Here is a 72,089-nt window from a genome sequence, read left to right on the forward strand (position 1 = left end):
GCGTGGAATACTGAAGATGGAGAAATATTTGAGTCCACAGCTGGGACACATAGATGAGGAGGTTAGAAGACTCCGTTACGGGCACCTGGGTGGCTCAGTGGGTTAAGCCACTGCCTTCGGCTCAGGTCATGATCTCAGGGTCCTGGGATCGAGTCCCGCATCGGGCTCTCTGCTCAGCAGGGAACCTGCTTCCTCCTCTCTCTCTCTCTGCCTGCCTCTCTGCCTACTTGTAATCTCTCTCTGCCAAAAAAAAAAAAAAAATCTTAAAAAAAAAAAAAAAAAAAAAAAAAGAAGACTCCGTTACCACCTGCGTGACCTAGTGGAGCTCACCATCTCGCCGCACTCACCCAAGGCCTCAGGCAAGAACACCCGAGAAAAAGAGGGAAACAGGAGCAATGAAAAGTAAAATCTGAGAATTCTGGGGTCCAGTGACATCCGAGTGACAACCTAACACAGAACTCCAGTTCCGCATGGAAGTGGTTTTGGGTTGGGGGGGCCTGTATCCCCAACACCCGCAGCTGGGAGGGCACACCTCGCCTCTGAACAGGCGCAGAACCTCCCGCCCTGCCCCCAGCTGGGGATGTCTTCTGGCCACAGGGCTCCCAAGACCAGGATGGTGTGGTACCAAGGGCCAGACTCGGGTCAGGAGACATGGAGGGCAAGTCTCTGGCCTTGCTACTTACATGGTTGGGCTGTGCGCAAATTACAGCGCCGCTTTGATTCTTCCTTCACCTGGGGAGGGACACAATAATGTCCATTTTTCAAGGTGGTGATGAGGATTCATTGAGGTAAATGTACGCCAAAGGTTCAGCACACATTGAATTGGCAACTGGCTGCCATTAGTAACATAAGCAGAAGTCAACTAACACTGGGGAAAAATTATTTTGGATTTTTTTTTAAAGATTTTATTTATTTATTTGTGTGTGAGAGAGAAAGAAGGAGAGCACAGCAGGGGGAGGGGCAGAGGCAGAGGGAGAAGCAGGGAGCAGGGAGCCTGATACAGGGCTCGATCCCAGGACTCTGAGATCATGGCCCAAGCCAAAGGCAGCCACTTCACCCACCCACGTGCCCCCAATTAAATTGGATTTCTTAAAAGAAAAAGGTTTACATGAAGTTAGTGAGGATCAACGATTTTCAGAAAATTCAAAGAAGCGGGGTGGAAAACAACTGCACGCCCGCGGCCTCTGAAGGTTTTTGAAACCTCTTCACCAACAACTCTCCTGCAGGAATAGAGAAGTGGAAGATCTCGTTACCTCCAGACTCTTCACACGTTATAAATACACCACACGACCAACCAGAGAGCGCTCGCTGCCAACCTCCTGGACAAACAAGTCCAACAGGATTTGATCCGGAAATTAAATGGCCATACAGCCCGGCCACACACGGTTCAAAATAGATACCCATGACCTACTTAGTCTTCGAGTACTGTGCTGAAAGCCAGAAATAAGTGGAGGGAGAGACAAGGCCACTGACTTAGCAGACCCTGCACAACCCCCTGGCTTTCCTGTCACATGAAATGTGCACAGAAAGAGCAATGACTCAAAAGACCATCTGGGGGGTGACGAGACAGAAATTGCTAGTCAAGACGTCCCACTAACAACTCCTCAACTCTGGCCAGCACCAGCAATGCATTTTCATTTAGTTTAGACCAAAGGCTACATTTCTCCCAACAGTCACTTGTCAAGCCACATATCTTTGCCCTCATAACTGTCCTATGTGCATCTTTCCCATAAACAGGGGCTTTGGGGGGAGTAAGTCCCCACCTGCTTTATCTTGAGATTGTGTCCAGGGTCCTGCACAGTGTCTTCACATGGGGAGAACGAGCACTCCATCCACCATGAGAAGATGAGCTCCTTCCCCTTCATCACCAGTGCGGCCTCGGGATCATAGCCTGCTCATATGCTGGGCCGCTCACGGTCACAGACTCGGTGTCTGGTATAAAGACAAGGAAGACAGACAAGCCCAGAGAAAGCTGCTGTGTACTTTCAATGATCACATGGCTACAAAATGATCTCCAGCAGGACAGTTCACTGCAGGGAGATGTGAGTCTTGGGGAGGGCGAATCCAAGGATCTTGAGAGAGACACACATTCTAGAAAATCTCAGAGCATCCCAACCTACAGTACTAGGCCAACAATGGAATATGATTCTTCACCAACTGGAAACAAGGTGATGGTCAAAGCGAAACCCGCTACTCTTCACCTTCATGTCTGTCCTCCTCAGATCTCCGCGGTCAGCCCCAGCCACCCCTCTCTGCCACAGCACGACCAAAATTCCCATCCTCGAAACTTGCCTGATAGTGCTCTACTTGACTTAGCACTTTCCCCACATCCCAACCTGTCACCATCGACGATCGTGGAAGGCAAGCAGAACAAGCATTTTTACTACCCACTTAGAAATGAGGAAACTGAGGTCAAGGCATGTCGACCACAGGGTGACATTAGTCCTAAGGCACAGACCTTCGAACTCCAAGTGCAGACTGGATGAACCAGGCAGCTGAGCCCCAAGCCACTGCTCTTTCCAGAGCATCCCGCTCTGCGCACCTTCTGGAAGAAGTCTAACACCCAGCACTACCCAATACAGTGGCCCACTGCTTCAGCCTTCATCAGCCCTGGCACCTGCGTCAGCCACATGTATGCTGAGCCAAGCTGACCAGCCACCTCCATGACGGACACACAGAACTCAACCCTAGGACTTCCAGAGAGATCAACATGAGTGAGCTGGCTTTCTGCAGTCAAGTGGTGAGCACGGGGCAGGGTAAGTAAGTGACCACAGATCCCAACAACCACTAGCCAGAAATCCCAGAGCACTGAGTCTCCAGGTCCTAAGTTCAAATCCTGTCTCTGAAACTACAGTCTCTGTGATTTGAGGCAAGCAACTTTGTTTTTCTAGTTTTAGCTTCCTCATTTATAAAATTGAGGAGCTAAAAAAAGGGATCCCTCGGAGAGTGTACTTAACACCACAGGACTATATATTTAAAAGTTGGTAGAAAGGTAAATTTCATGTTATATATAATCTGCCACAATTTAAAAAACAGGTTAACATTTGTTTTTTTAAAAAAGAATCTTATAGATTCCTAATGAGGATTAAATAAGATAGAGTGGCAACTTCTTACAGTGTCTATCACATATTAAATCCTAGCCTATTTATTATTTACAATAATTTTAATAGTTTCTATTATAAAGACAATACATTCGAAAATTTTCCAGTTATTCCGAACTCCAGTGATAATCTCCAAGATAAAGTTCTTTATAGTATTTCTCCTATGCATGGACATTTCTTAAATTTGGAATGTAAAATTTACAGAATTCTATAGTCAGGACCCATTCTTTTCTGCCTTATCAGTAATCACAAAAATAATTCTCACCACGATATCCAGAAATAAAGGGGCTTTGTTCAAGGCAGGGCTGCAAAGTTGCATAAAACTTGAGACAGGAACGAGGAACTCACATTGAATGACTGGAGACGCCTTCTTCCCGAGCCAGGAGAGACATTTATGCCAAATCCCCTGCCACCTGTTCTTCCTCTCTCCATCAAAGTTCACCCAGAAAGTCCGCACTCAGGGGGACTTTCACCCAGAAAGTCCGCACTCAGGAGCTCTGTGGAAGGCCCGCATGTGTCAGGCTCAGAGGGATAAAGAGCTCCTGTTCTTGGTGCCCCCAAGGAGCTCTTACTGTGACCAGGAGAGATGGTGCGGGCCAATCACCCCAGGACCCCTGCATCCCAGGGGGCAGGCAAGGTGGAAGGCATCCGGGGAGGAGAACCAAGAAGGGTGACACTCATTCCAAACATTTCATCCAACGTCAGAGCAAAAGATGAGACAAGTGAGGCCCAAGGAAGCCAGTGATGTTCCCAAGGCCATAGCAAGGAGACCAGTCCTAGGAGACCGAGGTCTCAGGGCCATGGGCAAACTCACAGCATTGCTGCTGCCTGCTCAGGGCCCATCAAAAGAGGTCAGGGCCTGCATCCAGTAGATCCTGCCCGTCAACAAATATTTATTGACTGCATGCTTGACACAAGTCAGAGCAGAGAAAAAGCCCCCCACCCCCATCCCAGGGCCACAGGACAAGGAAGCTCTTCCGTGGCAGCAGCCTGTGTGGCTCCCACTCTCCTGCAAGGCTTCTGCCTCTCACAAGGCCAAACTCTAGACTCTCTGGGGGTGCTACCTGAGTCAAAACTTCCTGTAGCGTCTGGCAAGACGGCTGCACCGTTTAAAAGGCAGCTCCTCTCAGGAAGTGCTTTTGATGTGTGAGGGGAAGCTCCCCCAGAAATAACTCTGAAGGAAGAATTATAATCTCACCGAACACCTTGTTAGTGTTCATTTTCTGGCCAAGAATAGACCTCACAACTTTGATTGTGTCTGGGTGTACATTTTGTTGAGGTGGGGGGGCGACAGGGGAAACACGTGAGTGGTGCCCAAAGGCAACTTCTGGAATCCTCCAGGAGAGCAGCTGCTCCCGGCCCTGGGGGATTCTATTTCCATCTCTGCTCACACAGAATTCTCTTCACAAGTGCTGCTTTCGCAGGGGGGTGACGGGGCCAGTGGCCTCCCAGATAACCTCCCTGAGTGGGCCGCTCCTGGTACTCCCTGACCAGGTGGAGGCAGGGAGGAGGGCCTGACAGCAAGCCCACCCACAGCCCACTTCTCTGGGGCCCTAATCACAAATCACAAATGTGCCTGGCCCTTTCCTCCTGAGGCCCAAGGAAAAATTAAATATCAGCCAGATAAAGAGATTTCCCTTCAGCTCTGACGCCAAGAATCCGGAAGTACGATTCCCCCAGCCACCCAGCAAACAGATTCGGCACAGGCCTCGGGCCCCAAGGCTGGGCGTGTTGAAGACTCGCCACTGCCTGGAGTTCCTCTTCAGTGATACTCAGATGGCAGGCCTCACTGGTTCTAGGGCAAAAAGAACAGCGTGGAAAACTCTGCAGGCCAGTCACAGCTCGGGCAGCGGAGACCACCGGCCCCAGGCCCCTGACAAGGGCATAGCTCCCTCGGGCTCTCCACAGGTCCTTCTGGGCATGCCTCCCTGCCCTATATTTTCAAGGCCAAATGCGGCCTAATGCCCAAGGGAGCTGACTCGACTCTTTTCACAGCATAGTGACTTTATCCATGGAAGGATCGGGGGAGCTAAACACACTGAGCTCACACACTGACCTCAGCATTTTCTAAATCTGCGGGGTGATAAACACCTTCACGGAGGCCTAGCAGGCACCAGGCAGGCCTCGGGCTAGAGGAGAAAAAGCAGCTCCCAGCAGGCCTGACACACACGAGTTTCCTGGCACTCCCAGCCACCCGAGCTTGGTCTGGCTACTTTCTCTTCTAATATGCTTGTGGTTAGAGGGTGGGGAAGTGGGTGGGTGGAGACATCTCAAAGGACCGGACAGGAAAGGGCAGTGGATCAAGGGTCACCAGAGCACTCACACTTCAAAAAGAAAGCACAGAGAAAGAGGGGCTCCTCTCTGGGTGCACACAGACCGTCCTGTGACGGCCGTCTGAATCTGGAAAGATCCCAAGCTGAGCAGAGCACTGCCAGACCCGCTTCGGTTCAAGCTCACAGCCACGAGGGCAGCTCCCACCCCAACAGAGCAAAAGTCCAGAGTCCTCATAAAAGCTGGCAAAGAGCTACCAGGCCATCCCAGATGCCCTCATTTAGCTCCCAGCCCTCAGGCTCTCCTGATCTCACATGCACGTGCACGCACAGGACTTTAGCCACATGGGCCCCAAGCTATCCTGGCAGGAGCACACGTCCACCTCAAAGCCTTTGCTGCCCCTCCAGGCCACAGCTCCTGCCCCCCACTTCTCCACAGGGAGGCTCAAACCCTGCCCTCTCAACAAGCCCTGCCTGATCCACACCTCCCCACCCTACCTTCTATCCTCTGCACACCCCCTGCTTTTCAGCAGTCATCACCATCCAGATACTGTTCTGGGCTAAAGAGTGTCCCCCCAAAAATCCATGTCCACCTGGGACCTCAGAACATGACCACAGTTGGCAACTGGAAGATGGCAGCCCTTAGGGCAATGACCTTGGTGTTCTTATAAGAACACAGGAGACACAGACACAGGGAGAAGTCCATGTGGGGACCAAGGCAGAGAGCAGAGCTATGCTCCCATCAATGAAGGACACGAAGGCCTGCCCGCAGCCACCAGGGCCACCTTGGAGCTTCCAGAACCATCAGCCAGCCAGTCTGTGGTGCTTGTCACAGCAGGCCCAGGAAACTCATAATACATGGATGGACCATGAATTGTAACTACTGATTCCCTGCCCCATCCCCCACTAGAGAATAAACCCCGGAAGAACAGGATTTTAGCTTCTTTGGTTCAGTACCAAATGCCTAGACACAGAAAAGTGTCTGGCCCATTCTGAGTGAATGAAGACAAGCTTAGAAGGGAAGCAGGGGTATTGTACCCATCCTGCAGAGGACAAAACTGAGAGGCAAATGCTCTAACTTTGCTCAGAGACAGAGAAGCCAGGGTGAGAACTGCATTGGGACCTTGTTTGTTCATCTGACAAATGACACTGAGCTCCTCCAGGTACGAAGTGTTACGCTAGCCCTTGGGAGAGCTGTCACATGCAGCGATCGCCACCTGCACGTGTGGGTGGAGGGGCAAGAAGGGTGGGCCCCTGGCTCAGCCGGCCCCCAGTGAGGACTATCACTCCGGGTCTCAGTGTCCTCACCGGCAACCTGAAGGGTGGATAGAAGCCAGGCCGACCGGCTCTCTAAGGGGTAGGCAAGCCTTGTTTTCATTTGTGCTACTTCTCAGACCTGCAGAGCCCAGAGGAAATCTCCGTTCTGCTGCTTCTACATCTGGGGCTGGACGTTTGGCACCTACCGCACACTGCTTTGAAATCCTTCCCACCACAGGCCACGTCTCGTTCGCGGAGTTCATTTTCACACACACGATTTAGCCCCTTGTCACAGGGCTCTGTATCCTGAGCTCCACAACCCACACCTTCTGCCCAGGTCCCATCCACGTCCCTGCTGGCTGGCTGCTGAGAGGCCCCCAGACAAGCTCACGCACGAAGCTTGGCTCCCACGAGTGAAGTTGCCCTTGTCCCCTCTGAACCTCAGAGGCCCGGCCTGCTTTGGAGGGCACAGGTGTAACTTTCTTCATGCTCAACCTGTGGTCGGCAGACCTCCGGTTTGTGGAACCAACCAGCAGCGAACAAATGAGGGACTTCGGGTGAACTTGCCGTACTCATAAGAACGCGTGCACACACGTGTGTGGACATCACCCGAGAGCAGTGCAATTACAGGTAAGCAGGGGTACAAACCAGCACAGACATCAGCTGGGGGCCAGTGCCACCAGCAATGTCACCAGGCAGGTAAAGCACGAGCACTGGAGCCAGGCCGACCCGAGTCAGAATCCCAGCCCTGCCTCATCTTGACCTGTACCTGACTTTATCTCTCTGAATGTCAGTGATCTCACCTCACAAGGGCCTCAGGAGGGGCCGCTGGCAGAGCACCAACACTCTGAGGTTCTCTATCCCTGCCCCTGGAAACAGGCAGTATGTGGCACGTGGGGAGGGAGCGCGGCTGAGAAAAGTCTCAACCCCATGGAGAAGGAGAGCTGGACCCCATCTCCCCTCTGAAACAGCCAGCCGTGTGGCACGGGGAAGACACTTCACCTCTCAGGCCCTCACTCAGCCTCCCCAGAAACAGAGGGGAGAAGTTGTACTAAGGATCCCCTAACACTCAGTCTATCTAAAAAAAAAAAAAAAACAAAACAAAAATTTCTCGGCATCATGGGGACTTTGGGGTTTCACAGCAGGAGGTTTGGTGAGAGCAGAGAACGTAACACCTGCTCCCCTGCCCCTGCAAACGTTCCCCACCAAAACCTTCTGTCTTCTCCCCTTCTTTAGTCCCACAACTCCAACTGATCCCAAGCTGGCTCTAGTCACCTACTGATCTCCTGATACCCCTCTTTAATAACCACACTATTTGTATTTTGATATTTAGCTCATGTAATACACACTATGGATTTATAAACATTTATTAAGGAAAAGGGACACAGGGGCGCCTGGGTGGCTCAGTGGGTTAAAGCCTCTGCCTTCGGCTCAGGTCATGATCCCAGGGTCATGGGATCGAGCCCCGCATCGGGCTCTCTGCTCAGCGGGTAGCCTGCTTCCTCATCTCTCTCTGCCTGCTTCTCTGCCTACTTGTGATCTCTGTCTGTCAAATAAATAAATAAAATCTAAAAAAAAAAAAAAAAAAAAAAAAGGAAAAGGGACACAGAGCATACTTACCAAGTACTTACTGGGTAATATGCTGAGAGCTTTACAAACATTACTGTCCATATCCTAACAACAACCATGTCAGGTAGGTACTGATATGATCCCAGTTTACAGGTGAGGAAACTGAGACCCAGGCAGAAAACAGAACTTTGCTTAAGTCACACAGCCATAAATGGCTAAGCACAGGCAGGAATCTGGCTTGGCCTGTCCCTAGAGCTTCCACACCACCCTGGGCTGACTCCTCCATCACTCCTCTCTGGCCCCATTTACCCTCTGGCAGGTAAAGAACATGGTCAGGCAGGAATCCAGAGCTACCCAAAGCCCACTGGACTGTTCAGCCTGCAGAGTCGGCCCAGGTGAGCCCAATCATGGGGGCCTCTAGAAGCCTCCTCTACCAGGTCAGCCCCCCAGAACACCTTCTAAGAAACCATGGCTTCTCCCCAAGGCACCCAACTAAGAGACAACCCATCATAATAGTCCCGCAACAAGCCAGGATGGAGGGAGACCACCACACCGTGGAGGAAAAGAATCTTGCTTTACCATATTCCCGGAGGCTCTTCCAGACACAAGAACGTCTGATTTTCCAGCCCACCATCTTTAAATGTCCTCCCAATTCAGCCGTCCAGCCTTGAATCCCTGCGTCAACAATCCAGGACCCACCAGTCTCCAGAGGCTGCTTACACATGCTTGCCTCCTCAGGGAGAGGTTCACAGAAATACTCTGGCAGGTTACGCCAAAATTCAAGTGTTCTGTTACAGTATATAGCCTCTGGGGAAAAGCAGGAAGAAAGTGAAACCACAGGCCTCTGCTTCCAGTGACACATTGATACCCCTGGTAGTAGGACCCTCACGCCGCCTGAAGCAGAGTCTCGGACCTCGAGAGCTTATCTCCTTCATCCTCCAAGATTACGACGAACTTGGCCACTGAGATCTAGACACTAAATGATGAGTCTCAAGGCCTCATCCAATAATCAATCAAAGGCTTACTAACCCTATTCACGTCTTTCACCAGAAGAATGCGAATCCATGGAACAATGGGCAGCCTCATAGGCCACTGGTAATTTAAACCAGTATGGTCCTTGCGAACACACGTCAGGGAAACCCCTGAAACATGTAGCACCCTAGGGCACCTAGGCTACTCCATTGGTTAAGCGTCCGACTCTTGATTTCAGTTCAGGTCATGCTCTCATGGTTGTGAGATCGAGCCCCGTGTTGGGCTCCACCCTCAGCATGGAGCCTGCCTTAAGATTCTCTCCTCTCTCTGTCAAAAAAATGAATGAATGAATGAATGAATGAACGAATGAATGAATGAAAAAATAAATGTATGTATGTATGTATGTGTACGACCTCTGACACAGCAGTTACACTCCTAGAGATCCACATGTGTACGTCCATAGCCATGTCCATGTATGAAAACATAATAGCAAAACCAATGAGTTGGTTTACGCGTCTATGAAAAGCAAAAAGCGGGCGAACTCTCATAAATTATGATCTATTCTATACAATACTTTGTAGCCAAATACGGGACAAATTAAGAGAAAAGAGCTATATGCACGAAAATTCTATACAATATATTGGGCAAAAAGACGAAACAGTGAACAGGGACATAGTGTGGAATCAGTTTCTGCTTACAAAAGAAACAAAACGACACATATCTGCGTCTAGATGGGCTGATGGATGGTTGCAGGCTAGGCAACAAACTGCAAAAATTGGTTCCTTCGGAGGCCCCAGCAGGGCTGCCGCGGGTGGGATAAGGGTGCTGAGGGAGAGAGGATCTTCCATGCTGCTTGAACAGGAGGGTGGGGTACAGCAGCTTCATATACTGACATATTACCTATACTCTTGCGGAGAAAAGCAACCGAACTCCTAATACAAAAGCAGCAGCTGCGACAACAACGCCGGGTTTTCTCTGGTATGAAACTGCCCCACCCATCTGCACAAGTGTTGGTGCCACACTCCAAGGTCTCCCCAAGTTCAATTTCAAAGTCACAGAAGAAAGACTGGATTGGGAGCAGGGCAGGGAATAAGAGCAATGCCGGGGGACGGGGAGCCAAGAAAAACTTCTGTGAAAGTTCTGCGGAAGCTGAACTCACGCCAAACCTGCTGGGCCCCAAACTTCACTATGCTAACGCCTTCCTCCCCATTAGCACCACAGGACAAGAAAATAACAGAATACCCAAATTTGAGAGAACTCCCTTCTTCCAACAGCAGAGTGGAGGCCAGCAGAGCTGCTCCCAGGGAACCCAAAGCAGCGGCCTGGCCAAGCTCCAGCCTCCCTACAACGGCCCCAGGCACCAGGCTCCCGGAGGGGGGCGGGGGGCACAGGGAGGGTAAGACCACCACCACCATCACCCGCCGCAGCCCCAGGCCATTCCCTGGAGCACCCCCCCCCCCCCCCCCACTTAGGCAGAGGGCCCAAGCATCTTCTCTAGCTCGGGACTGAAATCCAGACTGAACCAGTATACAAATCAAATGTTCTGCCAACAAAGCAGCAACCACGTGGGAAAAGGAGAGAGAAATCAATGGTAGCCTGCCTAAATATATATTTCTTCCTTCTGCTTGCCAGCAGCAGCTCTTCTGTAGATTCAAATATTTGATAGAGATCTTGTTTGCTTCCCAGTAATAATTAAAACAAATATACACACTCCACTAAACACGGAGCAAAGGGAGAACCAACAGACGGGCTTGGCTTAGGGCATAACATTTGAGAAGCAGGCAAGACACTAACCCCCCAGGCACCGACGTGTTCCCAGGAACCAGGCACCCTGTTAGTACAGCAGCCAAACTCGACAGGCCCTGTGTGCACAGCGAGGGCAAGGCCGAGAAAGTTGCTCTCAGGGCACTGAAAAGTGCTTACATCTTGAAAGGAAAGGGTGACCATCCAGCAGAAAGTGGGGGCATGGAGTCTTCTGCAGTGACTCGCAGCAGAGACAGCTGACTGCAGAAGGCAGAAGCAGACGGTCCGATAAAGGGCCTCGAGATGAGGATAAAGCCCAAATAAAGCTAGAACCTGATCAACCGGCTCAGCCGAGCGAGGAGAAACCATCTAAAGGGCATGGGTATTATGCAGTCTGGAAGAGAGAAGACAGAAGCCCAGGCAAGTTTATTACAGAGGCCAGCACTGAAGGAGGGACAGGGCATGAGACCAGCAGAGCCCTGAGGTGGCAAAAGAGCATCCTATGAAGAGGACATGTGGACATCCCAGCCACCAGGACTGATTGCGTCCCCTGGCCCTGACTCCGCTTCACTTGAGTTTGGTGTCCCATCCCCCCCACCCCACTGCCCCGTGAGGAGTCTGCACCCTTCATGAGAGGGTGGCCCCATCTCCTCCCAGGGCAAGCTCTGTAAGCTCACCCACCACCACTCCCATTTCCTGACCAACCCTCCCCCTATCCCGTGCATACTGGGGGCTTCAAGTCACCCCGACCTAGAGACAGATCACCTCTTGGGGAAGAACCACACTAAGGACCACACACCCCTGGTGGGTCCACTGAGTCTACCAGGGAGCCGTGGAGTCTAAAATCCAACCCAGGAAGGCTTCATTCTCTGGGGACTTTTCCCTTTGACACCTTTCCCTTGGCCTCAGTGCTTGAACCAGCATTTCTGAAAATGAGCTTGGAGGAACCTGGATTCCATCCCCTGAGATGCTCCTGGAAAAGCAGAAAGGATAAGGCTAGGAGACGGGCAAAGAGAGGGAAGGCACTCTCAGGTTGGACTTGGGCACCTTCCTCTAGTCATTGAAAGAAACCAAAGGGACAATTTTGGTCTACTGAGAGTCTGCATGGAGATCAGAGCTACAGTGGGAGGGGTGAGGAGAGACAAGCATGGGCTGGATTTTGTTCCTCCTTCTCTGAGCTCCCACATCCAAAGGGACAAAACGCCATCCATCCTGACATGTCCCCATTCACCATCACCACTGCCACAGTCAGTGTCTCTGGTTCAAGCCCTCATCACCCTTCCACAGTACCAGGAACTCCAATGGACTCATTTTCCAGTCCCAACTTCCTATCCCACACCACCCATTCTAAAACACAGACCTGACCCCCTCTCCCTAATGAAGAACCCCCAGCCTACAGGACAGAGTCCAGCCCCCACGGAGCAGGCAAGGTCTCTACCTGTGTGGGTACTGGAGTCACACGGGTCACAGTGGACACTCAGACTAACCTTTGGCTGGCTACGTGGACGCACATGTGTTCAGGTGCCCACATCCGCAGCCGTGCGTCGAGGATAGCATGACCAACCAGAGCTGCTGGCAGGATTACATCCAAGCTGTAGACAGCCTTGCTCCTCAAGAACCATGATGGAGATGACTACTTGTCCCCCCACCTGGGTCCTGGAGCCTATGCTTTGCCACCTCTTCATAATGAATGACTAGCCATGAACTCAAGGGCAAAGAAGACTCTTAGAGATCTACACACGAAAGGTCACTGACCTAAAGATTAAGCTACCAAAATGGGAAAAAAAACAAAATTAACTCACTATCAAAACAATGCAAGAAGAGGGAAGGAATTGGAAAAGAAGGAAAACATTACTCTGGGGAGGAAATGTTTCTAAAACATATAGTTCTATGATTTTCTGGACATCATTTGTTCCAAAGATTAGAAAGATTACATTTCAAAAGCTCCCAAAGGAGACACTTTCATTTTTTTGAAAACTCTTTCTTAATTAATATCTTCAGAGAACTAAGAAGTACTTTTATAGGCTGACGGAATCTTAATAAAATTCTCCGAGAAATTCTGGCATCAGTCACAACAAACACCCTCTTGGAATTTAATTTCCTTTCCAGCATACAACTTACTATGGAAACCCATTTATGATGCCACCACAACCAGTCAAAATCTGCCTGGAGCACAAAAACTTCAAAGCCCCGCAAGAGAGCCTTATAGGATGGGATGGAAACTGGCCCCAAACTCAGCCAGATCCTACACCTAACCAGGATTTCCTCACACCAACCTTTCTGGCTTGTACTGTCAGATTCCACTCTTCCATCTCCTGTCCAGCCCTTAGACCACCCTGTCCTCAGCCCACCCTGCCCTCCCACCTTACACTGCGGCTCTTCCAGTGCCTCCTTCCAGCTAGAAATGCTCCCAAACTCAGTATCTTTCTCCCTGCCCAACAAAATGAATGAAAAGGAGACAGGGCACCAAATGCGCAAAGGGAAACCAGCGTCACCCATCTTCAACTTTCTATCAAAGACTGTCCTTTCTAGCTCCTGGTTTTGCTCTCCCTCCTTTTAGATGATGGCAGGACCTAGAATATTTACCATGTGCACTGAGCATTGGAGCAGGAGGGCAAAAGCTGAAAGAACTATTCATAAGTACAAAGATGTACCCCAAAAGCCTTTTTTTTTTCCCTTGAGGACAATTACTATAGCAAGACTTCATCAATCCCATTATCCCGAGGGCCTGTGAGCAAGGGGAGAGAAAGGGGTGAACGCCAACCTTCACTGAGCACACACTTAGATCTCAGTTAATATAAGGCAGTGATCCTGATTTTATGTATGAGAACAGGCTCAGAGAGGTTAGGGGATGGGCTCAGGAGGTACGATGAGGCCTATCGGATACCAAGACTCACAGACTCAAGCTTCCAGTACCAAGTGCTTTCATTAAAATATTGCCTGGGCTACAAGATCCTTTACAGCTTACACATTGCTTTTCATATACATTATGTCATTTCCTACCACCACCCTGTAGGAGAGCTAAGAATTCTTTTTCCACTATTACACAAAGGCTATCTGGTTTCAAAGATCATCAGCAAGTTGCACAAGCCAGCTGTAACCCTTACAGTTTGTTTCTTCAGTGTCTAGTAAGTGGTAGAGCCTCAAATAGTAACTATTATTAGCTTCATAATTTTCACTAATTTTATAGCCCTTAGTGAAAATAAAACTTACACACACAGACAAGCACACATACATAAACACTATAGATATTCTAAAGATTCAATATAATTAGTTACACATTTACATATTGGGAGAGGACTTAATATTACCACTTCGGACTCAGAGATAACCACTAACTTCAGCCTCCAAGAAACTGACAAAAAAGGATTACTGAACATGATGTGGTCAAACCCAATACGGATTTTGAAAGCTAATGGAAGAGAACAAAAGGATAGGAGCATTCAAGTTGTGATAAAAAACGGAAAGAAAGAAAAAAAAAATCCTCCTCCCCTTCCAGCGTCATGGCTTCCTCATTAATGTGCCATTTGGCCTGGCCATGTCATTTCAACTCTGGGGTGCCCCTCAGTACCCAAACAGGAGAGTCAGCAGATGACCTAGAAGTTCTAGCCCGAGGTTGCCCAGCGGGTCTGGGGTCTGGGGGGAAGTGGAGTGGACACATTATGACTCCAAGTTATTTTTAACGTGCTGCATCCAATGAACTGTTTGCAGAGGAATGACACTCACTTGAAAGGAGACCAGGGAAGAAATGCCGGATACAACAGGAATCGGCACACGACTTCTCAAACCACAGTGAAAAAGACGATGGAAGTGTGTTGGTACAAGGATCCCAGTATCAGTCAGAAGGAAATCTTTAGTACAATGGCAATGAGAGATCCTGGGGGTGTTCTTCGAGTAAAGCTGCACCAAGACCAACCCAACCGAGCCTCCACTGCAGGCTTGAAGGTTAAAACGAAAGAAAAAAAATTCAGGTCCGCAGATAAGATAGACATAGTTTTTTTCAAAGCATTTTTAACAACTGTAGAGTCAAAACAGCTGGACAGCCACATATGCTAATGGCCTGCATAAGAACAGTATTCATTCTATAAATCTTGTACCAATTATTATTAGTTGTTTATTTTGTTTTGCTGTTTGCGGTCTTTCTTGCATCTTATCTGTTTTTAAGTGCCTCCTGGTATCCCTATCATCTGCTGATGCTGAGGTCGTGCGTCTGTTCTAGTCTCACAAGGAAAAAGAGTTCAGTCTCCCTCAGAAGCTGACTCCTGTCTAGTTCTGTTTTTATACCCCATTTCAGAGAAAAGGAAACTGAGGTTCAGAGAGGGCCCATCCAAGGTCATCCTCCTTGCTGACAGATCTAGAACTACAACTAGGGTTCAGAAGGCCCAAGGTGTGGGTCTCCAGTTCTACCGAAGTCACAAATGACCTGGCATACTTGTGTCCTGAATACCAAGTTTATTTGAAAAAAAAAAAAAGAGAGAGAGAGAGAGAAAAGCGACATGAGTCATCGCTGTTGTCAAGGGGCACCACACAGGCTGTTCTAATAAAGCATCCAGCGTCTCCAGAACCACTTGTTTCTGAAATAACCAGCCTCAGCCAGGGAATGAAGGGCCATGTCTTACTCCCCTGAAGGATGCCCCGGACCCCGCGAGCAGCGGAGCCGCTGGCCTTTACGGACCTGCTGGCCCAGCCCCGGGAATCCCTGACATTTCCTACGCAGAGGGAACGAGGTGGGTGGGTATGGGTGCAAGTCGGAGTTGTGCTTTCAGACAGCGCGCTGCCGTAGTAGTCGGGATTTCACACAGTCCAATCCTGCTCACCTTGGAACCCTAAATATCTCGCCCACTCGGGGATCCCTCCTCAACTTCCCCCAGACAAAAGCACGGCGGTGTGGGAGGTGAACCTGACAAACAGGGAGGGGAGGTACCTGCCCCAAGCGCTGGAGGAAACAACGCTTAGCTCCCTCTCGCACCCCTTAAAAGAACTCCCCATCCGGTCTTCAGACGCCAGAGGTGTCCCCAACTCTCTAAGCCTGACCCCTGTCTCGGGGTCTGACCCAAAGGAGGCGGAAAGTAGGGAAAGCCCTCTCCTCATCGCTCTACCCAGCCACCCGCTCGCCTCCGCGCCCCCACCGTGCTCGCCCCCCCATGGAGGGCCTCGCTCCCTCCTTCCCTCACCCGCAGGGAGGGACGCCCTCCCCCCGCCACGGCCGGACACTTGCCCATGGCAGCCCGGAGACCCAGCGCGCACCTCCTTTTTCCCCGCCCGCGGAGGAGCCGCGCGGCTCCCGCCTTCCCAAAAGGGGCCCTCCCCGCCGCCGCGCCTCCGGCCCGGGACCGCCCCTCACCGCGTCCCTGCGCCCCCCGGGGTCCGCCCCGCACCCGCACTTCCCGCCCGGCCCACGCGGGCTAGCGGTCCGCCCCAACTTTTCCGGCCGCGGCCCCGTTCCCGCAGCGGCGGGGATTCCCGTCCGGACCCGCGACTGGCGGGCGGGCTCGCGGCCCCTCGGCCCCCGCCCGCCCCGCCGGCACGAGTTGCGCTCGGGACCGGCTCGGTGCCCGGGCCTTGGCCGGCAACCGGGCGCGGAGGCGGAGCCGGCGTGGCGGGAACCGCGCTGTCCCGGCACGGGCACCCCCGACCCGTGCCCGGCGCCCGATCCCTGCGCCCGCCCGCTGCGCCGCCGCGCCGCTCCCTGCCCACCTGCCCGCGGGCGCCGCCGCCGCTCACCTCCTCCCGCGCCGCCGCCGCCGCCACTGCCGGGAATACGTGGCAGTGGCCGCCGCCGCTCGCGCTCCCCGCCTCGCCTCGCCTCTCCTCTCGGCGCCCGCGCGGGCGGCTCCGGCGCGCCGGACCGCAGCGCCAGGCGCCCTCTGCCGCCAGGAAGCCGAATCCTCTCGCCCTAACCCTAACTCGCCGGCCGCCCCCCGCCCGGACCTGGGCCCCAGCTCCCCGCCTTCACCCCGCCCCCGGCCCCCGCCCCGCCCTGCCCCCAGGCCCGGCCCGGCCCGGACCAGACTCTCGCCTCGGAGCGGGTTCCGCTGGGCCTCCGGACCAGTGTCGCGTACCGCGCCCGGGCCGCCGCCGCCTCCAGGGAGGCTGCCGTGACCACCCAGCCACTTGGCGCCGCCGGTACAGGTCATCCTCGGGCTGACACATTTCCTGCTTCTCCGACTGCGTCGCCCACGAGGTACTACAGTCGGAGAGCGGGCGGACGGGGGTGGGTGTCGGGGAGCCAAACACCACGGCTCTCGCGCTCGCCATTCTCTCCGCTAGGGCTGGGTTTGCGCCCTGCTTGGAAAACCGAAGTGCGCAGTAAATAACTTGCTGAGGGAACGAAAGAGTGAATGAGAGTAGAGATTCGTGCAGCTCGCCACAGGAGGCCTTTCAACCTCCAGCGGACGGATATCTTGACCTGGATTTGTTTTCGTAAATTACACAGACACGTGTGCCGCGTAGCTTGAATAAATGGGATTTCCGATTTCCCACCTCAGACCAGCACCAAAGCCGTGCAAAGCCCACAGCTAAATGTTATACGGGGCATTTAGTCAAACAGACTGAGGGTTTTGGCTCTACCACTCAGAAGCCAGGAAATCTCTGGGAAGCCGGTCTCCGTGGGCACAGTTACCTCATCTATAAATTAAGAATAATAAAATCTACGTCCAACGCGTTGTTGTGAGGATTAGATGAGGTCATGGCTTGTATGCAAAGCTCTTTGCCCAGCTGCCCTGCCACACACACACACACACACGCACACACACACACGCCACGTAACAGTTGTGTCTAAAATGGTCACGATTTTTACGATTATTACTGATCTAGTAGGTAATAAAAACTATAGACGAAACGTTTAAAAAAAAAAGGCTACCTTTCACCTGAGGACAGCCTTAATATCCTGTACCTGTGGGACTGTCACCCTCCCAAAAGGCCTCTCCAGTCCCTCCTCACCACCAAGAATTCTCTGGTGTTGATTGTTTAAAGAGCCCAAGAACTGGCTCTCTTACAGGGTTTTCAAGCAGCCTTTGGCTGGCCAATGTCTTCATTAACAAGTGTTTATTTTATTGCAAAGGTAGTGACCAGTTTGAGGGTCATGGCAATCTACTCCCTCTTCCTCTTCCCTTGGCCCCTCTCTCCGCACTGGGGGCCAACTTTTCACTTTTGACTGTCCGCTTCCTGCTCCTCACTTAAGGCAGCTGTGAGGAAAGTGTCCTGCCCTCAGGTGGGACTGGGTTGGCCAACCCATCCCCCTTGGGCTTTGGGCACCTCAGTTCCCTCAGGGGTGAACTGTGGAGAATGACCCTTATCTGGGGCATTGAGAGAGAATTGGTGACCCAGTCTCTGAGTGAAGTCCCTGGAACACAGAAGTGTTCAGTAAAAGGCAATGATCATTTCAACAAGCATTTAGGGAGCATCTACTGAGTGGTATAGGTGAGGGAAATAAGCCTGGAGGAGGTGAGATGCCTACCTTCCAAGGAGTTTGAGTTCTAGGAGATGAGACAGGCACCTTCGTTCAGCCACACATACTAGGGGGGAGGAATGGGGGAGGGAGACATGTGTGCCCTTAAATATGAAATTAGCAAGCCTCAAGTTCCAAACTGGGGCAGTGGTATTGCTGTATGGCTTGCTTGAATTCATTATAATTGTAAATGCCATTTTCCTCTAAATATTATGTACATAACTTCCCAAAGCCACTGCTAAAAATTAATGAATAATTTTATGAGGCAAGCAGAGCCATTTGATGTAGGATTCAGTCCGTTAATAAGGTGACTCCAAATGCTTCCTTATACTGCTAATAACATCTCTATTGCGTCTTTGTGAAAGCACCATAATTTATAAGTTAAGGCTCTGTATCTTGCAATGCATGTCGAAGAAGGGAAGTTCACACATTGTTGCACTAATGACCTCTAAGGAATCATGCTCAGTGTCCGTGGCCTTGCTGCAGCCCTCTCCCACGCTGACTTTGGACTAGGTTACATGACGTTCGTGGGCCAATGGGATGTAAGCAAACATGGAAAAAGCAGAGAGGACTGATGAGCACTTGTGCCTTGGGCTCGCTGTCTTGGAATGTCATGAAGGAAGTGAAGACACAGATCTGTAGAAGACATGCCATGCTGGGTCGGTGTGCGATGCTGGGAACGAGACAAGGACTCACACTCAGGATAAATGAGAAAACACTGCCTGGTGCATCAGGGATGCGCCCTGTTGTACTGTGCTGGGCTGGGGATAAATTTTATCAGCAGCAAAGCCAGAGGGGAGGTCTCCAATGGGGAAGTCTAAGTGCCTCAGAGCATTTGCAGAAATAACAACCCTGAGACCTGAAATTGGGTTCAGCTGCCAGGGGCAGAGGCTGGCAGCGTGTATTCATAAACGTGCTCCCTGGGCCCCTGTGTGTGCCTGCCGAGTGGTCTCTACAGGGTTCGCAGGCTTATCCTTGGTTGTGTGGGGGCAGCTGGTCTGTGGAGCGGTTTTGGCCATTCAGGGGCAACCTGAGAGTCATAAGAGCAATGCAAAGCTAAATGATTTCCTTTCTTGTATAAGTGAATATTGTATTTGTGATAGTTGGGGGGTTTTGATTTGGTCTTTTTTTTTTTTTTTTTTTTTTTGGCAAAATGAGAAGTTGGCAGCCTCAGTTTCCTCCCAGCCGTTTTTTGTATCCGTACTGGTCCATGCAACTCGAACGCCTCAGAAATGACCTGTGTTCCATCTCGGGCTCCTGGACAAAGTCCTGCAAGTTCTCAGCTGACTCGGTAGCTTGTCACTCAGTCCACTATTGTTTAGTCTCAAGCACCCAGAAGCCTCTGTTTCCCTTTCTGCCTCACGTCCACTTGGCAGTCATAGAGCTCCCCTGGTCAGAACATGGGGCTAACAAGGCTTCATTCCCAGGACTGCATCTGTGCCCAAGGTTCTGGAGATGTCCTGCTGGGAATGAAACCCTGGGTTCGAGGTCTAGTCAGTGACCGTGTGTGCATGTACGTGCACGCGTGTCTGTCCTCACACTCACATGCACGTGTGTATCAGGACGAGTCTTTCCTAGGTCACCAAACACTGTTCTACCGAAGGGAAGCCACTTACCCTAAGAAGAGGTACTGGTTTTAGTCCCTGTTAACAAAGGGTAAAACTGACACCTCAAACATTTAAGTCAGGCAGAGCTGAATACAGAGGTCAAACAATTAACCCCTTCAGTTGAAGTTGAACTTCAATCTGATACAAATTCCCAGAAGCCTGACTTTATAGAAGGACTTTTTTTTTTTTTTTAGAACTAGACAAGGGGTGACATTTATCTTCCCTAATCCTCGAGGGGAAAATAAACAACTTCATATACTTGAGGGGTAGGAGGGCATTAAGTCCCCAGACATTTGTATTTCCACCAGAAACTAGCCTACCCATTCCAACCACTTAGCTAGAATTTGAATTCCCCAGAGAAAACTACTAAGTCTCAAGTATTACAATAAAAATGTCTTTTTCTTACTGGTAATAATGTCAAATGTATTTTTTTTTAAAACAGAGACTTTGAACACAATTATACTTAATTCTATGGTAAAGGTAGCCTTTCCGACTTCCAGAAAGATATAAAATCCTATCGAAGGAAACATTTAAAGATCTCTGCTTTCATTTGTACAGAGGCACCGAAGCACGCATGGAAAGTTCAACCAAGATCTTCACGCTCACTGCCTCTGGTTCTGTGAAATTTAAGTCTGCAGCTAAAGGAGGGGAAAGGAATCCCTATGCCTTCCCTGCTGCCAGCAACCAAAGCACACTCTCAAGCCAAGAACCCCAGTGGATTCTTTCAATTCAGTTTCTTCACAACTTTCTCCCTGCTGGCAAATGTTAAATTTCTATTTCAAGGAGAAATAAGAGCTTCATTAACTTGCCTGTCTTCAGGCTTCTCTAAGTCCTTTAGAGTTTCATTTTTTAATTTTTTGGTTTGTTTTGTTGTGGGTTTGGCTTGGGAAAAAAGGACCACACTAACAACACCGTCCCCTCCCCCCACCCCAGTCCCATTAAAGACAGAACAGCCCACGTGGGTAGGATGGAAGCTCCACCTTTGTTCCATAGGTTGTAAATAATCTACTTCAGGTTTAAATTCCACCCACAAAAGCAGCACTTGTTAGTCATCTTAGCTCTCAGATCCATAATCTCCAGATCTTCATCAATGACTTCTGTAACAGCTGTCCTTTTTGTCTGGCACACTTCTGACACCAAAAGGTGTTTCCGGAAAACTGCGTCCTTGTCCCCAGTTGCACTTCCCCATTAACAGAAAGCCCTGGTATGGCTTCTAGCAGATACTTAACTTTTCAATCAGTCCACACATATTCGCTGAGCACCTTGTATGTGCAGGCCATTTACTGAAACTTGTGGGTACTGAGACAAGCAAAAACACACAGTCCTTCCCCTCCCTAGAGAAGGTCACAGACCAACGGAGAGAAAAATAAACATAGAATTACAAATTCTGCTAAGAGTTTGGGAGGAGAACAAGGAACTCTCAGTTTGATAGCAAGACCTACTTTTAAATTGAGGGGTCTGGGAAGACCTTTTTGGAAGTGACCATTAAAAAGAGACTTGAGAGGTGAATGGGTATTGGCCTCATGAGAAGCCCATTGGGTCCATGGCTCTCTTCACCCAATGCTTCTGTATCTCTTAGATAATGACCAAGATGAGGTGTGCAACTTCTCAGAGCCTTCTTCCCCTCCAAGAAGAGTCCTAGGAGCCCTCTCTCCACACAAGTTCAGAGCAGGGACAGCCCCAGGATCTGTCTCCTCCACTCAGTTCTCTGAACTCCTGGTTTCCCTTCGCAGCACTAAGGTAGGCCTTCCAAGTAAATATGACATAGGTTAGCAGTGCAGGCATGTGTGTGCAGTCTCAACATCCTAGCTGTAAGCGCTCGGAGAGCAGAAGGCTCTGTGTTCACCTCCTGCTGTAACACCCGCAGTGCCTGGAAGAGAGCTTGACTTGTAGCTACGGCTCCATGAACACCCATTCAATGGGATTGAGTTCTAGCTCCACAATCAGTAGTACCACAAACATCTGATTTGAAATCACAGCCGAATTAGGTAAAGTATGCGTTGGTAAAGATGAAAAGAAGCTGGCCTGGAGTGCATAGGTTGGGGTGTGCTCCCTGATGCTTCAAGGCATCAGCGTGAATGGCTTTGACTCCGTCTGGCCATACTTCCTCCGGTTCTAAGACTCCTCCACAGTAGGATGCAACCCAGATTTAACAACAGTTTACCTTCCTGAGAGTGGGAAGGAAGGCAGGGCTGCTTTCAACATATGTACATACTGAGAGCCGCGTTATGGTTTCAAAAGCATCAGAATGTTCCCAGAAGGTATATCTTAGAATTAAGGGGGGGAATTTAGGGGTGCCTGAGTGACTCCATTGGTGAAGCATCTGCTTTCAGCTCAGGTCACGATCTCAGGATCCTGGGATTGAGCCCCACATCTGGCTCCCCACTCATTGGAGAATCTGCTTCTCCCTCTCCCTCTGGCCCTCCCACTACCCATGCTTGATTGCTCTCTCTCAACTATATAAATACAATCTTTAAAACAGTGTCAGTACTTGGGGCACCTGGGTGGCTCAGGGGGTTAAAGCCTCTTCCTTCAGCTCAGGTCATGATCCCAGGGGCCTGGGATCGAGCCCCACATCAGGCTCTCTGCTCAGCGGGGAGCCTGCTTCCTCCTCTCTCTCTGCCTGCCTCTCTGCCTACTTGTGATCTCTGTCTGTCAAATAAATAAATAAAATCTTTAAAAAAAAAAAAAACAGTGTCAGTACTCATCACTTATTTTCATGAGATGCAAAGTGAACTTTTCTTTTGCTTGCCTCCTGTCCGCACCCTTATCTTTTCTTTTTCTTTTTCTTTAAAAACAATTATTTTTCACAATAGTGTCTTAGATTGCCTCTGACAAATTATTCATCCTCTTTAGATACAGTCTGCTGAAATATTTCAACAAGGGGACTAGCCTTCCCTTAGTGAAGGGAAGGGCGCCCAGCCCAACTCAGGCCACTCAGACTTGAACAGAACATGGAACAATGATCAGAGAGTCAAAAGGCTGGCCACGGGATGGAGCTTACTCATCCCGGATGTGAGATGCATAGATTGTCCAGAAGCTTCTCCCACAAAGACCCTTTAAAACTGCCCGGTTCCAGAGTTAGTTTCTGTTATTTATAGCCAAAGAATCCTAAATGATTCAGTGCCCTTGACCGTTAATACATCTGGAACTGGCGTTTTTAACCTGGGGTCCTATGGCTTGGAAACTATCCATGGATGGACACAAGGGGGTCCACAAACATGATATAATTCTTGTACTTATAGACTAATGCTTTTTTTGTGGGGGGGACAGTTTTTGTTAGATTTTCAGAGGGATCCCTGCCTGAAAACAGATTCAAAACCATCAATCCTAGAGCAAGGGTTCTTAACTAAGGTCTGTGAGTGAACTGGGATGGGGGGAAAATTATATCTTTATTTTCACAAACATACATTCTTGTTCTGTTTAATTATGAACACAAGCAACAAGCTACAGTATTATTAGCAATACCTGTGACTTTGCCACCAGTAGAAATCAGATATCTTCATATCACATTACAGTGTTGCAGACATCTCAAAATATAATTTACACCTCTTCCTACTTTAAAATTACAGTGTTATTAGACCCACAGCTAGATCTTGCTATTGAATGTGTTAATAAAGAGGCATATATTACTTGACCACCAAATACTTCAGTATTTTATAACTGCATCTCAATATAATTGGTTCCCTTTGAAATCCCATATGCTTTATTTTATTCAGATCATTGTTCTGAGAAGAGGTCCAGCCAAGGGGTCAGTGATACAAAAAGTTTAACAGCCCCCTTGGGAGAAATTTAGTAGGCCAGTCTCCTAGCCCTACATATATTGTGATTCGAGAAAGCTAGGCTCTATCCTGCAGTCCCTCTCCTTTTTATACATCAACAAACTGGCTCCCAGCACCACAACCTCTGAATTCTTCCAAGGCAGCAGGCATTGCTGGTGGCCTAGAGAAACACACAAGCTCCTATGCATCATAGGAAAGAAACTAAATAAATAAATAAATAAATACATTTTTTAAAGGAAGAGAAAGAGAGAGAGATCCAGAATGGCAAATCCATAGAGACAGAAAGCTGATTAGTCATGGCCAGGGGCTGGAGGGCGGTGACTTGAGGAGGGACTGCTTAATGGGGAACAGGACTGCCTTATGGATCCGGGTTTCCTTTGGGGGTGATGGGACTGTTAGGGGAGTCCACGGAGGTGACGTTACTTAGCACAGTACTGCAAGTGTACTAAACGCCATTGAATTATACAGAGTAAAAGGGTTAATTTTATGTTATGTGAGTTCCATCTCAATAAAACATAACATAAAGTAATAAATAAATAAGAGGAAATGCCATTACAAATTCACCTGGGAATTCAAAGTCCTACTTAGGGGAATAAAAAAAAAAAAGAGAAAATGAATCCCAAGGTTTTATGATCTTTTGTTTCCCTCTTGCTCCCATCCCGCCCTCCCCCCAAGTTGCTCATGTACACTGCAATTTCCGATCACTTATGAAATTGCTAATGTGTGCTTTAGCCTACACATTAAATTCTGGTTTGCACTTCTGCATATTAAAACACACCACTAAATACTCATCTGACAAGCTATATTTTAAACTTCAAACAAGGTTTTATTGTGCCTGGATGCATTTTAATATACCTACTAAATTTCCGCTGGAGTGAAAAATGGCTGGCAACGATGATTGATAAGGGAGGGCAGAGTCCCTCCCTCTCTATCCCACACATTCTGCTTCCGCTTGGGGGACCAGGGATTGGCCGCCCCCACTGCTTGAGAGCTCTAGAGAGCTTTCCGGAAGAGATTTCAGACATGATATTATTGCCTCAAGCAGGGCGTGAGGGGGATCACCGCAAGCCTTCCTATTCCAGTAACTTACCCGGCCCCAGGACCTCAGTGCATCCCATTAGAGCTTTTGGTCTTTGCCAGGATGTGGTCAGAACAGGCTTGAATTAACTTTCCACAAGCCCCTCTCATAGCCTTCCCAATTCCCTCTCTGCCAGGATTCTGAACTTCTTTTCCTGCTCACCGAACCCTGTGGCTGCCCACAGCCTGCAAGAGGATGCCCAGGCAGCTCAGCTCAGAAAGGGAAAACCAGAACTGACATTTTGTGAGGCACAGACAGTGCCCAGTGCTGGGTTACGGCTTCACATCAGGTATCTCGTTTTACTTTAGGAAGAGCACCACTGTTTCTTCATGACCATTTAGGGGCTGAGGAAACTAGGCGCAGTGTCAGTTAGAGTCACACTGGTCTAGCTTGCACCAGGTTTCCCTGCCACTCTTCCCAACCATTTTTCCTCTGCTGTTTCGGGCTATTCCGCCAGGCTCCTCTACTCCCCACCCTGAGGGCAGGGACTGTGTCTTCTTCCTCTTCCCTTTTACTGCAGTACCCAGCAGGATAGAAACTGCTTGATTCTCTGAATCAGCAAGAAATTTGCTTTTTCAGGCCAGAGCCCTACGCCTCTGTCATAGCTCCTGTGTGTCTCTTTCCTCTGCCCCCCAGAAGTCTGATGAGGCTCTGAATCCTTCTCTCCTGCCTGCCCTGCACAGGTGAGCCAGGCCTCACTCAGAGCTCTTTCCCTGCTATACCATCTCTCCCAGATGCAGCCTGCTTCCCCTTGTAGCTGGAAGATAAAAAGGGCTCTTTTCCCCCATTACATGTCGAATGACATCATCCCTTTCAGGCAGGGACTTTGGGAAATTCATAGCAAATGAAGTATGGCCACTTATTCAGAGAATGAGCAGGTTGTGCCCTGTCTCCAGGTGTCTGAAGGCTGCTGGGGGCTGGGAAGGGGTGCGGTATGTGGTTCATATTGGCAGGAAGATGAGGTGTAATGGAATCAAGCACCTACAGGACAGAACAGGGGCCTTGGGTCCAGGGACATGGAGGGGAGACACAGCTGCCTACAACATGTGATTTCAGTGATGTCGGGAGGCCCCCAAGGGTCCCCAACCATGTTCCTCTGAGCTTGTTATGGTTTTTTCTCTCCTTTTGTATTCAGAATTCCTAGTGTTTCAGTTCTTCTCTGTTGTGGATTATGTGGCTCTTTTCCTGATGTCCCATCTCTCCTAGAGGTACAGGTCAGGAAGGTTAACTGGGAGAGGTGGTGGTAAAGGGGTGTGGATGATACCCACGTTTTCCAGGAACATGCGCACAGCTGGGGAAGGGCAAAGTAGGCCAGAACGAATAGCCTTCACCCCATTTCTGCAGAGGGCTAATTGTCACTTTGGGAATACTTTGACAGGTACAGGGTGTCAGGAATGCAGGACAAGGAGTCAAGAATAGGGTAGGAGAATAAGGAAGAGTCTGCAGAGGAAAAGGACTGGTGGTGAGTGGGGAGGACACTGAAAGCCCTTGACACAGCTCAGCCTGGCTGGTTCCCTGAGACGGACAAGCCCAGGCTGGCCTGGCAGCAGCCCATGGAACTCCAGTCCCTACAATGACAGGCTGAAAATGAGAGTTCAGAGAAGCAGCTGGGACCAGGTGGAGCTACGGAGAGATGAAGGAGGAGTCAGCCAAGAGCACAAGCAGGCAGGAAGTTGGAATGAGTGACGTCATAGCTTCCTGCTTTAGGACAAAGCCCCAGCCCAACGTTGGGGGGAGGGAAGGGAAGTGGAAGGATGGCCTTGAAAAGCCAGCAGCCCCTGCCACAGAGGGACGGACGGACTGAGCCATTTCTTCACAGGAGAGCCAGGTGGAAGGTAGGGCCTGAGAATCAGGAACAAGGCAAAAGCACATAGAGCTGTGCGAGAACAAGGTCTTCAAAGACAGAGGCACCAGAGTTTTAAAAATTATTATTTTTGCGGCCAAAAAAACACAAGAGAAGATGTACCATTTTAACCAATTTAGACTGTAATTCAGCAGCATTACGTACGTTCACAGTGCTGTGCGACCGTGACTGCTATCTGGTTCCAGAATACTTTCATCACCCCAAATGAAAACCCCATACCCATTAAGCAGTCACTCCCTATTCCCCGCCCCCCCCCCCCCCCCAACCAGCTCCTGGCAACCACAGTTGCTTTCCGTTTCCATGGATTTGCCTATTCTGGGTGTTTTGTGTAAATGGAGCCATACAACCTGTAACCTTTTGTGTCTGCCTTCTTTCATTTAGCACATTTTTGAGGTGCATCTATGTCATAGAGCATGTGATGGTGAATTTTCTGTGTCCACTTGACAGAGTCCTAGGGTGCCTCGCTATCTGGTCAGATGATCTAGGTGTGTCTGGAAAGGTATTTCTGGTTGAGATTAACATTTGAGTGAATAGACTGAGAAAAGGAGATTGCTCTTCCCAGCGTGGGTGGGCCTCACCCAAGTCAATGAAGGGCGGAAAGGAACGAAAAGGCTGAGTAAGGGAGAATATGTTTCTCTCTCTCTCTCTCTGCCTGACTGTTTTCAAGCTGGAGCATCAGGCCTTTCCTGCCTTGGGACTCAGATCTAGCCTGGAACCTACATCATTATCTCTCTGAGTTTCCAGCCTGCAGACCACAGTCTTGTGACTTGCCGGCCTCCATAATCATGGGCAATAGTGACGTATTATTTACAATGTAATATTAATGCATGGCATATATTAGTATATATTATATTTATTAATAGGTAATATTACTATATGAGAGATATATGTACATATTTTCTATTGCTTCTGCTTTTTCTGAAGATGCCTGGCTAATACGTAACTTGCATCAGCCCTTCATTCCTTTTAAGGGCCAAATAATATTCCCTTGTATGGATATGCTGCATTTCTGTGAATCTGTTTGCCAGTCGATGGGCATTTGGGTTATTTCCACGTTTTGAATCCTGATTAAGTCACCGAATCTCTCTGGATATCTCTTTCGTCACTTGTGAAATTCTCACAAGGACTAAATGAGATAAAGCACATAAAAGCCTGATGCAGAGAGGTAAATCAACAAACTGGTTTCCTTTCCATAAGTGGGGACCCAGGTCAAAGTGGGCCCAACAGCAGAACCAGTCTGCAGTGGATTCGGGATCCCAAAATTCCCAGCTCAAATCAGAAGCAGGCCCAGAGTCGTGGCAGGTGGAGAACAAGACGTCTCAGTTCTGAGGGCAGGAAACTGGACCCTTCCTTGCCCTCCCCCACCTCCCTGACACCCACACTCAGGGAACTCAGGCTCTAAATCAGGGCCCCAGAGCATGAGTACACCACCGTGTCACAGTGCATGAGACCAATAAATACTGCAAGGAAATAGCTCACATTTCACTTGTTACACATACCACCCATTTTGCAAAGGTCTGAAAGAGAATGCACGCACTGCCATCCGGCCTGATCTTAAAAATAAGCCCTCTTCAGGTTTATCTACAACTTTTGTTCCAATTATTCCATAGCACGCACTCACATGATATAAAACTTGTGAAAAAATAACACCTATCATTCCCTAAATCACAGTAATTTCCTAAGTTTACACTTCTTTTTTTTTTTACGTTCAGTAACTGTAAATGTCTCTCTCAAAGTCGTCATAAAAGGCAACCTGAAAAGTGAGTTTAAATGCACTGAGTCTTCCTTGCTAAAGGCACACAGGCAGAATAGCTGATTCCGCATTCAGAGGTGACCAATTCAAGGCCCAAACCTGAGAGCATTGGCCGGGGGCTCATGAGGTTCAGTGTGCATGGCCTCGTGAGGCCACAGACATGTCCCTTAACTGCTCTGAGCCTCAGTTTCCTCGTCTGAGCAATCCTCTGATTCGGCAGCATATCCCAAGGACCACCAGGTGCCAGGCACTGTGCCAGGCTCCAAGGTTACAGAGATGAATAAGACCTACACTCCTTCTGCCCAGAAACCCACAGTCAAGCAGGAAAATAGCTAACAAACTTAACCCCTTACTTAACAGGGGGACTGTTGTGCATTTCCCATGTATTACCCCATCATACCCTTTCAAAACCCGTAGTTGATGGATGGTGTTATTAGAGATGATATTTTTATCTTCATTTCACTGATAAGAAAACTTAAAGCTCAGAGCAGTCTAGTCATTCACATGGCTGGTCAACGGCACACCCAAGCAGTCTATCTTTAGAGCCTGCCCTGTTGATCCCCACAGGACTGTGCCCCCATGTGTAATTTACATGATAGGACCCCATGCAAATGACACAGGAGCATAGAGCCCAGCAATTGAGTTTACCTGAACAAAGTTATGAAAGGCATCAGATGTGACTGCGTACCTTGGCCAAGAAGAATGAGTACCCCACCTGGTGGGGGTAGGAGAAAGAAACAGAGAGCTGAGAGCTAGAGCCAAACTCGGGATGGCCGAGTGTGTGGTGTGGTCAGGGGCATGAAGAAGCCCCTGGTGTGAAGATCAAGGCCATACACTGAAAATGAAGGCTAAGGACACTGGTCTACCCTGCAGCCCTTCCAGCCCTTAGTCCTGCAATCTAATACCTATTAAATCTACGGTATTCATTTGAGGACATGTGATGGTTACTTCTACATTAGCAATCAGAGTGGGGTTTAAGAAAGCATATACCTCTTGGGCGCCTGGGTGGCTCAGTGGGTTAAGCCGCTGCCTTCGGCCCAGGTCATGATCGCAGGATCCTGGGATCGAGTCCCGCATCGGGCTCTCTGCTCAGCAGGGAGCCTGCTTCCCTCTCTCTCTCTCTCTCTGCCTGCCTCTCCATCTACTTGTGATTTCTCTCTGTCAAATAAATAAATAAAATCTTAAAAAAAAAAAAAGAAAGAAAGCATATACCTCTCTATCCTAAGACCTGAATTGTCTTTAACCAGTTTATATGGTGTGTGGTATATTTCAATGTGCACATTGGTATATCTGGTATTTACTGAGCCAACATGTTGAGCATTAAATCAGTGCACAGCCTCCTCCATTCCTACTGTACGGCCATCACAGACAGAGAGCCTCGTGTCCTACCTGCAGCCCCTGCTTTCTTCAGTCTATGCCCTGCCTTCTGTGGTGCGTTAATCTAATCCCCCTGATTTCCTGGGTTCTTCCTCATTCCCATGGCTAGCCACTGCATAAAGCCTGTCCTCTTTGGCACGGCATTCAGTAACTTTCTCCATCCTTTGTGCTCTAGCCCTCACACTATCTCCCACCTTCATCACCCCTCCACCTTCACCCCATCTACCCCAAATTCCAGCCCACACTAAACCGTTCCCCATGCAAAGCATGTGCACCTGCTGCTTCTGGGACAGCCCCAGACTCCCTCCTTCTTCCTGCAGCTCTCTGCTCTTAACTGAGTGGCGGGACAACCCCAGTCGTCTGGCTGTATCTGAAACACTTAGGTATGTTTCCCCAAGGCTCATCTGGGCTGCTTTTCATGTGATCAGCCAGCCAACAAGTGCACACAGATCTAGCGACCATATGAAAACCCAGCCTGTTAATCTATAAACATTGACACGGGTTAAGTGGTCACTACTTAAAAAGAAATGTGTAGGGACTTTTTTTTTTAACATTTTACATAACATTTTTAAGACCTATTCATCAGTTCGTTCACTAAATACATACTGAGCACCTCCTCCATTCTGTGTGCACACTAGGCACTGGTGCTAGAGCAGTGAGCAAGGCAGTGGTTGGCAAACCACTACCATGGAGCTTACAGAGCATTGTAGTTGAGAAAACAGATGGGCATGAGAAAAGAATAAACATGACCTTGACAGGCTCAAGCAAGTGCTCATCAGCAAGGATTCCTTGGCAGGAAAGGATGTAATTGTGGAGAGCTGCTTGGAGGGAGGGGTCAAGGACAGCCTCTCCACAGAAGCCATGTTTGCACCGACACCTGATGAAGGGATGTGGGCCAGCTTATGGTCCTCTTCTTATGGAAGAACTGAGGCAACAGCATCCTGAGCCAAGGGGACAGCAAATGCAAAAGTTCAGAGGTGAAAAAGGGCTCTGTGAGTATTTGGAAGGGAAAGGAACAGGGGGTGGCTGCTGGGAAAGTTCAAGAAGAGGAGAAGTAGGGTATGTGGAGTGTGAGTGGATGCTCAGTAAATGCTAGCTGTGTGTCAATCATCATCATCATCCTAGGAGCCTGGAAGGATAGAAGATAGATGGCGTAGGTCACTTCAGCCATGGTAAGAAATCTGGGTTTTAACCTAAAAACAATTGCAAGTCATTGATGGGCTCTTAGCACTGTTTCCCTGGCTGCTCAGGGGAGGGGATGTGGGCAGAGCAGGACAAGAAGAGAAGCAGGGAGAGGAACTAGGAGGCCTTTATTATAATTGGGATAGGAACCAAAATGGCTAGAATTAACAGCATAAGAGACAATAGGTGTAGACAAGGATGTAGAGAAAGAGGAACCCTCTTGCACTGTTGGTGGGAATGCGAGCTGGTGCAGCCACTCGGGAAAGCAGCATGGAGGTTCCCCAAAATGTTGAAAATAGAGTTGCTCTATGACCCAGCAGTTGCACTAATAGGTATTTACCAAAAGGATACAAAACTACAGATTCGAAGGGGTACATGCACCTTGATATTTATAGCAGCATTATCAACAATAGCCAAATATGGGAGGAGCCCAAATGTCATCAACCGATGAATGGATAAAGAAGTGTGTGTGTGTCTACAATGGAATATTACTCAGCTGTCAAAAAGAATGAAATTGTGCCATTTGCAACAAAGTGGACGGAGCTAAAGTGTATCACGCTAAGCAAAATAAGTGAGTCAGAAAAAGACAAATACCATATGATCTCACTCATATGGGGAATTTAAGGAAAAAAATCCAGATGAACATATGGGAAGGGAGAAAAAAAAAAAAGGAGAAAGGGAAACAAGTCATAAGTGACTCAACAATAGAGAACAAACAGAGGGTTGGGGGAGGGAGGTGGAAGGGGGAATGGGCTAGATGGGGGATGGGTATTAAAGAGGGCATTTGTCATGATAGCACTGAGTATTGTATATAAGGGATGAATCACTGAATTCTACTCAAGAAACCAATATTGCACTGTGTGTCAACTAACAAAATTTAAGTTAAAAATAATAATAATAATAATTGGGACAGGAACATCCTATGAAATGTTTAAACACTTATCTTTTCTCTTCATACAATTCATAAAAATGAAATTGTGCTTTTGAGTCAGCAATATACTTTTGACAGAAGATAGGTGTATCTTCTGATGTCTGTGCCGAATGATGGACAAACTGATTGATGTTGCTCCCTCAAGAATGCCACAGCCTGTTTTCCACAGCCAACCCCCAGTTCTCTGAATGACCTGATCCACTCAACACCCAGGCCTCTCCTACCTCCCCACAGGCTGAGCGGGGAGGGGCTGAAAGTTCCAGGCTTCTAAACAAAGGTTGGTCTTTCTAGTCACATGCCCCCATTCTGAAGCTATCTGAGGGCCTGCCCCAAGTGACCTCTTCACAACAAACATCCCTAGTGTCCCTCACCCTCAAGAAATTCCAAGGGATTTAGGATCTCGGTGTCAGGAACCAAGGACAAAGACCAAATACATATATTTTTAATGATGCATACCCACCATTGGACTAATTTAAGTGTTTTATCTGAAAAGGACATTCTTGTTTATTGCATCTAAAATAAAATATATGGATAAATAAATAAAATAGGTTAACTTCTAGTGGAATTCTCGAGAGGGCAACATAAACATGACTAACAGCTAAGATCTTCCTGAATGGCAAATGTCATGCCAGGTAGACCTTGTCATTTTGTAATAACCCATTGACTTTCCTGTGCATTACCCTCAAAATCCATTCCCAATGGGAATCATTCCCAAACAACAGGCTGGGTGACCTTTGTGTGTGTTTGTATAGGCATACATTTAGCACAGTCCTCGGCACTTAGTAGGTGTTCAATAAATGTTTCCCAAATGAGTAAATGAAATCTGTGTTCTGGACTGAATATTTGTGCCTTCTCCCCCCAGTTCACCAGTTCGAATCCTAACCCTCAGTGCCTATAATGCATCTGGGAAGGAAAGAGACATGAACTCTTAAATAATAATTATTTTCGTAACCCTCGTGAGATAAAGCTGCTGATGTGTGGCTGGAAACACACTGTGTGTCCCTCAGCGCGTTACTGCTCTCCTCCCCCTTCCCATCATTTTCTGCGAAGGGCGGTCTTGAGAAGTAGATAATCCACATAAAGGACTTAGAGTAGAGCCTGGGATCAGCAAATACCATCAATCTGAACCCCGAAGAGGTTATAATTTCGGTGCTGAGTAGTACCAGGGTAGGGCTACAGTGTCTGTTTGGGTTAATAAGAAACAAGATTAATAATGAGATGATGGAAAGCCTGTGTGCCTTGGCATCCATGAACCTCAGAGGCTTCGCCTCAACCCAGAAGAAAGGTCTCCTGTCTTCAAAAGAGCAACTCTCATTGGCAGCCCCCTCCATGACCCTAGGACCTTGGCTGGGTCCTCCGCGGGTCCCTGCTGTGGAGTGTCAGCTTGGGAATATTCCAGGGCATGCTGGAGCTGAACCATCTCCAAGCAGCCCGCAAGTCCTCTCTGGGCTGGAGGGAGGTTTGGGAGCCCACTACTGCCAATTTCAGTGGAGTGCTGGCCACGGGCTGGCAGTGACCTCTTGTTTTATTATATTCTGCCCAGGCCCGCTTCCAGAGCTGGCTTTTGGACCCCGCCAGGGAGCTGGTACAGAGCAATGAAGCAGAGGCGTTTTTGCAGGGAAGGGAGATTGATTCATGAGACTGGGTTCTTTGCAGGTGGCTGAGTGGCAGGCAGGTCCCGCTGCCCACCTGGCCGCTCCACCCTCTCCAGCTGGAACGCCATGCCCTCCCAGCACTTTCCCCTGCTGCCTTGGCAATGGCGTGGATTTAAAATGCTGGGAACGAGACTCTGAGCCAAACGGCTCTTCTCCCCACCCTTGCTCGCGCCTCCCCCCTCCCAACCATCACTATCAAAGGCATGTCACACTTCAGAAAACCCAACTGGAGAAGCCCAGCCGAAAATAAAGGTGATGTGCCAAGCCCTTGACACATCAAATTCTTCAACTGCACTTAAAACGGTATCTGACACATTTCTAGAGCATGACATTTTTACATAAGACCGGATGTGATTATGGGGCTATCGGCCTATCTTTGAATGCTTCTCTCCTTGCTGCCCCGTATCTAGTTCAATGACACAGTCTGTTGCTCTTCCTCTCCTCTCTTTGCTTCTTCTATTTATACAGCACATTCATTTACATTAGAATTTATCATATATTTTATCTTTATTGTACGGAGGCAGGAGATCACAGCGAGGGAGTCTGACTGACTGCCTGGATTGGACGGTCAGCCTCCCCCACCTGCTAGCAGGTGACCATGACCTCTCCGTGCCTCAGTTGCCTGATGTGGAAAAATGGGGTGTCCATGAAGCACAAATGAGATCACGCATGCAAAATACTTGAAGGAGCGCCTGAAACATAAGGAAATCCTCCCTCAGTGAATGTTTGCTGTTAATCTCGCTATTCCCCAAGTTTCTGGTCAGTTACTCGTGTCATTACCTCTTTCCTTTGTTAGCTTCACTCAATACAAACATAATACACATTTGGTTCCTTCATCAGACTTTTTAATGGAATTGTTAAGTGTTTTAATTTATGATGATGATAGAAAACTATGACATAGCAGTTAATATTTACTTAGAGTTTCCCGTGTGCTGGGCTCTCTGCTCAGCCATTTACACGTATCACCTCATTTAATCTGTCTAATTACCAGTTTCCAAAGGTTGGACATGGGCTCCTGCTGGCACAAGACTAAACTTGTCATCAGTCTGAAGTCAAGACAGCGGAAAGCATATTTTTCTTAAAGATACGTTCATTTGAAGAAATTAACACTTCCCACTTTTCTCAGTCTTAAAATACTCTTTCTTTTATGGTGAGGGTAAATGATAGTTTCTTTTCTGGAACATTCCTGCTTGGAAAAATAAAGTACTGTGTTAGTCACTACACTTTGGTTTGGGTCCACTCAAACCAGCAGTCTGAAATCTGTTCCTCATCACAAAACTGATGGGAAGATATTATCATTTCCATTTTACAGATGAGAAGCCAAGACTCAGAGAGGTTGTGGACTTGCCCTAGGTCACACAGCCAGCAACAGGCAAGCCCAACATCCTGGCTCTTAAATTCGTGATGACTACTTGGAGGACACACACCTCACTTCATTCTCAGAGCTGCCCTGTGAGGAGGTATGGTTCCCCATTTTATAGGACAATGGAATCGAGGAGGTTAGGTATTTGCCAAGGCCCTGGAGTCTGAAAACACGAACACATCTCTGATCCCAGTTCATTTTCCTTTTGCACCTACCATGGGCCAGAAACCCTGATGGAAGCTAAGTCTATCACAAACAGCTAAAAAATGTGCTCACAGAGGGGCTTATAGTCTGAGCGAGGAGATATTTAAGTTACGATGCTCTCTGAGAAGCCCCATACAAGCTGTGACTGGGATACTCTGAGAGCACTAGGGACCGAGAAGTTTATTTTGATGGACATTTCAGACAATATTGTAGTATCTTGCCATACCGTATTTTAAAGAACCCTATATGAAACTTAGGGTTCCGTGTCTCTACTTTTAATGAACACTTGACAAGAAATCTTTTCCATTAAGAGCATATTTCTTGTATTATATATAACGGGAGCCTCCGAGTACTCATTCGGTGACGATTTTCTGACATCCCAGAGGCTTACACATTTTAAAGATTGAAAACCATTTTTAATAATACAAAAGACATAAAACGCTTTAAATTCCGAAGCCTCTTTTGGATCCCGAAATGCCAGAATGTCTCTCCTACAAAAGATGGAGAACTTGATTGTTCTCCTCCCATCTCCCCCCACCCCACCGCCCCACCCCCCACTCTAGCACCCCATTCAGATTTTTATCTAATAGTTTATAAATAGTAAAATGGGAGGAAATACCAATAGCAGCTGAAGGTTAAATTGCATTAGGGCCAAAAAAAAAAAAAAAAGAATGAAAAGAAAAAGTATCAAGGCTGAACTCCACTTCAATCCCCAAAGAGGTAGCCGGTGAAATGTCCTTAAGCCAGATTCTTTGCTGGAACCTGGCTGCGGAGGCTGATGCAGGCACACTGAGCACAAGAAACTCCCACTGACGTCAGTGCACATTTGGAGAACAGGCTATTGAAGCTGCAGTCAGGCAGACAGCCCCACAGCAAAGTCGTGCCCTTGGACTTCGCCTTGGAGGTTAATGTATCACTGTGCTTTCAAAGGTGTGGGCGGCCAGCTGGCTTCTGACACAGGGTATTGGGAATTGCCAAGTCTCGGCCTTCAGGAAGGGCTATGTTCCCTGGCCTATCAGGGCACATGTCCCCACAATTCACAGTGTCCTTGACTCTTGTTCATTCGAAGTAAATGATTTATCTAACCCAACACTTCGAGACGAGGCTTGCTTGCATCATCTGATGGTCTATTTCTTTATATCAATTTCCCAGGGGTTCAGTTACTCTTTAACAAATATTTATTGAAGGACTTGCTGTAAGAAAGGTCCAGATGCATGGAAGAGCAAACGTAGACCTACACGGTTCAATCCTGCAGGAAGCATAGAGTGCAGCTGAAAGCCAGCCAATCGATCCCATCAATCCCACGCGTGAATGCGGAATGCCGAATTGGAATTAATAGACTCAGGAGGAGGATAAGGCTCTTTAAGAGTGAATAATAAGCGAAGCTGACCTAGACTGAGGGGTGAGGTGCGAGGAGGGTGAGGAGGAAATTTCAGGAGAAGGCGGGGACGCAGGAGGGGTGGGGAACTGAAGAGCAGGGGCAGCTGGGTGAGGGGCCGAGAGCTGGGCAGAGATAAGGATTTGATCCTTATCTCAAGAATAACAGATGTTTCCAAAGGGGCTAAGGTCAAGGTCATATCTGATATGGTTAGACTTATGGGAAAGCTGCCCCAACAGCTGTGTAAAGGAGAGAAGGGTGGGAGGCTGCCAATTAAGTAGGAAGGCCAACTGGGAGACTGTCATGGTGGTCCCACCAAGACCCGATGGGACCGTGGCTTGGGATAGCAGCAGTGGAGGGCGAGGAGAAAAGATACATCAGGTAAATGTGATCAGATGTAAGCGTGAGAGAGAAGGAGGTTTTAAAGATGGTGCCTGACTCAGCTTCCACAGTGAAGTTTGGAGAGAAAAATTTGATATAAAAGATACATACATATTTTCGGAATGTGTTCTCTGCTTACCCAGAGTTGGACTACATCTAGTTGAACGTTTTTGCAGGCGTAGTCCTTAAGTCACCCATTTAAATTAGAGTTACATGTATCAGCATACATCAATGTAAAAATATAATCTCGAACAAAACAAAAAACAACTTTCAGAATGTGTGTAGTAGTATATTATTTGTGTAAAGTTTTAAAATATGTAAAACAATACTATGAATTATTTATGAATTCATACATACATGGTTTAAGAATATGCAAATAGATGATAAACACCAAATTTAAGAAAATGATTGCCTATGAAAGGGAAAAAAGGGAATAGCTTTGGGAAGGGGTACTTGGGAGCCTCCCACTGTTATCTATAAATGTCATATTTATTTTTTTAAAACATCTGAAGCAAACACAGCAAGCCGGCTAAGATTTGACAAGATTGCTTAAAATTAAGGCAAAGATTTCTAGGTGCTTAAAATATTGCAAATTTGTTTAAAGTGCACAGTCTAGTGGGGAAACAAGAAGTGTTACAAGAAAGACATTGATAAAAGATTATGGGAGGACTGGAAAGGAAAAAAATTGATTCTAGCAGGAGAATTTATGTTGCTAACTTACTCATCAGTAGAAATGTGGGCAGTATGTGTGCCTGGTACTTTACTCTTAGAGGCCCAGGTGTGACTATGCACAGCCCATAACATCAAAGGGTACACAGCCAAGAAAGGGAACAGACTTCACAGACACAACCAAGTGATAACCAGCCAGTGCTGTGTTAGGGTTGAGCAATAGGTTCTGAAATACCTACGTCTGCCTGGATAGGTGGCGAAAAGCTTCACAGAGAAGAATATCTCTAAGAAATAGAAATACACAGGAAGGGAGAAAAGGAAGAGCAAAAGAGGCGGCAGGAGCAGAATATACAAAGGTGTAAAGTTGTAAAATCTCAACATGACTGCAAATGAGCCTGGAGAGGATCCGGGTATGAATGGCTCTGCAAGGAGGGCTGAAGGCCTGCCTCTTCCCAGTAAATTTTTGCAGGAGGGAGAGGGGACAGATCTGTATGTCGACCTATAGACAGAAGGCAGCTGATGACAGCATGCTGTCAAGGGAAGAGAGGAATATGAGGAGGAATGGTATGAAGGGAAATGGTTGGCTGGGATTGAGGGGAGCCAGCCAGGGTGGAGAAAGACAGGAAGTTCTCACACTGGTGGAGGGTGGGGGGATGGGGGGGGGGTGATAGCTCCTGCGATCGGAAGTAAGACTGAGCAATAGAGCTGAGAGAGAAGAGTGTTATTTGGGAGAAATATTTAAAGTCTGAGTCAGGAGAATTGAGTAACTTATTTGTTGTAGAAGGTAACAGAAAGGAAGAGGTGGAAACCCCCCCTTTTTTTAATTCCCATAGGCTGGTTGAATCAACTTCCTAAAGATACACTTTTCATAAAATAAAAATGTGTCTATGTGAAGGATACAGTTTGATAAGTTTTGACAAGTGTATACACCCACAACCAAATGTAGCCACAAACAAGACAGAGTATTTCCATCATCCAAAAAGTTGTCTGATGCCTTCCGCAGTCCGAAACAACTCCCCCACCCCGCCCACCCTGGGTAACCACTTACATGCCTTCTGTCCCAATAAAGTAGCTTTTCTTTTTCTAGAATGTCATATAAATAGAATCCTACAATATACACTCTTTTTTGTCTGGTGGCTTTCAGTCAGCGTATTAATTTTGAAATCCACAAGGATGTTGTCTCTATTAGTGGTCTGTGCCTTTGTTTGGCGGAGTACTAGATATTGCGTGAACGTACCACATTTTATTTATTTTACCTCCTATTGATGGATGTTTGAGTTGGCTTCAAGTTGGGGCTATTACAAAGAAAACTGTTCTGAACGCTTATGTGCATGTCTCCCTGTGGATTGTGTTTTTATTTCTCATGGTGGAAGTAACTGGGGTGGAATTGCTAGACGATGTGGAAAATGTAAACTTAACTTTACAAGACCCTGCCAAGCTCTCCCCCAAAGTGGTTATATCCTTTTAGAGCCACATTAGCAATGGATGTCACTGCACATCCTTGCCAACACTTGCATTGTCAAGCTTTTGCATTTTAGACATTTTTGTGGGTATGTAATGGGTTCTGGCAGTGCTTTCATGTCCTTGGCCATTTGCATATATTCTTTTCCGTGTCCATTTAACCTTTTGTTTATGAGTTCTTTACCTGTCTTGAGAAAGATGAAGCAAACATTAATTAAGGCAGGGAGTAGAGGGGGGGGGAAGAAACAATAGTTTTGAAAAGGTGGAGAGGGATGCAGGAACAAGGCAGTTCGCTTTGAGCCCCTACAGTGAAAACACAGATAAGACATTTAGGTTGAGATTCAGGAAGAGAGCCAGAAATCTCATTCTCAAGCCCAAAGGAGAGCAATCCAAAAACATGCTGAGTTTCGAGAAGTAGAGACCTATCCAACAGCATCAAATATCACAAAAAGGTTGAGTAAAGACTGGGGGGGGGGGGGGGAAGGATGTCAGATTTCAGCCATGGCTTTTTTTTTTCTCTTTAACTGTGGGTGACAATCTGTTAGAAATCAATTTAGTGGAGCTTTACCCTTTCTCTTAAAAAAGAACACGAGATAGAACGAGAAAGTGGATTGCAGGTACTAAGGTTAAGTGTCGTTTCATGAAACTGTTTTGTTACACGTGTGCATGACAGACTGGGGTGGAGTGTAAAATAGAGCTTTCACTTTGGATTATGGAAAAGAAAATCTTGGAAGAAGAAAGGAAGCCACAGAGGTCCTTGCCAATGTGAATCGAGTAGGTGGTAGTGGCCAGGGATACGGACCTAGTCAGATCTGGGTTCATCTGGTCTCTTCCTCCTTGTTAGATGTGTAATCTCGAATACATGATGGAAATTCTTTAATTCTCCTTTTCCTTAAATTAGATTGGGAAGCATGAGAATATTTACCCCAAAGTGCTGTTGATAAGGCTGCTTTTAAAAATTTTATTTATTTATTTATTTGACAGAGAGATAGAGATCACAAATAGGCAGAGCAGCTGGCAGAGAGAGAGGAGGAAGCAGGCTCCCCACCGAGCAGAAAGCCTGACGCAGGGCTCAATCCCAGGACCCTGAGATCATGACCTGAGTCAAAGGCAGAGGCTTAACCCACTGAGCCACCCAGGCACCCTGATAAGGCTGCTTTTGTACACAGCAGAGCCCTGCACCTCTCCCTCAAGATGGGAACAGGCAGTAGATCCTGGCTGGGTTTGAGCCCCCGGCCCCATGAGGATTAAATAGGATTATGTTTGTAAACCACTGTGAACAATGCCTGGAACAGGCGAGCTCTTTCTAACCATTGATTGCTGTCATTAGTGGTTGTTATTCTTGTTAGGGGAGAAACCAGGTCCCCCATTAGATTTAGGAAATGGGGATCATGCATGGAGCATATCCTTAAAAATCTTGGTGGAGGGGTGCCTGGGTGGCTCAGTCAGTTAAGTGTCCGACTCTTGATTTCGGCTCAGGTCATGATCTCAGGGTCCCAGGTTCAAGCCCCGATGCAGGGCTCTGTGCTCAGTGGGAAGTCTCCTCATCCCTCTCCCTACCCCACTTGTGCGCTCTTTCTCTTTCTCTCGCTCTCTCTCTCAAAAAAATAAATAAAATCTTTTTTAAAAGTTTGCTTGGAAAAAACCCAAATGTTGATTAATGAGCCAAATGTGGTAAACCCACACAGTCATAAAAAAGAATGGGGGTGCTGATATGAACTGGATGAACCTAGCTAAGGGAAAGAAGCCAGCCACCAAGGCCACAAACTGAATAGGAAATATTCAGAATGGACACGTAGATTAGAGGCAACACACAGCTTAATGGTGGCCAGGGGCTGGAGGGAAGAGGGAATAAGGAGTGACTGCTTCATGGGTGTGGGGTTTCCTTTTGGGGTGATAAAATGTTCTGGAACTAGATGGTGGTGGTGTTTGTACAACATTATGAATGTACAAAATGCCATTCAATTGTATATGTTTTGTATTAAATGTATATGTATATGTGTAATTGTTTTATGTATATTTTACTGCAATAAAAAAAACGGCGGGGGGGAGGTACCTGGGTGGCTCAGTCGCTTAAGAGTCAGACTCTTGATTTTGATTCAGGTCATCATCTCTTGGGTTGTAAGATCGAGCCCCACCTCAGGCTCTGAGCTCAGTGGGGAGTCTGCTTGAGGATTCTCTTACTCTGCCTCCCATCCCCCTAAAATGAATAAATAAATCTTAAAAAAAAAAAAGAGAGAGCCTTATTCAATTTAAAGATGCTTCACAGCCCTTTCTCCATCTTCCCAAGCTGTCCCCCAAAAAACCAGAATGATAAAAAGATTAGCTCACGAAGAGAGTAGAGCTGAAGGAAGGTTTCTTTGGGGGGCAGTGTGGGGGAGGGGGAGTTAGAGGGGAGCCAGGAAAAGGGAAAGATTGAGGAAAAGGGAAACAACTTCTCTAGGGCAGAAAACTTCTATCCATCTCCCCAAGTGGCATAAATTTCTGTGGACCTTGGAAGGACAGCTGTTACTCCCTGAGCAGCCTGTGGTGCACGCCAGGCCGATCTCTGTCAGAAGGACCCTGAGATAGCGAGGTGGGAATGAGTGGATCCCTCCTGCCCTCATTCAATGTGGAGCGTATAATGTTGCTGCTCCTAAGGGAGAGAGGAATAATTGGACAGATAATTAATAATAATCCCCCCTGACTACCTCTCTGGCAGGTGCCTGGCTATGGTTTCCAGAGCTTGGGAGCAAAGTAACAGCTTTATTATAAACTGATATTTCAGTGAATGGGACTATTGGGATTAATAATTAAAATCAATTTGCTATTATATACACTATTGACTGGAGCAACAATGTGTATAATCTGGAGCACAAGACAATTTTTTTTAAGGCTCCCCATTGTGTTACAGGTATTTGACTCCCCTTCAACACAGTTACTTTCTTGATTATGTGTGACATAAGATCATTTGAAAATCATCTTGTATTCCTAGAAGTGGGCTGTGTAGACATCCTTCTCTCTCATCCATTCCTCCCCAAACATGCTGGGCATTCCCCGTTCTAAGATATTTTGACCTTAGACTAAAAACCAGTTTTTAAAAATTCTATAAACAAAATCACTGAGAGCAGGGCACATCCAAATGATCACAGCAGAATGAATGAGTCTCGGTCTAATTTGCCATAAAACATTTTGGCAATACCTACTAATCAATAAAATTTAAATCTCCTGGTTAGTCATTCATTCAGTAAATAATTTTCCCGGGCCAGTAGCAGGTGCAAGAGATGCAGAAATAAATAAGATGTGATCACTGTTCTCGATGAACCACATTATAGGAGAGGGAACAGACATAAAAACAAATATCTGCTCTCAGATTTAATAAGTATATGGAAAAAAGTAATCAATTCAGCCTGGGGTTGAGGCCTTCAATAAAGAAGTACATGAAAGCTCTCTGAAAATATTGCCTTCTGTAGACTTAAGATTGCATATATGGAGATACAATGCAATCAGAGACTATAATTAGCCACTGCACCTCAGACTCTCTGTTTAAATTATTTTTGATATTTTAATTTTTTCCTTTATTATTATTAGTTTTATTGCATTTTTACTGTTGTTTTTATTGAACACATTCCAGCATCTTTCTTTCCATCAAACTAAAAGAAGAAGTTAAAAAGCTTAACTGTTTGTGTTGTCCCAGCAAATGTCTTAGGCCCAAAGTAGATAAATGTTTTTGACCATCTGCAAGAAGCCTGACGATCACACTCAGACTCTAGTTGTGGGCGCACGTGGACTCGTGTGCAGGGCTTCCGACATCATGGGTGGTATGTGACACTTGCTCTTGGTTAACTGCCGTCCTCTGACCTACCTCTGGGTGGTACAGTCCAGACCCCCGACGTTCAGGGTACTACTAAGACTTTGGTGGGATGATAAGTGAGCCTACTTCTTACTTCTTCCGAGAGTCTAGGTAGCTATCGCTGGGGTTAGTACTGCACACAATTTATTCATCCTCTCTAGCTGGGAAGAAGCCACTTACATACCATCCCAATGGATGAATAAAGAGGGAAAAGCTGGGATGCCTGCGTGGCTCAGTCATTAAGCGTCTGCCTTTGGCTCAGGTCTTGATTCCAGAATCCTGGGATCGAGCTCTGCATCGGGCTCCCTGCTCAGACGGGTGCTTGCTTCTCCCTCTTCCACACCTCTTGCTTGTGATCTCTCTCTTGCTCTCTCTCTCTCTCTGTCAAATAAATAAATAAAATTTATGAAGAAAAGAAAAGGGGAAAAGCTGATTGAATCTGAGAGTTTGGATGAACCTTAAAGGTCATCTCAACTCATCTTCATTCACGCATCAATAATTAATGAGCACCTACTGTATGCCAGGCACTGTACTCTACAGTTCAGCTCTTCGATGGAATGTACAGTCTAACAGGGGAGAAGGGCAGGAAATAAGGGGACAAATAAGGAGATGAGCCAATAACATAGCTGAAACCAGTGTAGGGGGTGGGGGCAGTCAGAAGTGGCAGGCACCTTAGAGAGGGTGGTAAAACCAGTTAGGGCCTGGAGATTAGGATCAGATGTCACCAAATTAAAGCTGAAAACTTTGGCTGGAGAAGTGAAGAGACTATAAAAATAAGAGTTCAGCTACCCCACAGTACTTCTTTTTCTTTTAATTGTTTAAAAGGTTTTATTTATTTACAAGAACGAGAGAACCCAAGAAGGGGAGGACAGAGGAAGAAGAAGAAGCAGGCTCCTCACTAAGCAGGGAACCTGATGTGGAGCTGGATCCCAGGCCCCTGGGATCATGACCTGAGCTGAAGGCAAAGGCTTGGTGCCACCCAGGCACCAAATCCCCACCCCAACCCGCAAGGTACTTCTTCTTCTTCTTCTTTTTTTTTTTTTTTTTTTTTTGGTACAAAGATTTTATTTATTTATTTGACAGACAGAGATCACAAGTAGCCAGAGAGGCAGGCAGAGAGAGAGGAAGAAGGCTCCCTGCTGAACAGAGAGCCTGATGTAGGGCTCGATCCCAGAACCCTGAGATAATGACCTTAGCTGAAGGCAGAGGTTTAACCCACTGAGCCACCCAGGCACCCCAAGGTACTTCTTTCTATAAGAAGCTTCAAAGGGGAACCTGGGCCTGGAAAGAGGTACAATCCAGCTTTCATGGGGGCCCAGAATTTTAGAGATCACCGAAATTTAGAGATTATTAGCTGTCAGGAGCTAAATCGTATCCCCATCCCAGAATCCATATGTCCCCCTAAACCCCAGGAGCTCAGAATGTGACAGTATTCAGAGACAGGGACCTTTAGAGGAGCGATTAAGTTAAAACGAGGATCTCAGGGTGGGTGCCGATCCAATCTGCCTGGTGTCCTTCTGAGAGCTAGTATACACAGTGACTGTATACCTCGGGCTCTCTCTGTTTAAATGAGTCTTGCTATCAAGGATAGCCCTCGGGGATGCTCACCCAGAAGGGCCCGGTGAACACACAGTGAGAGGGTGGCCATCTGAAAGCCAAGTAGAGAGGTCTGAGGAGAGACCAAGCCTCCCAACCCTGTGATCTTGAACTTCTACACTACAGAACTTTGAGAAGATGAATCTCTTATGTAAGCCACCCAGCCTGCGTTATTTGGTTCTGGCAGCCCAAGCTGACCGATACACTAGCCTGGGATCACTCATATCGAACACTTAACTAAGAAACAGAATCTTGGGTCCTATGCCCCCACTACAGGCTAATTAAATACAAATTTATGTAGACAAGGGAATAGAGAACTGGATTTTAAACAAGTCCCTCTCTAAATAATAATAATAATAGCAACAACAATAATAGTAAATTGTATAGGTTCTCATCCACACTGAAGATGAAAAACTCTGGCCCAGTGCGGGCCTGGGAATTGTGCTGTTGCCAATCAAATCTAGACTCCCGGAGTAAAGATTTCCCAGCAATGCTGATCAGGCTCCAATAACCTGATTCACTGAAACTGAGATGGAGAGGGTAAGGGTTAGTGTGAAGGAAGGCCTCCAGCTCCCTTATCTCTAAGCCCTGCCCAGGCCATGCCCTTTGCTAAGGCACCCCAGTCAAGTGGACTTTTAATTATTCAGTAATAAGCTTCCGTTCTAGCCTCTAAACTCTTCCTGCTATGGGTGAAAACTAGTTTTGTTTGTTTGTTTGTTTGTTTTTGCCTGGCAAAGAAGAACTATCATTTATAATAACCCCCATATAATTAAATGTAGAACTGATACAGTTCCATTTTTTTTTTTCCTTGAGCAAACAACCAACTTTTTTTGGCTCCTAAGCAAAGCCCGTTTCTATACCCTTCTCTACCCAATTTGCTTGTTTTTATAGTTTTCCAAATGCTATCTATAGTGTGGGACCCCAAACGAGCCATAATAAAAATTTAATATAGGGCTATTAAATAAGTAAATGAATAAATCAAGGAATGATTCTCCTTTTTTCCCTCCTTCCATCTAGGTTATGAGTTTCCATGGTCCAACAAAAAAAAATCTGTAAGAACAGAAAAGGACTCAAGCATTTACTCACAGAAAAATCTGTCATGCAGGTTAGCTTTTGAAAAATGCAGCTACGTGGCGTCAGTCTTAACACGTAATTACCAGCTGGTACTGACCTGCTGTCTCCTGACCTTCTTTGATTCTTTAGATGCCATGTTCATTTCTATCTTCTGATTGCCTTGTCTTTTACCTCAATCTTGTTTTTCTCACCTTTCATTATAAAGCACTTTCTTTTTCCTTTTAAATAATGGGAAATTGTTGTCATGGAAAACCTCAGTTCTGCTATTTACTTAGCTGTCACAGGGGCCTGCAGACAGGAAGGAAGGGAACCTTCAGTGACGGTGATGGGAATAGATCCCGGGCACATTAAAGCGACCTATGTAAATAAGCAAGGGCATGAATGGGATCAGGCGAGGTCTATATTTAATGACTTACCAAAACATAACTGGATGCTGTCACTCTCCTGCTCAAACACACACGGTTTGAGCCTGCATGGGCTCCAACCTGGATCCTGGCATGGGTAAGCATTAAATACATAGTAGCAATTAAATACAAGAAGAAGGAGAGGAAGGTTGGTGGGGGAGGAGAGAACTTTCCAGGCAGCCAAAACATGCTTGCAAGGTTAATGGAAGAATTTGTTAATTCATATGTCTGTGCAGAAGAAAATACTTGATTAAGGGTATTTTCAGGGGCTCTAAGCTGCATGAGACTTGAAGAGTGTACCACCTAAATCCTAAATCCTTAGGATCAAGAAAGCTAGTAGCTAATACAGTCAGACAGTCCATCAGGCATCAGTTTCTGTTCACCAAGAGCTGCCTGGCTAGGTCTGTTACTAGCACGGCCATCCCAGGAGCCTGGTTATTGAATCCCAGGTTGGAAGCGGGTCTAGAAATCACCCTGTATCTAATAATCCATGCAGATACAATAAGAACACTACCTCATAAGACTGTAGTGGGAATTAACGGGTTCATATTTGCAAAGCCCTTGGAATAGTATCTGACACATAAGAAGGCCCATATGAGTGTCAGTTAAAGAAATAAACCCCATTTGTTGATGCACACACCAATGGAACTGCTGCACAGACTTCTCAATGTTTAACCCTCTTCCAGACCCTTACTCTGCTTCCTACACGAGGAAAGTCAGCAAGAGGACAGGACTCGTCCAGTGCATACTGTTAGCATGTGGTATTGCTGGATCCAAACTCAGTTTGATTTCAAACTCCGTGTTGCTCTTACTGTTAACCATGACATTCCAGCACCCTTGACGAGAAGACTCCTGGGGCCTGCACACGTTCACAGACAGAATTCATCCTTCTAGTGCCCCATTCTACAGATGGAAACAAGTTTTATTTTTTTTAAGAGATTTTATTTTTTTTTAAAGATTTTATTTATTTATTTTTTTAAAAAGATTTTATTTATTTATTTGCAAGAGAAAGTATAAGCAGGCTCCTGGCTGAACAGGGAACCCAACGCGGGGCCTGAGCCCATGACCTGAGCTGAAGCAGATTCTTAACCGACTGAGCCACCCAGGCATCCCACAATTTTATTTTTAAAAAGGAGGCAGGGCACCTGGGTGGCTCAGTCGGTTAAGTATCTGCCTTTGGCTCAGGTCATGATCCTGGGATCCTGGAATCGAGCCCCACTTCGGGCTCCACAAGCCGGGACCCTGCTCTCCCTGTCCCTCTGTTGCTCCCCCTGCTTGTGCTCTCTCGCAAATAAGTAAATCAGATAGCTGCAAATGCTCTCAGAAGGGATAACAGACCCAGAGCCTGGAAATCACTCCCACTCCAGTTCCCATTCCCCCCCCCCCCCCCACCACGCTGGGTGTATAAGGTGACTAAGCTGTGGGTTCGGTCCAACTGGAAGAGTCCACTGCGCACTTTGGTTTTTGCTTTGCAGAGACTCGAAAGGCCTTTCTCCAGATGGTCAGACCTTCAGCAGGAGCTGGCAAGGATTGCTGGGGTGCGATGGGGCTGACCGAGGGGGACCCCTGAGGACAGGGTTCCTACCGGTCGTTCCCCGCCCCCCCCCCCCCGCCCCCACGCCAGAGCCGCAGAGCCGCAAGCTTTCACTCGAGGGAGCCCTCCGTTTGGCCGATAGCGGCCGGTGCTATCACGTTGGCTTCCAGTAGGGGTCGCCAGAGAAACTGCCGGCCGGAAGCAGCGGCCGGGAGGGGGCGTTAGAGAGCTCTGCAAGGAAAGAAGAATAAATGGACCTGGGGGGCCTGGTGACCAACTGGAGCTCTGGAGACAGATTGCATGCTCCACGCAACTCTGGCACTAAATAAACACTGACCTCTGGCACCCCTGCCTCCCCTCCTTCCCCTTCCCTCCACTCTATAAGGAGGAGGGGAGTCATGGCTCCTACTTGTACATCTGTTTTCAACGATTTCCTGCCATAAAAGCGTCGGGTGTTGAGCGAAGCGCCTGGCCTTCCCCAAAGTGCCCAGGGAACATTAGTCGTGACCACGTGCAAGTTTCACATCCGTACAATTTCCCGAGACGCTTGGAGCAAATGGTACAGGCCCCACGTGACAGCTGAAGAAGCTGAGGTTGAGAAGATGAGGTCGCTCGGCCAGGGTAGGAACCGAGGAGTGCAGTCTCGGGCGGAGAGAGCTCACGGATGCAGGAAATTGGCCGCGTGGGGTCCAGGGTTGGGGCAGAGATGGAAGGGGGTGGGGGTGGGAACAGGGAGGAGCCTAACTCTGGTCTGGGAACCACGGTAGTTCCGAGAATAAGAGCCCAAAGGAAAGCCCAAAAGCACATTCACTGGCCCACGGGAAACCATCACAAAAGGGTCACCCGAGGGGTCCACTGTGCAGATGACCACCAGGAACTGGTTCCAGGAAGACCGCCCTCCAACGCCTCTGCCTTCCTAACTCCCTCATCCTGCTGGGAAATTAGTCCACATCAATCTGGTCTTGAAGCCCCCCCCCCCAACCCCCGCTATAGAAACTGCTATCTCAGACTCCTTCAGTGAAGTACTGACGGGGATCTGAATATACGACCCCAAAATGATGCCACTTTAGCATAAAGAGTATTTTGAACTGAAGACAATTAAGAAGCCGCAAACACAGAAGAGCTCTTTGCTCTCCCCCTGTCTACCTAAAAACGGATAAGCACTTCCCTTTGTGAAGGCGTTCTCCCTCCTGTCTCCCGTACCAGGAGAACAATCCTTATGCCTAGAGACAGAAAGTCGGCACCGGGATGAGTCTGCACAAACCCACTAAAATAATCCTTATCTTCCATTATGTTTAACCTTATATTTACCTCCCCTCAATGCACTGCCCCCAGCAGTCTTTTTCCTTTGTCCTGCTACTTCTCTTCAAATGTATTATCCTTGTTAAGATGGCATATGAGCCCCCAGGTCTTTAATGCCTCTCTGGGTCTTTATTTCTTTTCTATGATGCTGTCTGCACACATAAAAAATAAAATATTAACATCAAATAAAAATGTGTATTCCTTTTCTCCTGTTAATTTCTCTTTTCTCAGTTTAATCGACAGGCCCCCACTATGGAACTTAAGAAAGCAGAGGAATTGACTTTTTTCCTCCCCTCATTTCGAAGTCTTTTATTCTGCGAGCTGAAAAAATTTAAAAGCAGATATCCTGTGGAAGGCAACACATTGACTTACAGACTGTACTTTTGGACTATAAACACACACACATATATATACATATTTATGTATATACATATGTCTGTGTATATACATATATTTTTTTAATTGGTGAAATACCAACACCTAGCCTGACACTTTAAAGAATATGTATATTCATTTGAAAATTAATGAATAATTAAGCAATGCCAAGGAATTGTCTGAAAGGAATTGTCTGAAATGTCTAAAAGGAAGTTTTCTAGTGTCTGAAAGAGAGCAAGTGCTTAATAAATGTGGAAATTAAATGATGCTGCTGTAGAAAGGGCCCCTCGTGAAGGCAAAGGAGATCAGGTCAGCCATCTTCACAGTTATAACTCTTGGCTGTTTGTGTAAGACTTGACTTCTCTGGTTTCCAGTTGTGCAGGAAGAGAAAAGAGAGTGATCAGAGGAAAGTACACTTGATTGATGTTATCTAAAAGTAATGAAAACGTGTGTGTGTGTGTGTGTGTCCTAAGAGTTTTGGAACTAATTAGTAAGGGATAGTCCTAATAGATCACATAGATTCAGTACGCTTGCCCTATTGTAGGGCTCAATAAATGTCTGGTAAACTAGCTGAACAGAACTGAATATGTTTGCGGAAGTGAGCTTTATTTTTTTTTTTTATAGTTTTTATTTGTTTGTCAGAGAGAGAGAGAGAAAGTGAGCACATGCAGGGGGAGAGGCAGGCAGAGCAGGCAGAGGGAGATGCAGGCCCCCGGCCGAGCAAGGAGCCCCAAGTGGGACTCGGTCCCAGGATTCTGGGATCACAACCTGAGCCGAAGGCAGTGGATTAACCTACTGAGCCACCCAGGTGTCTCATGGAAGTGAACTTTATAAGGGGGTTTAGGCTAGTCATCCACGCTTCTTGGGCTGGTGTGTTATTCTGGTCATTTGAAGAGTTGACTTTATCCTGAGCTGAGGAGGAGTTGGTAAGTCCTTGCAATGCTCTGACAGGAGCCTCATCCTCCTGTTCTAATCTATTTCTTTTCTTTTCATTCTTCTGTATTTCCTCTTTGTTATTTTCCTTCTTATTCTTTTGAATCAATAATATTCCCTCCTGTTTATAGGCACAAGAGCTGTATTAAGGACAAGAAGCATTGAGTCACTCACAATTCAACATTTCTCCAAAGAACTGCATTGGGTTGTGATTCAGTTTTCATGGACACGCTGAAGCCCTTCATGTCCCTCTCATCAAAAAAACGTTTCCCCTGATCTCAGTTGGGTCTTGAGATTTGTTAGACCTGTATAAATGAGTTAAAATCAATGAGAAATCAGGCCATCTAAAATGACGGTATTTCCTCAATGTCTTAATATCGTAACACCTCAGCCACACCAAATTTTGTTGGATGGGTGCTAATAATGAACAAGTAGGTGACTGAGAAAAATAATGAAATAAAAGAAGAGGAAAACAGTGCTTTTTTGGGCTCTGCCTCAAATAAAATGATCCTTATTAATAAAACCTAAATGTAGTGGAAACTCTACTCCCAAACATTTTGATGTTTTAGATATTTTCCCCACCTTAACATGAGTCCATTGGACAGAAATTAATCTTTGCTTGGCTACTCAGAGGCATATTTCTCTGTGCTACAGTGTGGAAATAGACTTGGGGATTATTGGAGCACTCTATCGTGTGCATGCAGGCATCGACTTTGGGCATCCACTAGAAGGGGTAGACTCTATCTCCTCCTTCTATGAGCAATTACAGCTGCCACTACCAGCACCCTAATGGAACAGGTTGCTTCTAATCTGCGGCTGGCTGAGAAGCCAGTCATTCAAGCAAGTTAAAATTGTGCCCAATATAAGAGTAAATCGATTCTGAGTGAAAAGTCATGGGACTCTATGGTAAGAAAAGCACACAAGCTTGCGTTGGCTGATTTGAGGCTTTCTGTTTTCCCGGCTAACTATTTGATTATGCTTTGGAGTTTTTTGTGGTCTTCCTGGTGAATTTTTTGCCTGGACTCTGGGTCATCTACTTTCTTTTTTTTTTTCTTTTTTTTTTTTTTTTTTTTTTTTTTTTGATTTTTTTTTTTTTTTATTTGACAGACAGAGATCACAAGTAGGCAGAGAGGCGGGGGGCAGAAACAGAGGAAGCAGGCTCCCTGCTGAGCAGAGAGCCCGATGCGGGGCTCGATCCCAGGACGCTGAGATCATGACCTGAGCCGAAGGCAGCGGCTTAACCCACTGAGCCACCCAGGCGCCCCTGGGTCATCTACTTTCTTTCAGCTAGTGGAGGCTGCCACCTAAGTGACCCTGATTCTCTTCTATCCCTAGGGCTGGTCCCAGCCTCTCTGTGTCTTTCAAGGAAGTGTATTTTTTTCATATAAGAATTAGATGATTTTAGGGTGTCTGGGTGGCTCAGTCGGCTAAGCATCTGCCTTCAGCTCAGGTCATGATCCCAGGATCCAGGGTTAGTCCCATATGGGGACTCAGTGGGGAGTCTGCTTCCCCTCTCCCTCTGTTTCTGCCCCCCTGCTCATGTTCTCTTTCTCACACTCTCTTGCTCTTGCTCTCAAATAAATAAGTAAAATCTTAAAAAAAAAAAAAAAAAAGAGAGAGAGAGAGAGATTAGATGATTTTAGAAGATCAGTCCACAAGGATTCTGGGAGTGGGATTTAGAAATCCTGGGTTCTAATATGAAATCACCTAATTCAGTGTCTAGAACATGGTACATAGTCCCCAAAAATGGTAAAATTCACTTCCCTTGAAACCACTGTGGGAACTTCTACAACACTATGGCCTATAACTGAACATTTCTTTTTCTACCTCCTGGGTTAAAAATAAAAATGGCTTAAGACCCACATACAAGGGGCGCCTGGGTGGCTCAGTGGGTTAAGCCGCTGCCTTCGGCTCAGGTCAAGATCTTAGGGTCCTGGGATCGAGTCCCGCATCGGGCTCTCTGCTCAGCAGGGAGCCTGCTTCCCTCTCTCTCTCTCTCTGCCTGCCTCTCCATCTACTTGTGATTTCTCTCTGTCAAATAAATAAATAAAATCTTTAAAAAAAAAAAAAAAAAGACCCACATACAAATACACACACATAGAAATAAATCCTACCCAATGGAGGTCCTGGTAAATTTGGTTGCATGAAACAGGGACATGACTGAACTTTATTTCTGGAAGATTACTTACTGGTGTAATCAAAGTCACAAGAAGATTATTGAAGATTGAAAAGTAAAAAGTGTGCTGAGAGACTACACTTTAAATATATGTATTTATTTAAGAGAGAGAGCACGTGTGCCTGTTAGTGTGCATGTGGGGGATGGAGGGTGTAGAGCAGGAGAGGGGGAGGGAAAGAACCTCAAGGAGACGCCACACTGAGCACAGAGCCTGGTGTGAGGCTTCATCCCACTACCCTGAGATCATGACCTGAGCCAAAACCAAGAGTCGGATGCTTAACCCACTAAGGCACCCAGGTGGCCCCAGAAGACCACAATTTAGAAGCATCAACTTACTGCACACTGAGTCACTGCGCCAATAACAAACCGCAGTCAGCTCTGGTCACAAAGCTGGTCCTCCCAAAAGGCCCACCTGGCAATCTCTGCACCCGGTCTGAGCTACTATTTGCATTGAGAAGTATCCAAAGTGCACTTCTTTGGAACCATTCCCTAAATGAGACACTGGTTCTCCCTAGTTAGTCTCAATAAACAAGGTTTGGCAGGGCAGCCTAGAGAAAGGAATTGAATCAGAACAATGCAGACTATGCATTTATTCATTTTCTCCTTTCATCTTACAAAAGGAAAAGGACTCTAATCTTTTGATTTGCCTAATGTATTTTGACAGCATGTTCTCTTAGCCGCTCTTACAAAGATGCTGGGTCCCAGGACAGTCCTCCATTCAAGCCATCAGTCCTTTCCCCCTGCTTCTTCTAAGCCTGAGTTCCTCCACAGATGATTATTCTTCTACAGATAAGGCAGGCTATATTTTAAGAATTTTTTTTTTATGTAGTTCAATCGACATAATGGGTATACTACAGGAAAGATGCATTTTAGCGTATTATAACCAGGATAGAGTTTCCCAAATCCCTAAGTTATAAGGATAGAGACAGCAATTTAGAAAGAGTAGAGCAGAAAGTCTTTATATGTGCATTTCATAAAATGGATTGTACTTCATGAATTTCAATGTGACAGGATATTCACTCTGCTGTCCTGCCATTACCAAACAAGATGCTTGTTGTAAAAAAGAAATATGCATGACTGTTGAGGATGTTGTGTTATTAATGACTGTGTTCTGCACTCTGTGAAATACTTCATTGGAATGTTATCACCTGCACTGAAAGATATGCCCAAACTTTCTTACCTAAATTATCTTGCTGAAGACACTCCAAATATGCTAACTCCACAGTTCCCCCAAATAAAAAGCCAGTTTAACAAGCCCTTCTGCCTTCAATTTAATGTAGGGATAAAATATGAGAATCCCGACATCTGTGGGTGACTCTTCTCTGGTGAGTTGCAAGACGATTTTTCTTTATTAATTGTTTCCATGCAGTTCGTTTTAATACGCAAAACTCTTTAAAAAGCTTTTCTGTAGTTTGCAAATACATGATTGGCTTATGAGATATTGTTTGTAGTAAAAAATGAATGGTGCTCAACAGTCGAAGGATAATGTGTGGGACCTCCAGAGAAGGTCCAGGATTTCCTCTGCTGGGTACAGGGGAGAAAAGGAAGGGTATATGTGAAAAGAATATGAGGGTCTTTTTTTCTAACACTAATCCTCCTCCTGAGTTCCTGATTCAATCTCTTTTGGCCTCTTTCTGGGTTTTGTTCTTTTTAATAATGTCAATCTCTCCTCTTTCTATTGGCTTCTCCTTTGGGGCATATAATTCTACTCTTGAAAACCTTTCACTTGTCCTCGATGCTGAGCAAATTGGTCCACTAGCCTACCCGCGCACCTGTCATTTTTTTATCCTTGCCACTCATTTCTTAAAACCCAGAGACGTGCCTTCACCTCTACCTTTTATTGGAAATTACACTATGCAAAAACACAAATGACCTTGTGATCCCAAATCTAATGACAATGTTTTAGCCTCTCTGGGGTGTCGATACTGCTGGGGTTTCCCTTGTTGTGACTCTTCTTCCTCCACCCTCAGTGTTAGTGGGACTGTGATCACAGTCCTCAAAGCTCCTTCTATCTCTGAGTGATCCCTCAATCCCTTCGCTCTTCGAGTATGTGCATAATCCTGGATTAAATCCTCTTCTCTGTCCACAGTCTCTCAGAATCCACCCACTCTTGTGGTTCCCACACATCCTTCCATCTACATGGACATCCACCATTTCTTCCTGTGCTTTCTCCTAAGCATCCAGGTTGTATTCCCAGCTATTGGCAGAAAGCTCCACTTACATGTCCCTCCAGGACCTTGGACTCGTCGTGTCTAAAACTGGATTTCTCAGATGTCCTCCAGAGCAGCCCTTGCTTCTAACTTCCTTCTTTCTTTTTCTTGATTGAGCCTCAGAGATTCATTGACCTCATTTTCCTCTTTTGCTCCTTCATCCTTCTTGTCACCACCTCCTGCCACTTGGTACCTTCAGAAGGCATTTCTTAAGTCCTCGGCTCTTCCCCCTACTGCTGACAGCAGCTGTCTATGCTGTGCTGATTTGGTTAAGCCAGAACTTAATCCATTTCCCCATATGGTTCTAGGTAAGTATTGGTGAAGAGACAAATATGGCGGCCATGAGAATGATTTCCAAATATCCAATATATTCCCACCTCCAAATGCAGGGAGTGAAATGACTGGTCCCAACTGCTCCTCTTTGATATCTATCACCATGTAAGCACCTGGCCACAATTTCCATGAACCACCCAGCCAGTGACTGACCGTAGTAGAAATATGGAGATGGGCTTATACCCAGAAGATGGGACATTCCTCAGATAGGCAACTTTGTCTTGGGGACTCCTCAGTAGCCTTGGAAAACTCTCTTAGGGTTGCAATGATCCACCCAATCTTCCTTTCTTTCCTTTTCCCTTCACCCAGGACCAGACCTGCACCGTTGTCTGATGACTACTTCAGCCTCTCTGCTACCCTGTTTCTCTCTCCATTTTCCTTCACAGATGTTTCCCTTAAAAAGTCTCTTGCTAATTAGTCCCATATTGGCTTCTGCCTCCCAGAGGACCTAGAGCCACATAACAAATGTATGTAAGATTTGGAAGATGGATTGAATGAACAGCCGTACTCTCTGAAGCTTATCATGGTTAGAAGTGGTGACAGACAGATGCACAGGGGAAGGTGGGTTCCAGAATGTTCCTGCTCTCCCCTAGTTGACATTGAGCTCTCCTTCCTAACTTCTGGGCCTAACAATAGTCCTTGCCCACTCCCAGATGCTTGGCTACAGGCTTATAAAAACAGGAGCTACACAGCAGTGATGACTTCCCATAAATATTTCTACCCCCTCACTCTGGAAGCCAGACAGATCTATCCCCCAGATTCCCCAAGAAGTTCCAACTTTTCCACTCATACCACTGCTTCAGGAGGATTAGTTAGTGTCTTTTCTCTGACCTTCCAAATCTCCCTTCCAGACCCTTACTTGCATAGTTTCTCTCACAATAGCATAAGGTCTCTTCCTACAATGAATACTCATAGTGGAACAGAACCCTGACTGGCCCAATAGCCCCACCAGTGTCTTTAGCATCAACACTCAAACCACTGAAATGATTGCTCTCTCTCCCAGCAATATATCTTGACCAGTGCTGCTAGACTAATCTTTATGACTACACTCAAAGGATAAAGAGTAGCTCTCTATTTCCTGCACAATAAAATCTGAAACATGGACAGGATCCTCCACAAGCTAACTTTCCAGGTTTAGGTTCCTCATTCTCCCTACATGATTCTTTCTCTGCCCAATCCATGCATGTTCCCCTGATATTCCTTGTTCTTACCCACTCTACTTTTTCCTAGGTTCCATGTCCCATCCTTCTCTTTCCCTGATCCACATCTGATCCATTTATTCAAATCTAGTACATTCTAGAGAAGTCAGCCCAACTCCAGCTCCTCTGCAAAGACTTTTGTATTTCAGCTAGAAATGATTGCTATTTTTTATGGAGCAACATCCTAAAGCAATTACGGGCTTCTCTTGACATTTCTCTTCTATCATATGCACCACAATAAGGATTCTTAGAACTTTCTCTATTTGACATAAGATGAAACTATAATATGAATTTCATAGACCTTAATAAAAAGGAAATAAGCATCACACGCTGTTGAAATTTATATTTGAGCCAAATAAAGTATATTTCTTACAGTTTTATAACCCCCTATCTCATAAAGTTAGTTGGACTCCCCTTCCTCTTGTTCAGTGCTGAGTATTCAGCTAGCAGAGCCACCAAAGGGCCAAGGATGAAGCTAGGATGGCCGTAGTGATGGGGCTGGGAGTGGGAAGACATCCTGCATGGTCAGGAGACTGCTCACATTTGGAAGGATGGAGCAAATAAGTAAATACATTACTGATATACAGTAATGGTAATGGGAAAGGAGAAGACTGGAATCAAGCCAGGTTTATCTTTACAGCAGAGACACCGGGTCAGACACCATCTCACCACATGATGGAAGAATGGGGGTAATGGGGCTAAGTGACATTGACATGACGCACTGAGAAGAACACGGCATCGTTTCTGTGGCATTCCCACCACCAAGTTCCTAAACTGAACGGAGACACGAGGAAGTATCAGACGAGCCCCCAAATGAAGGACAGAGTCCCTGGCTATACTCTTGAAAAATGTTCCATTATAGTCACGGAATACAGGGAAAGGCAGGGGAAGTTCGTGGGGTAGGAGACCCAGCTGACATATGGGCTCAGGCTCCCCTCTAGAAAATCAATCGTGTGCCCCTCTTCCTAACTCGGCACTTCAGTGGCCGTGACGTCAATTTGGAGACTTGAAATTGGCCAGAATGGGAATATTGACACCATGAAAACTGGGAGCCACTACAAGTCAAGGGTTCTTTTTTCTCCTCTTGCACCAGTGTAACAACACATCACTGGCACTGTGTGGCATCCGAGAAGACGAAGGAACCTTGACTGCAAAACCCAGGCTTGCTCCCGACTCTACAGGATACGATGGGGACTCCCAGAGACATTGAAATGAGCCTTGGGAATTAGACGGCAGTCTTGGATCAGAGTTTATTTCTTGATTTTGAGGAAAGTCCTGTGGTTAAGTAGGAGAATGTCCTTGTTTTTAGGATATCAACATTGACGTATGGGGGAATAAGGAGGAATCCTATCTGCAACTTATCATTCAAAGGTTCCAAAAACTCTGCACATACAAATTTAAATGGAAAGAGAGAACATCGGGGCAAATATGGTGAAATGTTAACACCATGTCAGGGAGTTAGGGAATGAGGACTGGAGTAAAGACTCTATGGGAGTTCTTTGTACTCTACTTGCCACTTTTCTGTAAATTTGAAATGATTTCCAGAAAATATCTTAAGGAATTGCATTTTCACCCAATGATGTCAGGCCAATCTGTGGCTCCCCTGTTTTTCTTCCGGGTCTGCTGGGGGCTCAGCTCCTTTCACCTTCACAAAGTTAGGGAAACACTAAAGGAGAAAACTGAGGTTAGCGAACCGGCACTTGTGATGCTGTGTAATTAAAGGCAACTGCTCCTGGGCTCTGCCCTCTTCTTCCTGGCTCCACAGAGAAGTGGAAACGCTTTTTCATTTCTCTCCGCAGAAACTCGAGGCTTTGTGGATACAGGAAGACTGTTACTTCACCACCTTTACAAGCAATAAGGATGAGAACGTGATTATAAGAAGAGTTTTTTAAAGGAAATACTCTTGTTTGTTTTGTTATGAGCGAAATAGGGATTCAGATATTGGTGGTATAATGTTCTGAATCCTCATTACTAGGTGTTAAATGTTGGTTTTTAAAATGCTAAGAATTCAGGGATGCCTGGGTGGCTCAGTCGGTTAAGCATCTGCCTTGGGCTCAGGTCATGATCCCTAAGTCCCCCATTGAGCCCCATCACTCCTTTCGCCTCCCATCACACCTGCTGGAGGTACTAACATTTTCATGGGCAAGTGTGCTGCTTGATGAGACAACAGAATGTACTGGTAATGCTGAAAAAGACTGCGAGTCCCTCTCAGATGATAATCTGAATTGTCACCACAGTTGATCTGAGAGTTAAGAGGGAACCAAGTCCTGACAAAGAGCCTCCATTGCTCCAGTGGGAACAAAGATCTTCACCTCTCCCCATTGACACAAATCAATTTATAACAAAAGGTGGGGTGTGAGGGGCTGGCCGTGGGTTCATTTAGTAATGTTTTTCTCTTGGGCTGTTCAGATTTGCCAAGCGCTCTCAGCCTGACATTTTAAAGAGTCCTGTTGTGTTTCATTTTAGGGAAGACTAACAATGCCCTTCAGGAGCATCTATGCCTGCTTACCTGATGTCAGTTTAGTCCTCTTTCTATGGTAAGTTCTAGACGTCAAAGAAGAAAGCTCAGAGTTGGTTACCTGAATAACTAACGGAGTCTGCTGCGCTGTAAGTGTCCTTGTAAGACCACCAGTGCCCAGGGGGACAGGAAAGAGCTCTCTGATGCCAGCAGTGCTTTGTTCCAGTTTGTGGGCCTGGATATGGACACCCAGGGGGCCTTACACTTGATGATCAAGGCTAGCATTTCCAGGAAAAACAAACTCCCGTTAACAAAGCATGTGAACTATTCTAAACTCATAAATACATATATTAAATTAACTTACTTGTTTTTGATCTTTAAAATGCTTTCCTCTGCATTTTGGCAACTCTCTAGTGACATTGCACCTGACATGCTTTCGTAAATAAATGGGCCTTCTCTTAACTGTTGCCCAGGGAGGACGAGAAGCATTTTGCCCTCTCTTAGCTGCTTCCTCCTGCCCACCAAAATATCATCCTCAAGTTGACCAACAATTAAAATTTTAAAAATTAATAAATTTATATTTAATAATATTTAATAATTAATTTAATAAATTTACTAAAACTTTAAAAATGAATAATTGACTTTTTAAAATAGATTTATTTTATTTTATTATTTATTTGACAGAGAGACACCCAGCGAGAGAGGGAACACAAGCAGAGAGAATGGGAGAGAGAGAAGCAGGCTTCCTGCTGAGCAGGGAGCCCTATGCTGGGCTCAATCCCAGGACCCTAGGATCCTGACCTGAGCTGTAGGCAGAAGCTTAACTGATGAGCCACCCAGATGCCCCAATAATTGATGTTTTAAAATTATTTTAATTCTATTAAATAAATACATCAACAAAAGGGATAATCCAGGCATCCCGGATTTTATCTTCTGAAATACCATAGTGGTCTCCGGGCTCCCCCTCGTCCCTCAAAATTTATACATATTCACCAGTAACTTTTGGTAAATACAGCGTACAGTGAATTATTGCTTTATGTAAACAAAAAAAGCAAACACTGTGGAGTATAACCCTTTCAGTGTACCCTGGGGATTTAACTTTAAATGTTTAATCAGATGTTTTACACATACTCCAAATGTGTCTCGCGTTTAAAAACTTCCTGTATCAAAACTGTTCGTCTCTGCCACCCTTCTGCGACTGGTTATGTTTAGCAACCATTTAAAGCAACTTTTAATTACATACTGCCAATCAAAAGCTTGGCACCGTGGGCTGTGTTTTGGTCTCAGGGAAGACACCAGTCTTTAATTACCGGTGCATTGTTTCTAATTCCAAAATATATTCTCATCTGGAGTGACAAGATGTTTAAAAAAAAAAAAAGGCAAAAAAAACAACAACAAAAAACCTCTTACATCTCACATTTTGCACTTATAATCTAAGCCGCAAGGGACATAATGGTAATCAGACTATGTTGTTTCAAACCTATGCAAAACAGTAGTGGGAGATGGGGCTCCTAATGGAAAGAATTAATGGCGGGCTTTTTTGATATTCACAGAAGGGGGCGATGGTGTCCCTTCAGTGTGACATTCTTTTGAGGGAGACCAGCTTCTGACCGTGAAACCCATTCCCATGTGATTTCTTCCTAACAAGCCAGAAAGCTGCTTTAATCTTTAACCAGGAAGCATCCTGCTTACAGTATCAAAGGTAGACAAGTTCTCCTCCTGAAGTTCAAAGGCAGATAAGAGAGAAGAACCTGGTTGCTAATGTCAGGCTGATGTCAGCTCTGAAATCACTTTTCACTTGATTGAGCCATTTTGTCCTCAAAATCACTTTGTTCTGTTTGGCTGAATTTCCTCCAGCCCCTAACAGTGAGCGGCACATCTGACACTTCCCCCAGGGCCTTCTTGTCAGAAGTGAGAGCCCCTGCTCCATAGATGTGTTATTTCACATCAAAACTCTCGTAACCCTGGGAGAGCCAACCAGTGCTTCTCACCGCAGCCCCCACTCACCCTTCTAGCTGCCTCACCGGCACCGACACCTCCCAGTCGACGGGAACACCGTCCACTCCCAGCTCGCGGAGCCCCCAGGATGCCAGACTTCCCTTTTTGCCTCAAAGGACCACGAAGACGCTGGGTCTCAACAAAGGCTTACCTGATTCACCTGTACCATGGGAGAAGCCATCGTGCAAAAAAAAAAAAAAAAAAGTCTCCTACCAAAAAGAGAGTTAAGTGAAACCGAGAAAACAACACTCAGAATGAAGTTAAAGGCAATGCGGAGATAAAAGAAAGTCGAATAAAATCCATATGCCTCCCCAGACCCTTAGCATCTGACATTTTTGTACACGTACAACAACAGATCCGAGAGATGATGCCGTCTGCCGCGTGGGCGTAATTCAGGGTTTGGGGGAGTCCCGAAACTTCTACCATTAGTCTCGAACTTAAGTTCTTTAGCCATTAACCAAGCAGTTGGTCTGGGATGGTCTTTCGGAGCCCAGCTGTGGACCGCCGGTGAGTCTGATCCCCGCCCAGCTGTGGGTCCTCGTCTTGGTCCCCTCACATCACCTCACCGCCCGGTTTGTATTAGTTTCCTAGGGCTGCTACCCCCAATTACCACAAAAAGCAACTTGAGACATCAGACATTCATTCACTCACCGTTCTAGAGGCTAGGTGTCCAAAATGAAGGTGCTGATGGGGGCCTTGCTCCCGCCAGAGGCTCAGGAAGGATCTGGTCCTTGCCTCTCCAGCTTCTAGAGGCTGCTGGCCTTCCGTGGCTTGTGTCTGTATCCGCTTAAGCTCTGGCCCTGTGGCCACCTTGCCTTCTATTCTTATTTGTATCCAATCTCCCTCTGCCTCCCTCTTACGAGGGTGCAGATGATTGCATTTAATGCCCACCCAAATAATCCGGGATCTCCCCATCTCAGGATTCTTCATCTAATCCCATCTTCACTTTTTAATTTTTTAAAAAAGCTTTTTGCTATATAATAAACATTCATAAAGTCTACTATTGATAATAGTATCTTTTGGGGGGGGCTATTCCTCAGCCTGCCACACTGTTCCTGATTGCTAAAACATGACCTTTCTGTCAAAGGCAGGGATTGGCTAAGAGAAGAAAGCGGAGCTGAATATCCCAGCTTGAGACACTCCATAGAACATTTCAGGCTCCTGGGGCCATTTCTGATTTAAACAGTCCAAGAAGACAAGATACTCAGCTTCCGGTCAGGTTGAGAGCTTCCAAACAAAAGAAGTAAATTACAGGACGTTTTCTCAAGCTCCCTTCAAGCCCCCTTCAGGTGGATCCATAAAGCTCTTTGAATTCTGCCCCTGTTCGATTCAAACAGACAAACCGTGTCGACTCTCCCAGGCAGCGACCACATCGGAAGATTAGAGGGAAAGCAGACCACATCCTTCCATCACCTTTCAGGAAACCCATCGTTATGAGCAAATGGTTAACCATATGGGAATTCAACAGGCTTTCAAGGGGCTGGCTCGTAAGGCTCGTGGCATTTTTATGCATATATGGGGTTCCTCAGTCTTGAACGGTGTCTAGCACGCCCTTAACCTAAAATCCATTCTGACTTAACTCACCCAGCTTGCTCGCTGGCCCGGGGCCAACCAGATCTCCTGGATAATGACACAGTGTTGGCCTTTGCTTCGGCTGGGTACACACGTTGAGTTTACTGAATCCGGAGCAGCCGTGCAGCAAGGCATGCTTGGAAAAGAACACTGGAGCTCAGCCCCAGCATTGAGTTTAACGGACAGGGTGTTAAGTACTAAGAAAGGCGATACATGAAAAATAAAACCAAGGAACAAAAAACCCTGGCCAGGAAGCTGGGGAGACTTTGAAAACTTTCTTTAGAAAGTTTCAAAGCCTTTCAAAACCTGTTCGTTCTGCTCACCACCTCACTCCGCCTTGAGCGGAGTGCGGCGGTGAAGTAAAATCCACTCTGTATTAACTCTGAATACAGCCATATTGCAAAATGGCCAATAATAATGACGTCCCTGAGCTGCTAATTGATTGTGAAATGCTTTAAGGGCTTTATGACAGTGGAAAGGTACAGTTAGTTATTATTAGATCATGCAATTCATTAACTTTAAAGGGCAAACTGAACTTCAATGGCAAGTGTTTCTGCGGAGCTTCTGTGAGAAAAGAGACTTGCCAGGCCGCTGTTCTCTGCTATTAGCGATGTCACTCCTCCCCCGAATGGAATCTGCATGTTTGGCCACGCAGTTTTGAAGTTTTCTTATATGAAGTTTTCTTATAATTATTTTTGGGAGCAGAGATGTAAGTGCACTGATTAGGCGGGATGCTTCGTCTAAATTATAATTTGGCCATCATCTCTAATAACCAGCACTCAAGTGGAAATGCTTTTTTAATTGTATTAAACATCGTAGAGTTGGAAAACAACAACAACAACAACAACAAAGGAAGTTATGAAGTTATGAGTCGGACACCATTAAAAGCCCCCATTAAAGAAATTCCAGGGGCATCTGGGTGGCTCAGTGGGTTAAGCCTCTGCCTTTGGCTCAGGTCATGATCCCAAGGTCCTGGGATCGAGCCCAACATCGGGCTCTCTGCTCAGCAGGAAGCCTACTTCTCCCTCTCCCACTTCCCCTGCTTGTGTTCCCTCTCTCTCTGTCCCTCTCTCTGTCAAATAAATAAATAAAATCTTTAAAAAAAAAAAAAAGGATTCTCAAGAAACAAACATAGATATTTAAGCTTCTGGTCCCACAGAAGCTTCTGGTCCCACAGTGGCTTATGATCCCACAGATGAGACAGAGTTTCCCATGGTGAAAGTGTTTATAATACACCAATTGCAGAATTATCCGGATTCTCTGGTCGCCAGTGACAGGTTCACAACTTCACCACCCAAAGCTAGGGTATGTATTGGATTACATAGTCATGAAGAGGATAGGGATGGAGCTGGTCTTAAGGATGCCCATGTTCAGGGACTCAAACGCTCTGGGGACTCTATCTCTACTCCCTGTCTCTGCTCCTTTCTGCGTTTTGGCTTCATTCATTTTATTGACCATGGAATTTCTCCACAAGGCAAGGGACAAGGCCCAGGTTGCCCAGGGCCTAATGCCCTAGGTTAATGACCCTAAAAGAAGGAGAATTTCTCTCTCTTCTGGATATTGTTGAAAACTTCCAGGAAAGGGCTTGGTTTGAGCTCTGTGACTACATCTGGATCAATCTATGTGAACAGGGGAATGGTAGATCTTAACAGATATTATAATGATTATAATGGTAGATTATAACTGCTACTGCTCATAATATTCCTGTGATTAGTAGGGGAAGGTCTGTTTATTTAACAACAAGTAAATAAGTCATGGTGAGGGTGGTTGACATCGCTGTAGCCACGGCCTCAACCGTTAAGGAAATTGTGAGGTGAGTATTACCCCCCACCATGCACACACACACACAGAGACGCACACTGTGGCCACCCCAGGGCAGACATCCCTATTCTGCAGTGGTCTTTGACCTCAGATAGAACAGGGCTCAGTCAGAGGAGAACATCTTCTTGGACAGCACCCCTGACCCCAGTACCTCAGAATGTGTTTATCTGAGAGGACCGGGCCTTTGAGGAGGTCATTCAGTTTAAATCAGTTCACTAGGATAGGTTCTAATCTAATCTGAGGAATGTCCTTATTAGAAGAGGAGGATTTGGACACAGGCCAAGGAGAAAAGCCTGGAACAGATCCTTCCTTCACGGCCCTCAGCAGGAACCAACCTTGCTGACATCTTGATCTCAGACTTTGAGCCTCCAGAACCATGAGAAGATACATTTCTCCTAGGAAGCCACCCTGTGTGTGGTACTTCATTATGGCAGCCCTAGCAAACAGCTATGTCTTCCACAGCAAACGAGTTTCTCCCACTCTTTCCAAGGAAAGAGGAACCCATGCATATCATTACACCCCGACTCTCATGACCATGACCAAGGTCCCTAATCAACAGTTGCTCTCTACCCACTGAGCGCAGATTACTGCCCCAGAATCTTTTTTAACACAGTGCTCTAGGAAATCACTCCAAATAACTCAAAATTGCCACTTGAGATGAAACTTACTTGCCCTGTGAGGAAAAAGCTGTTTATTGCCTACCCAATATCTGTCTTCTTTCTTCCTGCATCAGCCATGCTTTTATTCGATAAAGCAACACTTTTCACCTTCTCCATCAATACTAGTCAATATTCGATCAATACTAGTCAGTGAAATATAATGGGAGATAGTGATTAGAAGACTCCTCAGAAGCACTGTCAGCTGGGGGGTGCTATTTTGCCTTCCACCCTCATCCTTCCTGCTTTCTGGAATGAAACTGTGATGTCTGGGACTTCAGCAGCCACTTTGGCTTATGAGTCCACAGTGAGAATGGTAACTAACACTAAGGATGAAGGAAGAGAAAGAAAGAATCTGCCCTCTTGATGATTGTGGATCCTCTGTATCAACCTGGCTTGTCTACATCCAGAATCTTATGTGTTTAAACTACTCTGATTTTGTTTTCTTCATTACATGCTGCCAGACCTAAAACTTGATCTAAAATGACAGTATTTTAGAAGTATTGTAGAATGATTTACTTAATACCTGTGATCAACTTATTTGTGTCCTTGTATTGCAAAGGCTTGAAACCTAAAGGTATAAATACCTATCTGCCTCCCTTGCAGCTAGGAAAGCCATATGAAATGTAGGCTAGTTCTGGTCATTGAAATCCAAGAAGTCTGCTGGTGATTTTTTTAAAAAGACTCTCCCTTTTGTTTCCTTCCTCTTTCTGCCTGGAATGCAGATGTGTGGGCGAGTGGCTCAGTACCGATCTGGAGATCACAAAGCAACAAGCATGAGAACAAAAGATGCCAACAAGCTAGAGACAGGCAGAATAGAAATATGGGAAGGGTCTGGGTCACTCATGGCACTGAGCAACTACACAAGCCGGGGACTGCTGATCTCTGGATCTTTTGTTTTGTGAAAATAAACGAACCTTATTTGTTTAAGCCAAGTTGGATGGGTTTTCTGTTATTTGTGGCTGAACTCATCGCCAGCACTCTCTCTACACTAGCCCTATGGTCCTCAGCTAAGGTGACATATCCTTTGGAATCACCTCCAAGCCTGATGAATAGTTTTGTTTCCTGGGGCAGCCCAAACGAATGGCCACAGACTGGCTTAAAGCCATGTAAATTTATTCTCTCTTCGTTCTAGAGGCCTGAAGTCCACAAAGAGTCAGTGGAGCTGATTGATGCTCCATTGATTTTTCAAGAGGCTCTGAAGGAGAAACTATCCCTTGTGTGCTTCTCGTAACTTCTGGGTACTCCCAGCAATCCTCGGTGTTCCTTAGCTATGACTGGATGGCTCTGATCTCTGCCTGTGTTCACATGCTTTTCTTTCCTGTGTGTGTTTCTCTGTCTCTTCTCCTCTTCTTATAAGGAGACCAGTCTTTGGATATAGGGCCCACCCTTCACATCTGCAAAGACCCTATTTCCAGATAGGCTTGCATTTATAGGTACTTTTGGGGGAACACAGTTCAACCCACTACAGTAATGGACTCCGTCCTTTTGCTCCCCCTGGGGCCCACAGTATTACTGTACCACGTAGGGCCCTCAACTCATTATTTTAGAAGGAGCCTTAAACTGGGTCTTTGGACCAGGCTCTGATTTCAGGCATCTCACTAATCATTTGGATGCCCTTGCCAAGTGATTTAGCTCTTCAGTGACTCCGTTTCTTTATCATAAAACACCTCTTTCTACAAACTTGATAAGAAAAGCTGCTGAGATAATGGAGATGACAAGATGACACAGCCTTGAAAAACAAAGATTTCCAAGGAGTAAGGCCTCCCAGACTTCTCTCCTCCTTCAATAGCACCATCATCGTTCATCTCTGGCTTTCCAGTGTCTGAGGATGAAAGGGAAACTAGGAATGAGCTTGGGTAGCTGGAATCAGGAAGTTGAGACAAGCAGGGGCTTAACACCTTTTCCGCTTGGAATTGTCCCCAGAAGCAGAGCAGGTCAGGAGAAAGGGAGAGAGCGGCTGGACCAGAGCTGAGCCGGAGAGAAAGGGTCCTGCGTTGGAAGGCTGACAGGCCACCAGGCATGCTCCCGGGCACATTAAACTGTGACTTTGAAGGTAATCTGCATCCTCCGAACTCTTATCTTTCATACTGACCTGAACCTCACAGCCATACCATCATTCTTTAGAGATTCTAAGAGCAATATCTTTTTAAAATATAAAAAAAACATACTGGGGTTCCTGGGTGGCTCAGTCGGTTAAGCATCCCAACTCTTGATTTCAGCTCAGGTCATGATCCCAGGGTCCTGGGATCGAGCCCCGCGCATCAGGCTCTCTGCCTGGTGGGGAGCCTGCTTCCTCCTCTCTCACTGCCTACTTGTGATCTCTGTCTGTCAAATAAATAAATAAAATCTTTAAAAAAAAAAAAAAAGAAAAGAAACACTGCAAAAAAATTCAGTTGAAGCTCCCTACATACATGAAATCGCATTTTCCTTCCTCCTTGCCATTATTTCGAAGATTGTGTGTATCCTCCTAGCATGTTCTGAAGCTTTCCTCGAAATGTAGATAGCTATATTTAAAAAAAAAAAAAAATGTTCTGTGTCAGGGCAGCTGGCTGACTTAGTCGGCAGAACATGCAACTCTTTAATTAATTAATTAGTTAATTAATTTATTTAATGAGAGAAAGCACATGCGCAAGAGGGGTAGGAGCGGAGGGAGAAGGAGAGAGCGCATCTTAAACAGGGTCCATACCCAGTGCTGAGCTCCATCTCAGGACCCCGAGACCATGACCTGCGTCAAAATCAGGGACGCTTAACTAAGCCACCCAGGGGCCCCAAGCAAGTGACTCTTGATCTCAGGGCTGTGCGTTGGGGCCCCGCATGGGGTATAGAGATTGCTTAAAAATGAAATCTTTAAAAAAAAATGTTCAGTGTCGTTTCTTCCATTAAAAACTTCATAAAAAGCATCCTTCTGTACGTACCGTCCTGTACTTTTTTTTTTACTCCCCATGATTTTGAGATTTATCCGTGTTACTACACAGAAATCTACTTTGCTCCTATCAACTGCTAAATATTATTGTATTCCAGGGTTTATTTTTTATTAGACTGTTTCTAATCTTTTATATCATAACCAATGTGTCAGTCAACAAACTTTGCGTTCCTCCTCATGCCTATGCATGAGAGTTTCTCAAGACCTACCCGTAACCCAACCTCACAGACGTGGACTGTGAAGGTCACTTAAATTAATCATTTTCCTCAGAAAGGTTTGAACTTCAGTGTCTTATTTAAGACATCCTCCTCAATTACTTACAGTCCTGGAAATAGTCATCTGTTTTTGCCGCCTATTTACATTTAGGCCACTAATCTGCTTGGAATTTATCTTTGTGTTGGACAGGGAGTCAAGATCTCATTTTGTACTTTTCCATATGAATGACTGGCTGTCCAGAGCCATTCCTGGAAGTTTCCGTTCTCCCTCCAGGGATTTGTACTTTATCCTGTGTGTAACCATTCTTCTGTATGGGTGGAACTAACCTTGAGTTCCTTATTCTCTTCCACTTGTCTTCCCTGGCATTAACACAACATTTTCAAATTAATGTAGCTTTATAATAAGTCTTAATGGCTACATAACCAGTTCCCTTCTAAATTCTTCAATATTCTCTTGAATTTCTGGGCCAAATGCCCCCTTTTTTTTTTTTTTTTGATTGTGTGTTGCTCGAGCGGTGATAAAGGGAAGGAAGAAAGGCAGAGAGAGAGAATCTTAGACTCCACACTCAGCAGAGAGCCCACCATGGGGCTCGATTTCATGACCCTGAGACCATGACCTGAGCCAAAAATCAAGAGTCGGAGGCTTATCAAAAGAAATGAAATCTCACCATTGCAACGACGGGGATGGAACTAGAGGGTATTATACTGAGCGAAATAAGCCAATCAGAGAAAGACAATTATCATATGATCTCTCTGATTTGAGGGGTGTTGCGGGGGGTAGGGAAGGAAAAAATGAAACAAAATGGGATCAGGAGGGAACCATAAGAGACTCTTAATCTCACAAAACAAACTGAGGGTTGCTTGGGGGTGGGGGTGGTAGGGAGACGGTGATTAGGTTATGGCCACTGGGGAGGGTATGTGCTGTGGTGAGTGCTGTGAAATGTGTAAGCCTGATGATTCACAGACCTGTAACCCTAGGGCAAATAATACATTATATGTTAATAAAAATAATTTAAAAAAGAAAAAAAGAGCCAGAAGCTTAACCAACTATGCCACCCAGGTTCCCAGCCAAATGCCTTCTTAAGAAAAAATTTTAGGGGCACCTGGGTGGTTCAGTCATTAAGCATCTATCTGCCTTCAGCTCAGGTCAGGAACCCAGGGTCCTGGGATAGAGACACACACTGGGCTCCCTGCTTAGCAGGAAGCTTGCTTCTCCCTCTCCAACTCCCCCTGCTTGTGTTCCCTCTCTCACTGTGTCTCTCTCTGTCAAATAAATAAATAAAATACTAAAAAAAGAAAGAAAGAAAGAAAAAATTTTAACTGGGAGAGCCAAGGCTGACAACTTAAAGGATAACATATTTGATGGGATAAGTTTAACTAAAAACCTATCAGTACTTCTTGTCACTGAACAAAAAGCAGGTTTAGAGAAAGTCTCAGTGTAGGAGGCCTTCAGATGGGGAATGGTGACAGGGGTCTGGCTGGTACGGCCCCGACAGGTGCAGAGCTGAGGCCACTCGGGGAAGCAGGGGGCATAGAGAGGCAGCAAGCTCCCCTTCAGCATCCTTCACAGCTGACTGCAATGAACCCCTATATTACAGGGTCTCCAAGCCTCAGTTTCCCCATACGTAAAGTAGGTATAACAACACTACCTTTTCAGAGCTGTTTTCTAGAAGGTGAAGGCAAAGTACCTTACACCATGCTCAGTGCACGTTAAGGAGGTGTGCAAGGCGTAATAACTACACTTGTCATCCTTCTTCATTCTCATCAGCTTATCCAGGGTCCACTCAGTAAGACTGACAATACTCCATTTCCTGGAAGAAGTTTTCAAGCATCAGCTGAGGACACATTTTACCATGGCAGCCGTTGTCTCAAAGATGGCTACCAGCACTCCTTTCCCACCCTAATTGTGCAAACTTCTTCTCACTCCAAGAGGTGGAGTCAGTCTCCTTTTCCCTTCAGTTTCCCCACATCCTTGGGTGGCTTTGTCTCTTGTTTGGCCAACAGCCTGGGCCTATCCTTGAGGGTGTGATCAGTCAGGCCCTCTGAGCCCAGTAACCATGCTAGTAGGACAGGCTGGAGGCGCAGAGGGCCTGGGGCATGAGCCCCTGTGGAGAGGCTGCCTACACGGAGAACAGAGGCACCCTGGCTGACAGCACCCACACCCCAGGCACACGAGAGGGGCCTTTGTGGACCCTCCAGCCTCGTTCTTCTGCTGGCCTGCCGGTAGAACAGCCCAGGCAGCCCACAGAAGAAAAATAAGGAATCACTGTTGTCTTAAAACACTAAGTTTTGGGATGTTTTGTTACCCAGCCCTAGACAACAAACAATCATAGACACAACCACTTAAATATGCCATTGAATTCCCCCCCAAAACTAGCCAGAAAACCCATTTAATCCTGAAACAGGACCCACTTCAGAATGAGAAAGAATGGAAAATTCTACAGACTGATCCGGAATGGCTAGAAAATTCAAGAGGGCCCTCGGTATTGACATGCTAATGGAGACAAGAGCTCCCCTTCAGAATCAGGCAAAGGAGAAGAAAAGTATTCACCATCTGTCTGAATTCCTATTCATTACCAGAGGGCGATCTGCTTTTTTAAAAAGAAAAGAAGAGCGAATCTTTAAAAAAAAAAAAAAAAAACAACCTTCAGTTCCAATCACTTTTCAAACTTAGGCAGAATGACTTTCACAGCTTCAGTCAAGTTTGTCAAAAAGTAATTTTCTACCTAATTTACTTTCACAGGACGGAGACCTTCTCAGAGGCCGGAGGAAAAAAAAATCCCTTTCCGGCCAGGGTGAGAAGGAAGCTAGAGTTCCTCGGAGGTTCCCTTCCTTCTGTCTCCTCTGCACGTGGGAGGGAGGCCACGGGCAGGCCCTGTTGACCCCCAACAGGTGGCAGGGAGGATCCCCCACCACCACCCAGGGGCCAGGAGCCTACATTTGATTCTCTGCCATCCCTGATCTGTGAGCCCTGGAGTCGTGGTCAACTGGCAACAGAAATCCTGGTTTCTTGGGAGCTGTTACACAGCTGAACGTGTGAGAAAATCCAGTGTGGCTTCTTGTTTACACCGGGGTCAAACGGAGGTGGAACTCACTGAAAGCCAATTTTGACTTCAGCTTTACTAAGTAATTTACGACAATGCCAGCCAGAGATAAAAATCTTCCAGAAGAGGAAAGCAGGCAGGTAAATTACTGTGGCTTTCTAAGTGATCTGTACGTTTGTTGCTTATTTTCTCTTTCTGCCTTTTTCTTCTACTTCTTCTTCTTCTTCTTCTTTTGTTTTAAATTAGCTCCTTTGCCTCATTATTTCCATATATAAATGAGAACACTTTTTATTAGTGAATGGCCCTCAAGGACGACGGCGACCTCCTTTCCCAGTCCCTGTTAAACCCTGTGTGCAGTGTCCCCATTCATGCCAGCACACCCCAACCCTCTCCTTTGTGCCCCAAAGCCAATTGTGGGCTGTCATGAAACATCAGTGATTTTTAATTGCAGAGTCTAATTGCAGTGATAGAAATTATCATGCGGAGAATAATTTGGTGCATGCACCAGCACACTCAAACTTTCCCATTGTGCTTCTATTTGCATTTCTGGACCTATAATTTATGTGCTGCGGGGAGAAGTTGCGAAGGTGGCCAAATACCCCTGCAACCTCTGAATTAAGATGCACAGAATACAACCAGTTTTGACAGTAGCGAAGAAAGTAGGATCTTTGCCAGACTTGAAACTCACACGGACCTGGAGAGGCTTGCGAAGTCCCAAGCTCAGAGTTGCCACCGAGAGGAAAGTAGCAGAGAGTGGGGGGGACAAGGTGGGGGAGGGGCCCCCTCTGCTGTATTTGGCAGCACCTGTTATGGTCTGTGCTAGACCCTTTAAACTCATACCCTTCGCCATGGATTTTTACAACAGCCCTGGGAGTTAGGCCTTCCTAGCCCCCATGCTGGGAGTGGTGACCTCCCTTTGACCAGAAACACCCTTATCCTTAATCAGCCAAGTTCCCTTCAACTGGTTATATTCATCCTTTAGGACGGGCTCAACCATTACCATCTCCACCAGGTCCTCTCCCCTGGGCTCTGAACCCTACAGCAGCCTGCATTTAACACTATTAAAGCACTTAATATTCGCTCTTTGGTAATTATTGGTTAACGTTTCTGCCAGCCTCTACTAGACTCCCGGAGAGAGGAATTTGATCTTACTCATCTCCGCATCTCAGATTTAGCACAATGCCTGGCCTATGGTCTGTGCTTGCTAAATGTTTATGGAATGGACTGAGCTGATTGCCCACAGGTACTCAGGTAGTAAGGGGTGGGACCTCCACGCCAGTTCCGGTCCCCTTGATTCCAAAGCCTTATCACGATTTGTTCTAGTCAAGGCTTGCCATTAAGGAGTCATCGTATGCAGAACATTGTTTCAGCGAGAAAGACAGGG

This window comes from Mustela nigripes, chromosome 1 (assembly GCF_022355385.1).
Source record: "Mustela nigripes isolate SB6536 chromosome 1, MUSNIG.SB6536, whole genome shotgun sequence".
NCBI classification, from domain to species: domain Eukaryota; kingdom Metazoa; phylum Chordata; class Mammalia; order Carnivora; family Mustelidae; genus Mustela; species Mustela nigripes.